At 30.6% G+C, this 72089-nt stretch overlaps 2 protein-coding genes across 3 annotated transcripts; one reads left to right on the top strand and one right to left on the bottom strand.

Moving 5' to 3' along the window:
- Positions 1-42126: 42126 nt before the first annotated feature.
- On the bottom strand, positions 42127-43386 carry Pu (GTP cyclohydrolase punch). 2 transcript variants are annotated; one of them, XM_040725065.2, is made up of 2 exons: positions 43007-43386; positions 42127-42912 (listed from the first exon to the last, which is right to left on the bottom strand). In XM_040725065.2, the coding sequence occupies exon 2, from the start codon at positions 42896-42898 to the stop codon at positions 42245-42247; it is 654 nt and encodes a 217-aa protein (XP_040580999.1). In that variant the 5' UTR covers positions 42899-42912; positions 43007-43386; the 3' UTR covers positions 42127-42244. The 2 variants fall into 2 exon arrangements, with proteins under 2 accessions (XP_040580999.1, XP_040581000.1); XM_040725066.2 differs by having other exon boundaries at positions 43096-43367.
- A 14110-nt stretch (positions 43387-57496) lies between these two features.
- On the top strand, positions 57497-61041 carry LOC139907272 (uncharacterized). Its single transcript, XM_071893554.1, has 2 exons — positions 57497-59792; positions 59851-61041. The coding sequence occupies exon 2, from the start codon at positions 60238-60240 to the stop codon at positions 60817-60819; it is 582 nt and encodes a 193-aa protein (XP_071749655.1). The 5' UTR covers positions 57497-59792; positions 59851-60237; the 3' UTR covers positions 60820-61041.
- Positions 61042-72089: the final 11048 nt, after the last annotated feature.

Below are 72089 nucleotides of genomic sequence, written 5' to 3'. Positions count from 1 at the left end.
AACCGGTTCTTTGTCCCAAACAGAATGACAGAGACTTGCTGCGATTTGGGATATTTTTCCTTCTATATTGTCAAGTCCAGAAGCTTTGTCATCTCGGTGAACATGATTTATACATACAGTCCAATATTATTGTATGTAAAGATAGAACAAGACGCCAATTTTGGTCTAGGAAATCTGCTCCTAGAGCATCTCAATATACCCTGATATGTATGCTGGAACACACACAAAAAAAAAGATTTCGGATTTGTACTAACTTGATTATTTAGAATATTTTTTTCAATTCTTTGAGCAGAAATTCTTGTTTTGACATTTTTTTCACAATTTAATTTGTGAAATTTTGTATTTGGTTCTATTTTTGTATACGTATACGTCAAGATAACAATAGCTTGGGAGAATACCTAAAAAGGCAGGGAAAATATTGGAAAAATGATAAAAAACAAGCATTTTATAATATCTGGGGCACAATTGAAATGGAAACAAATAAAGGGCTAATAACATATTTATACAAATTAAAGCCCTGGTTATTGGCTTTGATTTGATCATACAAATATTTGTGCTATACGATAAGCAGTTGCGAAGCTATATTCAAAAGAATACAAATAATCCTGTTTTTAGCCTTTTTTCAAAGGTACCAACAATAAATTTTCAAGGTCCATGAAGCAGGGATCCAACACGTCTAAAAATAGCTATCATTCAGAAGTAGAATCAGATGAAATCTGTCAATCTGTAATAGAAAATTACAATAATATATCCTACCATATTTAATTTGAGTAATTGACAATCGTAGCCATATTGATAGTGGAAGCTCAATATTCTAAAAATTTAAAATGTCACAAAAATTAAGACGATATCGATGCTGAAGACTAAAAATAAATTTTATAACTTATGCAAGCAATCATCAAATTTTTTATGCAAATCTAAATCTAAGTCAATAGGCAACAATATATTCAATAGATAAGTTATATATTTTGAGTATGACTAGTATATTTAGTTTCTATTTACCTTGGAGAAGTGGAAAAAGTTAAATATTAAAAAGAAAAATTAATATTTGAATTTTATTTTTCGAAAAACTTAATTTAGAAATTTTTTGTGAATAATAATGGAATTTTTTTCAAAAAAAATTAAAATTTTTGCATTAAAAAACACAGCAATCCAAGTACATAATCACCGCATAAAAGAGGAAAGACCTAAGAAAACCAATAGCCAACAACAAAATAAAGTGCAAATTTTTATACTAACGTAAAGTTAAAAGCTCGGCTCAAATAGACACAACACTAATTTTGCATGATTATCTAGAACATCCATCTGCATTGTTCTGTTGTTCAATTAGTCATTGATCTTCAATCATTTCAATTATTGACTTTTGACGTAAAAGTTTTAAATGTACATCTTACAAGTATTTTATATTTAGAGCTGTGGAAAATATCCCCTAAACACGTGCTATTATAATTTAGTTGGCATTCCTAACAATGTTATAAATTTTCCAAATCTGTTATCTTGGGGACGCGAAAATTGGTCCAATTTTGTCTATCTTATGTATTTAGCTATTGATGAGGAATCACCAAAGAATAAAGACAGTATGCTCATGATTGACAATGAGTAACACTGATGATTTGTTGGAGAGTTATACCAGTTAATTCATTAAAATCTGAACATTTACTAATTGAAAGTTGAGGAATTGAAATTAATGCATATTTCTACATATTAAAGAGTAAGAAAATTAGTAACAAAACAAAACAAACCTGATATCTCTAGCTTACGTAAAAGTCAAGAAAATGACACTTGAACTTGATTGACAAATTTCCATTCACGCGCTCCAAGCTGCCGGGCATCTCCAGGGTAACCGTCTATGTTGTTAGCAAGTCTGAAACGTTGGGTAGGAAGAAAGACTCTGTCCAAAAGGCCTAACTGGACCCGGACGGGTGAAAGAAAACATCCCAGGTCGATCCCCTAAAGTTCACGTGGGGCCATGCAAGAGATCTCGGGGTTTCACACCAAACTGTCCAGAGAGCTATAAAAAAAGTGTGTAAAAAGAGCTTTGTGAGGGTGAAGAGACCACTTTTGACACCAGTTATGAAAAAAAAAACTCATTTTTCCAGTTGCAAGTCTCTTTAAAATAAGTATTTTGAAATATTTATTTAACTTTTGCCCCCCCCTTAGACTGCATATTTTGGATGCATGTCGAAGGGAAGGCCTGGAGTGTCTGTGATTCAGTTCCGAGGCTATCAAAGTAATTGTTAGCAAGCACTTGGCGCCATGACAGACGACTACATCCGGAGTGGGTGCTAGGACTATCACCACTAGCTGGAAACCATCGTCATCATTGCTGCTAAGGGAAGCTACATTAACGATTAAGAGAGCTCAGTCACACATCTATTTATAGTTCTAATTTTGTAGAAATTCTATTGTTAATTAATTAATTAGAACTTGTTGAATTTTAAAATTCAAAGTGTTCACATTTTAATAGAAAGAGAGAAAATGGAGGCGGTAGAAATTAAATGGTGTGAAATGAAATCCCTCTTAAGAGTGGGATCCCGAATTCGGGATCGGCGTTCATCAATGGAGAAGAGTTCATATGTGGGAGGAAAACTCTGGCAACGATGTCTCCACTGAACTGCCCCTGGTTACTAGGATTTGATTTTGTCAGGATTTGCTTCGATGACTCCCTTGAATGTCGGTCTTTTGGAATCCCTCACTCACTTGTGTTCTGGAAGGAGTCATTTTGTGTCCATGGAGCTTGAAATAAGCATGCAGTAGACTATAACTACTGAATTTTAGAGTCAATGTTAAATATAAATCTATTTTCTGAGTTGAATCTTGTATCAGTGATGATGAATGGAGGTGTGCTGCAGAACAGAAATTGTAGCTAACTGTTATTCACTTGATCCTTTTGGATGGATCTAAGGAGCAAGGGAGAAGAAACCCTTGATACATGAAAACAAAATTTCCAGATTACGACTCGTACTTACAAAGATTAGAAAATATGAAGATCCAATTCGAATATAAACTTCTATTGAGCCTTTTGACTGACGTCATATATTGACTTATAATTGAAAGAGACGTCATTTTAGTGGCTCAAAGTTGATATTTTTACTACATAAAAGGGACAAATTTCCACTAAACATTGATTAAACTCCATCAATTAGCTATATAAATGAGGAAAAAAACTTGTTACATGAATTGAATATTATTGATGCCAACAATATACACTGATATTAAATTATAATCAAAATAATATGTACTGAAAATCCCTATGAAAAGTCTAAATATGTGCAATTGTTATTCTTTTTTGAGCGATTTGGGATTACATAAGTCGGATATTAAATAAAAATATATTACTCCTTCTATTGTAATAGTTAATCTTTATCTTCAACACAGAAATACGAATGTAAAATAATATAGTGGCATATATTTAATAAATTTTATAATATGTGTATATATAAAATATAGTTTGTATGTGTATGTCTGTGTCCTTTATGGGTGCCTACAATGTTGAACTTAGGAAGCTAAAAATTTTGATGGTACCTCTGTTAAACCTGATCAAGATATGACAGTGTGCCAATTTAAGGGGTCATATAAGAGGGCTTATTGAATACACAAAACACGAAAAAAAGAAATTGAGCTCCAGGAGACTATATAATGGGTTAAGTTATAAATAAAAAAGTTACTTGCGACTCAAAAAATATCTGAAAGAATAAAAAAAAATTCTAAATTTATTCAAAATCCAAAAAGTTATGGGCAAAAAAAGAAAAGTGTAAAAATTGCATTTTTGTTTCTTTCAGGAAAAAAAAACAGATTTCCAATGAAATTTGGGATTCGTAGAATAAAAGAGAGTTTGTAGAAATTTATCAGGAAATTCGTTTGCATATAAGTTTGACTCATAAAGTTGGATGTTTAACGAAAATATTGGTCGTTTTCTGAATAATTTTTTAATTTTTTGTCATTTTTCCTACCGCTTTTTTTTTTTTTTTGCCGCGGTTTTTTCTCCTGTTTTCCTAAAAAGTCAACTTTCAATTATTAAAAAGAAAAGACAATAAGTGATACATTTCAGATATTATAATTTAGAGTCAAATTGTACAACAAAATATTTTCAACTTTCGGAACATTTTATGACATAATTTCTGCAATATTTGCAAAAATGCACTAATTATTGAGGGTTACTTTTTCGACGACATTATTATCCATAACTTTCTTTTTGCAAGTACGAAAAAAATATTTGTAGGCTTGTGTTCTGTTATACTATTTTGTTTTTTACAAAATTAACAAAAAACTTTTGTGCAATTGTCTTTGCAAATTTCGATTAGATCGTTTTTTGACAAAAATAAAAGATGGAATTTTCATTTAAACAATTTTTTTCATAAATATGTGTTATTTAAAGTTTATAGTACAACTTTTTTTTTAAATTCATAATAATATATATATTTTAATGATTGCCCGCACTGAAGGTGTCAAAACTTTAAAAAGAAATAATATTGGCAATATGATTTCTCACTCGCTCTATCACCCAAGATTATCTCTGGTCATACTAATTAGCTTCAATTTAATATAATGTAAACTTGACGTTCGAATATTTTTACATTTTATAACTCAATAAATAATTTGCTCGTGACGTCTGAGTTGTTTTTTTAAAGTTCGAATTCAGACTGGTTGAGAGAATCCTCATTTTCTGACCTAAGTGCTCATGAGTAAAATTGTTACTATATTTATTTTTTACCACATTCATCACAGAGAAACCTTATTAGGAAAACTATGTTTATATGAACAAACATTTAAATTCAATTGCTTATAATGATGGACAAAATTCATAGAGTCCACTAGGTTCACAATGTTGATTAAATTAATTAAAAAATATAATAAAACAAACTAGTTTTATAGTCAAACTATATTAAATTGGAATTTTTAATTTTTACGAAAAAAAATTTAAAAAAGATATTTCAAACATTAAATATTTCCAAACAAATTTCAAAAATCCATCATTTCTTCCTCAATCTATTCTGTTATTACTGAACTGTTTAATTAGAGTCTACAGCATTAATTTCTTATTTATTAAAAGAAACCCCGTAATAAGTGTCCCTTCTTTCTTCATGTCTTAGTCAGATTCTGGAGACATCAAGAAAAGCCAGTCCCTCTCCCTGATTGTTACTCAGTAGCTTTCATTAATCCTTTTCTCGAATATTCCTTGTAGCTTTGATGACTTCCGGCAACCCACAATGAGGTGAGAGGACGGATACAATTTATTTTTGCAGAAGCTACATTTTCTTTCTTTTACCGGGAGTGTTTGGCATTCATAAAGTCAGAAACCGTCGCAAATCGGTATCGAAACACTAATTCAAGTATGTGAAGGGGTTATTTAAAATACGTTTTGCATTATTAAGAATGGACTCTGTTTTTTTCCACATATATATGGGCTTATTATGCCTTAAACTCCTTGCTATTACCATTTTAAGCAATCTGATGGGGCCTATACAAAGGCCAAGAGACAAGGAATGTGGGGGTTTATAACAGCTTTGGTTATCTTTGTGAGATATGTCAAAGCTTCCAGACGTGATCTCTTGTGGATATGTGGAGTCGTTCTTTTACATGGTAGACCCAATGCTCGTAGTAATATATTTTAATTCTAAGTGCCCAGAAGTCATCACGAAGAATTAGCCTCTTAACCCAAGAGAGATTCAATGGTTTTCAGCTTGCTTCAGGATTTAGGTAACCTAGTCCCCAGTCTCTTATGGGAACCTCTAACCGGCATTGTGATATATCCGGTCTCTTTTTGGTTCGATAAGAAATCCTCTCGAATCTTGTTCATTTTTTTTTTTTTTTTTTTTGGAAATATCCCCTTTCAAAAGAGTGTACTTATTAAGATGAATTACTTTTGGGGATAATTATGGAGTGTCATATCTTAATTTTATGTAAAAGATTCAGGAGAAGTGATTAATATTAGTTATATATGTTTTCTAGTTTTAACAAAATTAATCACTCATTTTTTTTTATAGCTCCCTTAGGTTGGAATGTTTCAATGTTGACACTTAAGAGATAAATAACACTTTGGACGTGAGGATCACTCTTTTTTCGAGATTAACCTTGAGTCCCGAGACCTATTAAAACTTTCCGGTGTGATAAATACTTCTATGATCGAGCTTGTTAAGATCTTTGCAGAGACCTCCATGACGGTTGTGAGGTCATCTGCATATCAGAGTGATTTATAAGCTTTATGATCATATTGAAATCCCTTAATTTTTCTATTTTTTATTTTTCTTGTCGTCGACATCTAACAGTAATGAGAAATAGAGATGGGGATAAACTATTCCCAATTTTAAAAATTAATTTTATCGGATTTTTTTTTTTTTTTTTTTTTGATTTAAAATTTAATTTTTTGAAAAAAAATTTCAAAGAATTGAATTTTAAGGAAAAAAATTTCAAAATCCACACCTTTTTACAAAAGCTAAAATTTTGGAAAAAAATCCAATATTCAAAATTTCAAAAAAACACAGATCTATATACAAAATATTAAATTATTTGGAAAAAAAAATTCAAAAATCCATTGTTATTCACAGGAAATTAAATTTAAAAAAAAATTAAAATATAGAATTTTTTGAAAAAAAAAATCAAATGTTAAATATTTTAGTCATAGTCAACAATTCCTTAATAGGGAACTGGAGGGGCTACACCCCCTCCAGTCCCCCCTACGGATAATTTTGTAGTTGTTAAGGAGCACAACCATTGTTTAGGGTATGACGCTATAGTTCCAACACTGGGGGTGGATCTTATTTTATACAAGTTAAGTTATTTGAAAAAGGTAAAAAGGTATTCCTTTTACTTTTCATAATCTTTTTTGCTAAGTTTCTTTAAAAAAAACAAGCTTAGATCATCTGAGGCAAGAGTAACGAAACTACGTTCTGCCACGTCAGTTCCTCCGGTCCGCCGACAGTATTTGAATTTGCTCAATAAAACGTGTGGAACAGAAAACTTTGTGACAAAGTTTTAATTTGAGCATTATGAATAGAAGACTAAAAGATTTTGATTGCTCTGTTCTTAAATTTAGTATTTTTGTAGTGTATTCTATGCGTATTATCTTTTAAATATTTATTGAGTATTTTTGTCCTACATGTATTTCGAGAAATATACATTCATAGTAAAATCCGAATAAAGGAAACTTCTACTTTGTAAATGAAAAGTTGACTTTATCTAGATTTTCTTATATACGAAGTATTTAAAAAAACTACAATTTTGGAAGTTTACCTAGTGGCCTTTAAAATCTGAACCTTTTGAGTTTTAAACTTCAAAAAGGTATAATTTATAAATAAATAATAGAAAAAAAAGTACTATAAAAAGATGTCTCTTAATCATTAATATACATACCCTAAGCAACAATGATGACTTTCAGGCGGTGGCAGAAGGCCTCGCACTCACTGTGGATGATGTCGTCCTCTGTGATGGTGTCCTAGTATTGGCTGACAGTTGATTTCAGGGATTTGGTATTTGAATGAAGGACACTGCATGCTTTTCCCTTCGATATGCAGCCAAAAGATGTAGCAGAGGGGGTTAGCATCAGGGAAGTAGGGGTGGCAAAAGGGTCAAAAAAGAGTTCAAAAGAACTCAAAATACTCATTCAAAAGAACTTTACAACGGAGAAGATGTGTTTCTTTCTTTGCTGTTGTCAAAAGTGGCCTCTTCACCCTCACAGGGCTCTTTCCACCCAATTTTGGTATAGTTTTCTGGACAGTCTGATGTGAAAACCTGGGATCTCTTGCATGGAGCTTCATGAACTTGAGGGGATTAACCTGGACTGTTTTCTTTCACTCCTAGGGTCCATTTTGGGCTTTTTGAGAGAGCTATTATTCCTGTCCAACGTTTCGAACTTGTTATCGGCGTAGAGGGTAGTAGTCCTGAAGACTTGTAACTGCTTGGAGTGCGCAAATGGAAAAACATCCATCACATTCAAGTATCATTTTCTAAACTTGTACATTAGCAAGAGAGCTCAGGTTTTTTTTGGTTTTTTTTTGTAACTAACTGTTTATGCATTAATTATTGAATTAGTATGTGTTCAGATTTTCCAGTAGGTTCCAGGCTTTCCACTGCCGCCTGGAAGCCATGATGGCCGCTAAGGGTGGCTACATTAATGATTAAGAAAGTTCATACAAACATATCTGCATACTATTATGTTTGTTGAAATTCTATCGTTCATTAATACATTATATCTTATTGAAGTTTAAAATATAAAGAGTTTAATAGATGTATGGATAGAGTAAACTGTACGAAAATTTAAAGGATTTTTACTCAAAAGCAAGACGTTTATCCTTCTTTCCTTTCCTTTAGAATAATTTAATAATGAAGTGATTTCTATAAACGTAGTTGTATTTATATGTCTCTATATTTGGGTGATGCAGTTACTCCCGAAATAAAAAACCCTTGTCAGAATCCTTGGAATCTAATTTTGGTACTGCACCTAGATAAGTACAACACAAATAAAATTTTTTTGCAAATATGCCATTTTTAAACACGTATGAATCAAAAAAATAATTTGTTAAACATGTTTTACAATAAAATATTTCTATGAACAAAATACTATTGTTATGTTTTATAATTTATTTTTTTACTCTAATTTTTTTGATTGTAGTGAGCAATAGGGCCTAGATCGTTTATTAAATGTAATAGACATTGTTATACTTTAGTACATAAAATAAAAAAAACTTTCTTCCTTTTCATTTTCCACTAAGATTTTTATTAGGAGGGATTGTAAAGAACCTGTAATTCTCTACATAACTGAGAGAAAGGAGAAAGGTTTCTTCTGTTCATCTGACCTGGTGCCATACACAAAGCAAGGTGGATGTCTAAGCTTCTTTATGCTATAAATATCGATCTGCTTAGCAAAAACATAGTTTAAGAATTACCTAAGGGAAATGTATTTGTGACTGTTAAGAAGCAAAATATAAATGGCTTTGTACGGTTTTTTATTTTTGATTATTTGCCTTGGTGGTTTACAGCTCCACTTCCTTCAGCAGCACCTTTGAATGATCTCATACGAGTCAATAACTTGATCGGTTCTATAATGATCTATAAAACTTGTGTAGATGCAGCAATCAAGGTATTTTCGGCACATTTGTGTTACCTAACTGAATAACTCGAACAATTAGCATTACGTTTTGATCAAGTTATAAATGGCATCCAAACTTACATGCTATCGAAATTACTGACTCTAAGAGAGAGACTCTGCAGTAAGAAGCATGGCTCAAGAGATTTCCCTTCCAAATCAAAGAAACATAAATTTAAAAAAGTAGTTTCGTATTTCAAAATTGACGAATGATTTGTAAAGTATTTATTTAATGAATTATAATTATGTATATTTATATAGTTATATAAAGATAATAATTAGTAAAAAAAGAAAAAAACTAAAAAGAAAAAACTATTATTATTTTTTTTCTTCTTTTCTCAACTGAAGAATTAATAATGTATTTTTTATTTAATAAACAGTTTAAGCACGATCACTATTTGCTTGATACAATCAAGAAAAGTGAAGTTACAAAAAAATTATAAGACAAGATAATTTTTTTTATCAAAAAAATATGTTAATTTCTAATATGATTTTTATCAAATCTATATTTAAAAAGTTTCGCTTCATACACGTTTAGAAATTGCAATTGTACTAAAGGTAAAACGTTAACCCAATTTGCTAAAATTTTGTATTTGTGTTCTACTTACCTAGACACAGTACCAAAGTTAAGTTCTGCTGATTCTGATAATGTTGGGGCTACAGCATCACTCTAATATATATATATCAAACTACATAATTTAATTTGTCGAGAAGTTTTGATAAGTAAATGATTAATATCGTATTTTGAGAATAATTTTGAAGAGTCATTATTCATTTCTGTTTATTGGATATGATGGCGTGCATTGTCTACTTATTCTTATTAGATAATCTTTTTTTTTTATTCATTATAATATCTAGGTACATATCTAAAATATATTAACGTTTCATTAAGGTTTTACTTATCCGAGTAATTAGACCTTCAAATTGGTGGTATTCATCAATAATTAATTAACCATGAGTATATTTTGAATAAATTATAAGGATCTACATATGTATAAAGCCCGTCAACACAAAAAACAAGTTAAATTCTAAAAATAAAGGCCTAATACATTTGTTATATCTTGGGCTATAATTGAATTTGCTCATTTTTATAGTGCGTGGTAAAAACGTCGACAGACAAAACGTCAAATGGACTGAACGTCTAATACACAAAACGTCGCCCAGACAAAACATCGACTGACAGAAGGTCGACCGTAGAAATAAAAAATGAAAGGCTTTTTTAAATGGTGTTGCGATATATCCCATTCAAACATTTCCTACCTGAAACATTACCCAGCAGCACCATTCCCATATAAACTACCAGTATGGGCCCCTCCCAATCCCTGTTATACACGTTGGGCTGTTTTCTGTCACCGCCGTGTCCCAAAATGGGATGAAACCCACCGCCACTATTCAAGCAACCACTAAGACCTAACAAACCATATGTACCCGCAAATGTTTGATCCGTTTTTGGGTACGGTCTGGCCCCAAAATGGGATGAAACCCAACGAGACCATTGAAATTTACTCCACCTCCATTTATACCCCGAAGAAGACATCTGAATTGGAGACTGTTTCGTGTTTCATCTTGTTTTGGGAACCTGGGGTACCCAAAAGTTGCCCAAACTTCTTAGATTTAAATTGAAGTGTTGGAAGTGGCCCTTGAAGTTAACTAATCTGACAGTATTGGTTTAATCCCTTTTTGGTACCCAGGGATACATGAAAACATCCCAACTTTTGGAATATAAATGGGGGTTTGGGGTTGAGGGGCCATTACTGTTGCTTATGTAGGGGGGGGGATGCCTCGGGTGGCAAATGTCTACAAGTAAATATTGTCGCCATCCATTCTTTGGCCCTTCTAACATCCCAATATTTACCTCAGAATACGGGTTTTGTGCAATATCAACCTCTCTATATGGATTAAAAACCACAGCTGCAACCTCAAAAAGTGTAAAACTAAACTAACCTTGGGCCTACATGTAGTTTTGAAATACAGTTGTGTAACCAGAAAAAATTATAAAAACTTTAATTAAAAACACCGTCAAAAAGAGTAAGGGACTACTCCAAATACATCAAAACGAGCCCCTGCTACGCATTGTCCAGATAAACGGTAAAGCTTTTTTGTTTCTTTGTGAGCTGTGTACTTATTTTTATGTTCAATTTACTTAGTGACATTTTTTCTTTGTTTCACTATTAACGCATTTATTTTCCCCATATTTAAGCAGTTTATATTTCTCTATGCATTCTTTGATGCACCTAAAACAAAGGTGACCACTTGTACACTGCTTTACAATTTCGATTGTTTGGTAATTTACACTTCTATTTATTCAAATGATTTAAAAAAAAACGCCTAAAAATTGGTTGGAATTTTGAGACAAGAACTATTTGACTGTTGAATTTTGAAGTACGATTATCTGATTTCTAAGTGAAAATATTTTAGAGAATAATGGAAATTATCAAAACTCAAAAAGGTGCCAAAAAAACTTCAACACGAGGGATATTCATATGAAAGAAGATTACAATAAGATCTCCCGGGGTGAGGATTTTTTTTTCGTGAGAATACAAAAATTTATTCAACCGAGAGCAACATAGAAATTTTGAACTCCTATAAGAGGTGGTTTAACCATCGGATTTTTGATCAAGCAGAAAATGGATATCAGCTGTACATAATTCACGCTCTTATTGGACGTAACAAAAATCTTCCCTTAATATAATGTCTAACTAAGAATAGAATGGAAGAAACTTACTCCATCATATTGAATCTTTTTTTTAAATAAACACCTTAATCCACTTTTTGTCGATATTAAAAGAGCTGTGATTAACAAAATTAAAAGAGCTTTCTCTGAAACTAAAATTTTCGGGTGTGTTTTCCATTTTGGTCAATGTTTGTGGGTATTCCACGTCAAGTGTACACACCCTCACGCCATGACCATCACCGATTTTGATGATTTTTGGTGAGCTGGCTTTCCTATATGAAATAAGAGTGTGTGAAATATTAGGGTTCTGTGACTCACCTGGGCCATTGTAGGCCCGCTCAAAGTTGGACCGGATGTGTTGGACCTGTGTTGTTTAGAAGGCAATAATTCCGCTCATAGTGGCTCGATTAACAAAAATTACGTCACAAGATGCACAAGAACACAAACTTTACCTTATTTTCAATCATAATCTTATTTTAATCAAAAATAAAAGTTTTATTCTCTGGTGCGGCTTTCAAAATGACGCCCTTCCAAGGAGTAAACCCGATTTTGTTTTAATTTTCGTAGAACATGTATCAATATATGTTTTCAAACATATCTAAAATTCAGAGTGGAATCTTAATGGGATCACTTCCAACAAGAGCATAATTTAGAGTATACAGAGCCGCTTTTATAGCATATTGGTATGATTGTTCTATATTTAAACTCGTATTATATGTAAAATAACACTATGATATTGATAAAGTCAATAAGTTCATAACAAATAAATTACGTATTCAAAGTACTTTAAATCCCCACATAGTTTTATAGCCCATTAAATAATTGAAACATCGAAATGCATTATTGTACATTAATTGATGCGTGCATTTGGAAGAAAACTATTAATTCAGACATACTAAAACTGACATAACCAGCTGATAAAATGACATCTGTAAATAAAGATAATTTCCGTAAGTATTGTGCAAATCTTATAGAAGCACACAAAAAGAAATATCACAGAACAGATCTTCGGGATGTTTTAACCCCCTTTTAGTGCAGTTTTCTTCTTTATTAAAGCCATGTGATTGACTTTTCTCCAATAGCAACAGATATTGATAACATATTTACTGAGGATGAAATTTTGGAGAAAAATATTGAAATGGATACTTTCAATTAGTCACTGACTCTTTTAGGGGAAAGTCCATTTGACCAACGAAAAGCTGATAAATCAAAAACCTATTATGTATTATCAAAGCGAATAAAAGTACAAGAATCCCTAAAAAGAAAACTGGACTTAGTCATTGATTCATGTAGAGTCTTACCTGATAAAAAAGATTATGTTGTAATACGAGAGCCTACTGGCAAGAAATACATACAAAAGTGATTAATTCTGAACAATTTAAAGAACTTTATTAGAGATTTAAAGATACAACCCCAAATTTGAGCATTGGATTTTCAAAATTCGCTTCCCTTCGACCAACGGAATATGTTCTTGACGGTACTAGTGATACACACTCAAATTTCAATGGACCAATAAGTATTTCACACTCATTCTACTCAGGAATTTTTAAAAACATTTTAGAATGAATAATTTGTTGACTAAATTAACATCAATAGTTTCAAGGGAACTAAATAAACCTGATCTTAATTTCATAGAATAAAGCACACCAAATGAATATTTACTTATTGTAACTACCAAAAATATCATTTATACTTTGATATTTGTCAATGAAACCCTTTTTGACTTGTGTCAAATCAATTTAATCAACTGAGTCTTTGTGAATATGTAGAACCACCAAGTTGTTTAAACGGGAATCTGGAGTGGTTGACCATAGATAATTTTTTACTCGTTTCAAGGCAGCTTCAATCTTCCACTTATTGTATTTGTAGCAAGATCAATTTTGCAATTTCAACAACTTATGTAAGAAAAATCCAATCTCCTAAAAAATGAGATTAAATTGTTTAAAATTAACTGTTTTCTGCCACATCCAAGTTTTAATGATATGTAAATAAATAAGATTATTTTTATTTTAGTCAGATGTCGTTTTGGTAAAGTTCCTAAGCTGACTGTCAATATTGTTTCAACTTTCTTTTTTGATCGATTCTCTGTTAAATAAAATTGTCCACAAGATCTGAAGTTTCGTAATATTTTTTTTATTATAATTTTTATATCAATAAGTATATATGTATTCTATTTTTGCTTATACATATGTCAAGATAGCAATAACTTATTTTCTATAATAACTGTAAAAACAAATTAAAATTTGTTCACAAATTTTTTTTAAATAAAAGAAGTCATAAAGAAATGTAATGAGGGGAGACAAAACACAATATGTTTGACAGTAATGTGTTGTGTGTTAATTATGAAAATGTAAAATATATTTTCTAAATTTTTAATATGATATGAATAATATTTCTTTGTCTGAAGTTGAAGATCAGAAATACCAAGCTCTGATTGTCATTTAAGAACGCGATCCCGAAGGAGTTCATACATTTTATTACTTTGTAATTGTGATAGGAAAGCAACAAAGGGTTTGCTAATTCTAACCCTTCCGCAGCAGAAATATCATGACGTTGGATAGTCCAGCTCAAATTGTCCGTTTACTTTAAAATACTTTTGCCAAGGCAATAGCAAAATAAAAACTCAAATATTGACATTACGAGCATCACTCCCGTAATTATAGCTTTCATTTCATTATCTATTACATTATATATACACAATTTCCAAAGATCCATCAATTGATAATAGTTTTCTGAAAATGGTTTTAAAATATCATCTTGTACTTCCCGCTTTGTAGGACAAAATTGAATACCTCTCCTTGAGTTGCTTAACATAGATTTCTTGGTAGGGGCTAACTAACGTTTCTTTTCGGTTATTTTTTAACATTTTTGCATATATCAAAAGCTATAACAAAAGTTTCAGAGAGATTGCGAATATTTTTTTACCACCAAATTACCAAAAGTTTAGTTGAGAGAATGTCCATAACAGTGTGTATACAAACACCCGCTATTTAATTACTTGACTTTATTACCATATCCAGAGTTATGACTGGACATAAATGCTAGTTAAGATAGAGATCTTAACATTGGCTACAATTATTTACTAAACTTCATGTATTGGAGAATTTATTTGATAAAAAACACAATTTGTTCGGAAGGTGTATAAGGTAACGGGGGTCACCCAATGAATTCTGCAAGTACATGCAAGGTATAATCAACCCATCCAATGTAAACGGCCAGTTGTTTAGTTTTGCCAACATTACTTGTTTCATCTGCAAGGATGGTGAACAAATTTCCAATTGTATATTTTTAATAATATCACATACAACTTCGAGTACCGTGATTTCAAGAATTCCATTTTGTTTTGCTGATAAATCCAATCAATTTGTTTTGTTTTCCATCCACGACAATAATGTTTGTCATTTTTACTTCAGAGTAAAAGTAACTCGTGAAAAGTAATACTTTAATTCGTTATTTTCTTCTTCACTCTAGTTTCTTCAGAATGGCAAAGATACATTCCACATTCCCCTATTTTTGGAAGTATCATTAGATTGGTTTCCTTCATGGTGGTAAAAACTTCGTCAAAAATGTATACAATGTCCTTTGATGTTAGAGATATACTTATCAAACGTTCACTGGCTTCCTTGTAAGAGTAATTGATTTCATGTTTTGAGAATCCTTTTGGAGATTCGAAAGCCCTTGTCCAGTTTCTGTAAACGTCTTTGGTGAATACTTTCTCTGCTTTTCTTATAAATATCATATTTTTTCTTAGGATAAATTTTTAAATAACTTTTTTAACAAGATCTTTATTAAGGATCCTTGCAGAATGAGTTTATTGGAAAAATACAGTTTTGGGGCTGATTAGACTGTTCAATAACTGTATTACATACATTTATATCGCATTTATTAAGAACATCATTCTGTTTATTATCAGATTCCGAAAGTTTAAAACTTTTTGGTTGTTCCTGTTCATTAGGCCTGAATAAAAGAGTGAGAATCAATTCAAGTTTTTATTGAAATTTAATAGAGGCTTGCCGTTGATTTTTTAAGACCAATTTTGATTTATACTTCACATATTTTTTTCTCATTTTAAAAATATGATTCAAATTCATATTTTCATAAATAAACTGTATCTAAAACTTACAATTCTTTCATTTCTCCAAATGTAGACATACATTAGAATTATGTTTTTATATTTATATATTTTCATTTTAAAAATAAAATATTATGTTAGTAAATACTTTAGATCTGGATTTTAATATGTTTAATTCCATGGAGGGAATTATTTTTTGAGGGATGACAAGAAATAAAAGTTATTATATAATGATATTTCACTGAGGATATATTCATATAGTATTTAGCTTTCCTCTCTGAACATACTATTACTGGAAAGATTATTATTGGGGGAGCCTCTACCCCACTAACCCCCCTTGGGATTAAGGCACTGTAATATATTGGTACCAGGACGATTGGACATTTAAAAAGGTAATATGCTTAATTGATATTAGAACTGGTACTTGATTGTTCCTCCCCATCATATACAAAATTTGCTCGCAGATGACATAGCCCCTCAAATTTTTTACTCTCTGCTATCGTGATAAAGTTCAGCTCAAATTAAATTAAAAGTTTTGCACAAATGTGGCCCGTCAACACAAAAGTAAGTTTGAATGATGATTATGAAAATCCGTATTCTCCGACGAATTATTGTCAATTTCTAATTTCTTATTAACTCCTTGAAGGTGCTGCAAATTGGACTTGGAGTAACTAAAAATTGACTATCTGTATACATATATGAAATTGAGTCACTGAGTGCGCCACATATAGTGCTCCATTTTGTATATCATAAACATATTTTGATATAAGAAATAGTGATATGGTGGCATTAATGAATTATTGTAGGCATGTGCATCTAGCCTCGAACATGCATACAGGGGGCACTGTATATAGCGCTCCTTGATATAAAATATTGAAGGCGTGTGAACCCATAATGGGATCACTGTTTCAGTTTTTTTATTGGTCTCTAAAAGACCAATCATAAGTGAGTAATGTGTATTTTAAGTTTATGATCAGATGTGTATATAATATAAACGATGCATGTTGAAATGAATTTTGTGTGTTTTGTTAGTGAGAGCTCTAGAGACGGAAGTACATATCAGCTTTTTCGCTCAACCTCTTATTATTAGACTTTAATTCTTTATAAAAGAACCCGTTATATGAATTCATAAAAATATTAAGTAGTTTCGTGTGCTCATGAAAAATGGAGGGAGGGTAACAAGCAATGATCTATATTATTAATGCAAAATTTGTCTTTTAGCCACAGTCTAATTACACGAGGGAATGCCAGATACAACCATTATATGAAATAAAATTAGAAAGAAATTTAGTTTTTCTTTTCTTGATGTTTGTTTTGTTTGTATATAAACACGTTCGAGCATCCTTTTCTGAGCAGCTTAGTTCCTAAAACCCATTCAAAAGCTTGAAATATATGCATCTTTGTGCACTAATAATTTTACAATATACATAATGATTTATTGATTAGATAGGAAGGTTTTAATATATACATTCATGATGTAATTACTTCAATATATTATGTACGTTTGGAATTGAAACCCTTTTGAATTGGACAAATTCAATAAGTGAATATTGAAAATTTGTATGACGATACTGTGTGGTCCATTGAAATCTGAAGACTTAATAATTAAATACTTAATGGAGGTTGAGGGATTTAAATTAATTCATACTTCGATATAGTAACGCATAAACAATTAGATAAAAAAAACTGTAGCTCTCCAGATTACGTACAAGTTGAGAAAAGGATACTTGTACATAATTAACAAATATCCATGTGTGCACTCCAAGCAGTTGGGCGTCTCCGAGACCACCGTCTACGGCGTCAACAAGTCCAAAACGTTGGAAGATGAAGGGCTCTATCAAAAAGGCGAAACTGGACACGGAAAGTTAAAAAGGCAGCCCAAGCAAATTATTTCAAGTCCATGAGGCCTTATGCAAGAGATTATAAAAAGTGGGGGGAAAGAACCTTGTGAGGGTGTTGAGGCCACTTATGACACCAGCAATGAAAGAAAATCTATCTCCACCGTTGCAAGACTCTTTTGAACTCTTTTTTGTCATTTTTCCATCCCTCCCCCTACAACCTTGATGCCAACCCCTCTCGACTACACCTTTTGATTGCATGTAGAGGAGAAGTCTAGTAGGTCCGTCATTCAAGCACTAAGGCCCTGAAAGCCACGGTAACCCATCACTGGGATGCCATAATAGAATCTGAAGCGGGTGCCAGGCCTTCCACCACCTCCTAGAAGCCATAATTGTCGCTAAGGGCGGCTTCAATAATGTTTAAGAGAGCTCAGACACACATTTATTTATAGCATTTATTTTGTTGAAATTCTATTTTTAATTAATACGTCATATCTTGTTAAAGTTTGAAATTCTATTGTTAATTAATACAGTATTTCTTGTTGAAGTTTAAAATTCAAAGTGTTCAGATTTTAATGGACCACTCAGTATATCTACGAATAAATATGAAATAAAGAGCAAAGTAATACATAAGTATCGACTCCCTTTGAAAGTTTTTGGGGAGAGTAGATAATTGCTTTTGGAATACCTACATAATATGAGTCCAAATACCATCTAAATGAGAAAAAAATTATAGCATGGAATGCAATTAAGAAATAAATGATCGATTTGACGATATTATTGTACAACCATTGATCAATTAGGCCTCTGATAAAACCAATTTTGGAGTAAGATTACAAGGTCGAGGATAATTGCTCCAACAACTTGCGGAAGGCACTGAATCTGTCCTCGTTAAAACGACATAAATGTTTTGGAGATTTTGAGGCCAATTCAAATCAAACAAAAGAAAAATCTTACAATGGACTGGTTGTGAACTTGCTGAACAGATCTGTAGGGGTCATTCTGAAATATTTTAGTTGTGAAAAGATCAGGTAATGGTTGGAGGAAGATTTACACATAATGAAGCTCTACCCATGAGAATGTTCTCCCTGTACAAGGTTAAAACGAACCACTGAATTATAATCCTCGACTAAACAGTAGAAGTGAGTTACTAAAAATTGTAGGAATTATTTCTGCAGGTCAATATGTATCAGACTTAAGGCCAGTACTGAATTAACTTATTTTTATCACATAGAACATGGTAGATGTTTTCAGGATGAAATTACGAAAACTAAATATTTCGTCCTCCAATACCGTTTTTTTTATTTTTGGGGGATATAATTCCATCTAAAGAAAATGATAAAGGATGCTTCCAGTATAATTGTTGGTGGTGAAGAGGAGGACCTATCATCTATCACAAAGAGAAAGTTGGACATACTTGGTCCTAGAGATTGTTTGGAACATGCTGATCCAAACATCATTTTGAAGAATCCATTCAATGATACACGTCAAAAATGGTTAAGCTATGGACCAGGAGCATCCTGTATATTTAAAAACCATTTCTGGATAGATTCTAAAGAGATAAATTGATATTTTTGTCATACAGAATTAGAAATCTTGTTTATTCTATCAAAAATTACCCCGCTCCTTAAGATGGTGGATGAAGAAATCTTTATAGACATTAATGTAAGACTGAGTACCTTGGATTGGCTTATCGTAACGTCTTCGTGGTATAAAGACCGCTGGAAGATTGGGTTTCTTATCTCCAAAGTACAATGCATAATATACACAGTGACTCACAGGAACAAAGAAATCCCTTTGTGGATCCATGATTACGTCTCTCTTGCAATTATAATCCTCAACTCCCTCAAGATCGATGAAAAATACAAATAAGTAATACACAATATAGTATTGTTTACCAACGATTATTTGTGAGAACTGGCTAGAAACCCTCTCTTCTTGATCTGATTTACTTAACAAATCTCTGGATATACCTTTTTTTCTTATTCGATTTCCTCCTTGTATTGTTAACCTTATTTTAATTAAACATTTAAGTGTCTTTTCGTTTTTTATACCCAAAGCAAGATAATAATTGTATATAGTTAAGTTGTTGATTTAAAAAATGTATTTATATACGTAGAAGACCGATTTGTCGATAATATTGTTCAACCATTGATCAATAAGGCCTCTAATAAAACCCATTTCTGGCTAACAATTGTTGATAAAAACCTTGTGCCCTATTACAAACATGCTTTAGGATATGTTTCTATAAACTAAACTTTTGGTAACAGGACTACTACATCCGGTAGATCGGCTATATGCATTTTTGTGTAGGGCTGGGTTTACTTTTTGACATTTTTTAATCTATAAAAGATAATTTGAATTTATTTTACCGCGAACATTTTTGCCTTGGTAATTTCGACTCATTGATAAGTTGCAACATGAACTTATCCTTTAGTATTTACCATTAAAAGATTCCTTTTCTTTTTAAGGGATGGAGTTTCTTATAATTTTTCAAGCCTCCGCTATGGTACATTAAAGTATAACTTGTAAATAAGTCCTTTTGAAATAGACTCATGATCCCAGATCGGTGACTTCTTACTTTGTCCTAATAAACTCCATTCTTTCTTTATTTTTTCACTATTTACCTATTTTCTTCTTCTTCTGAGCTGAAATAAGTGTATTAATAGTAAAGACTAAAAGGAATCAAGGGAAAGAGCGGACAGACAAAAGCTATTGACCGATGGATTTATAAATGTTGTTCTCTCATAAGATAGTTGTTAATATTTTGTTTCATTATCTTTATTAAAGAGTTTACTTAAAAAATATAATTTTTTTAAATAAATATAAATTTCCCAAGACAACTTTTTAAATATTAACGACTCAAGGGAACTTTTACACTAGAAACTTAAATGATATTATGAGGAAATATGTGTTGGACTATTTGATACATGCTTTTCATATTTAATTGAATGAACATTGTTCATCATTCTTTCACTCTCTGTTCGTCTCTTACACGAACTCGGCAATATTTTTGAATAATTTTTGTCTTAATATTATGTAAATTGGGTAGGAATATATTTCATGTTTCTGTTTCAATTAGATCTTGGAGGATGTTTGTTATAATTTTATAAATAATTCAGGAGTATGATATATAAGAACAAATGGTTGTGTATGACATAACAAATAAGACAATTAGGACTGTCATTATGGACCATTTTTCTCAGCAACTTCCGATTAAACGTTTATACTTTGTATATGTGGAAAAAAAGTTTAACAAAGCCCATATTTATTTTATAAATAATTATTTTTGGATAATACGGAACTATAATCAAAGAAACCAATTTATTTTGTTGTTGGATATGAAATATAATATCTTTATTATACATGTATACATTCGAAGCCATATAATTAATTGTACTAATTGATAAATATCCAATATTAAACTTTTAAAAGCAAATTGTGTTCTTCTGTTCCTCTCATACAAAAACGTGACTAATACAAAAAGTTCCCATCCCAGGTTCTACTTCATTAGGAGTATTGTAATAGGTTGTTTGTAATATGTTCAGATTAAATTAAAAATTGAAATAATTTTTCTTTTATTTTTTAGATTGAGTTTTGAAACAATGTATTCATAAGTTCCGAGTGGTTTATATGACAACAAAACAAATAAATAAAAAAACACAAATGTGGCTCTCATACATCAATATTCCCTCCTAATAATATTGACCAAAAAAGTGTATATAATTACCTTAACTACGAATAACGTTCAGAGTAAAAATAGATAGTAACTAGTGTTGAAACTAAAGCTGGATTTGGTATGATCCAAGTCTGAAATTCCAATGTCCGAACCTCCTTTTGCCAAGACTTCTTGAAAAATTCTCACTCTGGAAAGAAATAATAATGAGACAAACGAGAAAAAACAACTCTTTAAGGATTTCGTTTCTAAAAATGAAGATCATTCGATATAACTACGCAGTTGAGAAAATATTTTTAATTTTTTCGAAACATTCAGAAAAAAAATCTCGCGGACGCACCTGAACAGGGTTACCAGATTAGCTTTTTTCATGAAATTTATTTTCATAGGTTCTGTGGCCCATTAAAAATTTCGAGTGATAATGCGACCCATTATATTAAAAAGTTGGGCATCCCTTGTATAAATTATCATATTTTGGACAGACAGTTGGCTCGAAATGGGGCAGCTCCTAGTCCAACTTAGCCCAAAACACTTTATTTTCTAACCTGATCTACTTCTAGTTGAGAAACGGTCCAAAACTGATTTTTTTCCTTTTCGGTCTTAATTGATTTTATTATAGCTTTAGACCCAAGTTGGGTCAAAAATAACAATTTTTTCTTCTTTTTTCTAAAAACTGTCCTTTTTTTAGACAGAATTTTACAACGAGGTCGGTCCATACTAGTTTAGTTTGGTGGGACACTGGCACATTTGAAACTGTACAACACTAAACTGATATTAGAATGACGTAGTCGCTCAAATTTTTTAAAACCCAGCTAAAGTTGTAAAAGTCAAACTAAAATATAATTAAAACTAAAGTACCAATGTTGCCCGTCCACCCAAAAATAATAGAAAGTTTATAATCAAAATGGAGTACTTGTATACTTAGGTTTTGTACCAGCAGTTCACCTGCATGCCCCGTGGGCTGAGATGTATTATAGAATTTTAGAAGGGGTCATGAAGGCTGAATTCTGAAAATACAGAAAATTAAAAAAATATTGCTCAACGACTTATTGTCAATTTCTATGAACAAAATATTCTTATTAACCCTTGGAGGCTTCGCAATTTGCACTTGAATTAACCGAAATTGATCATTACAGTCAAAGAAGTAGAAATTTAAAAAATTTATTTAAAAGGTCATAATAGGGGCAATTTAAGTAAGTCCCTTAAATCAAATTAAGGTAATTAACTATAATTAAAATAATTGGGTATAATAATTCGTCCTCCTACAAATTTGAATACAATGCCTATAGCTGACTCATATGTGTCCATCCTATACTTGGGTTGAATGTAGTATACCATGAAGTAAAAAAAATCATTTCCTGATCAGCTCATTTCTATAAACTCATTTCAAAGCTTTAAATGTATCCATCTTTATTAATTAATTATTTTTCAATATATTCATATATTTGTTACACTATCACAGATGGGAAGCCTTTATTATGAGTTTAGCCTAACAACCATCATTTGACAATAACCACTGCGTGCCTTGTATTTAAATAATATATATGTTTATACATTATTTATATTGATGTAATGTAATAGTGACGTCATGAAATGTAGAACGTGTGAGGATTAATAAGGAATAACTTTGTGTTCATACATGGCGCAGTTAATTGAGGACCTAAATGAAAAGAGAAAAAAAAGATGGCGAGCAAGATGAGTTAATGGACCAATTCAGAGTCTCCAGGAGAAGCAAGATGCACTGGAGAGGAAAGTAGAAAATAGGAATGAGACGATCCAAGCTCTTAGGGTACATGCTCCCAATGGGATTTTAACTACAGGGAATACGGTGGAGAAGACAAGAATGACCGGTCTGAGGGATCACAATTTTCAAGCGAGGTAACTCTAGCTAGAGCATTTGGAGCCTTGGTTCATATATTGAAATATGTTCAACCTATCAGGTATCAGGGGAGCACGCAGAATTATATTTAAGGTGGGGGCTTGATTTTTGTATTTTTATGGAAAAAATTCGAAAAAGTAAAATTTTTGTTAAAAAATTACAAAAGTTAAATTTCAAAGATCTTTAAATATTCACAGAAAATTAATTTTTTAGAAAAAAATTAGAAAAATAAAATTGTCGGATAAAAATAGAAAAATAAAATCTTCAGATATTCATTTTTTTTTAAAAAGATTAATAAAATAAAATTTTCCAAAAGAAATAGAAAAATTAAATCTTCAGATATTATTTTTTTTGAAAAAAAAACAAATATTAAAATCATATTAAAATGTAAAAATTTCTTAAACTGGGGTATATAACCTCCCCAGACCACCTTTTGTGAACGCCTTCTGGGAATGTAAATTCAGAGACAGTCTTTTTCTTCTTTTTAAAAAAACTATATTTGAAGATGCAATTGTTGGGTATTGGGAGGTGTAATGTTGTTAGGTTTAGAGAGCCACATTTTGTGTAAATGTTAGCCTTTGATGGTTATATTTTTTTGAATTATTCAATTGTACTAATAAAAAATTTATATAAAAATATATTTCGTTTGTTTGTAATGCAAAATAATGAAAACATGAATATTTTTTGCAAGAAATACCTAATGCTTTTGTAATCGGCACCATTGGTATTTTAGGAAAAAATCCTAAGACTAATAAGAGACCATGACTGGACTAAACTGAATAAATAACTCGGAGCTATAGTTTTATAATATTTAAGTAAAAATAGTGAAGTTTTTAAGTCATTTATACGATTAAAGATCAACTTTTTCCATTTTTTTATCTTACATTGTGTGTCCCATTTTTAGGGTAATCTGATAATAATTGTTAGTTTATTTTATATAGACTCTACTTGAAAAGTGTCATTCTTAAATCTGGCAATATATACCTATGTATATATATATATTTCCTTAATTTATTCCCGTAAAATACACATTACAAAAACAATACTTAAACTATTACTAAACGTACTAAAATGTTGATAGGATCACTATAATGAAATAAATAAATAAAATATTTAATACTCAAACTTTAATACTCCATCAATTACACTGAACAAGTATCTCATTTTCATCAAAACTGTCCATCTTGAGGTATGAGTCTTTACTACTTACGTGATTGACTGTAATTTTGCAATCAAGGCTTCTATTTTGAATTTTTCTGGTTTACTTGACGCAGCTAATTAACCTTTGTGATTCTACAGGGTTTTTTTTTCCAACATTCTTTATTTGATTTATATATTATATAGGACATATATATATAAATAAACCGGAGCAATTGCGTAAAGAGTATATAAATAAATATTATAGTGTATACTTAATATTCCAATGTAGAATTTCAACTAATATTCTAAAAATCAATATTTAAAAAAAAAACGGCAAACATGCCAATTAACAATTATGATAAATATTTGTTAAATCTTCCTGACACCCTTTTTAAAATACTTCGATGATGCCGTGAAAGTGATGGAAAGTACCGAATTTCTTCCCCTGCAAAATTCCATGGCTCACATCTTGATTTAGGAATTTTCTTTGAAAGAGAGACATAGCAGGCGGTAGCTGCCAAGATGATACCTCTCAACTCATCCTCCCGAATAGGCTGATAGTTAGTTAGTCAGCTGACGATAAGGGCTTTACAATTAAAAATTGCAAATTCCAGAGCCCTTGTTACTTCTGAAGTTCCACGTTTCTTCTTTGAAATTCCAAAAGGAAGAAGACTTTTAACATATTTTTCTACCCCATTTGTATGCCCTTTTAGATTTATACTCTAGTGTTTCCTCTACTCTGTTGATTAATTGCCGGATGGACATAAATAGCAAGAAGAGGTGAGCTGAGTCTTCAATTGCCAAAGAACAGAAAATGCGTTATTTATTCCCCTCTGCTGATCACTGGTAATCTGTTGATTTGATATTCTGCTCTGTATTGATTAAAAAGGTTTTTTGAATTGTTCGAGTCTTCAAAAAACCCGTTCTTGTTACCTTTATAGCCATTTAAAAATGAAAGAGGTTTCAAATAAAATTGGAGAAGAAAAACAAACTAGATCCCAACAAACTGCTTTGGAAATTCGAATGTTAAGAATACTGCAATTACCTCTTAATTGAATCAAATAAGTATTAGCGCTCCTTTCAAAATTGTATTGCAAGTAACTGAAGTGATATAAATTTATTAATATGGAGTTCCAAAAACAAATGTACAAATAGTTCGACACCCGATCCTTAGCAAAACTGTTTAGGACAAAAAGGAAAGAAATCCAAAATATATTTTATTGAAAAATGATTCAATATTCCTAAAGGGAAAAAAACTTAGTAATGCCTATTTTCTGATTGATGTAGCTCTCTGGTAATAAGAAAAACAAAGCCCAACTTCAAGAGCTAATAAATAGACAAGGTATCAACTCTCTTAGCGACATTTGGTGTTCTCGAGTTATTTAAATTTACATTGCGTATCATCTGATTATGAAAAATTAAAATCCTTGTTTTTTCATTCAAAACTGTAGGACAACTATTCTGTTATTTGTTTGGAAAAAATGTATACCTCCATAATTACTTCGGTCATAATTGTTAATTGTGCATCTAATTATTCTTTCCAAAGCTTATTAAAATAATAAATATTATCGTTAAAAAATTTCAAAAAACTTAATCATCATAATTTAAAAAAATTGTTTTTTATTTATTTATTTTTTTAATGCGAAAAATTATTTTTATTTTAATTTCAAATATCGACAATTATTCAGATAATATTTAATTTTTTGGAAAGAAATATTAAATTTTTTGAAGAAAAAACTCAAAAATCATAAACATTCAAAGAAAATTAAGAAACAATTTGAAAATTTATTATTTTATTTTTTTTTGGAAAAAAATTTCAATAATCCTTAGCCATTCTCAAAAAATATAATTTTTATGGAAAAAAAAATCCAAAATTCACAACTATTTACACAAAATTATTTAAAAAAAAAAAAAATTAAAAAAATAAATTTCAAATATTAAATTTTTTAGAGAAAAGTTTCATAGACTTATCGATATTCATAGAAATCTAAATTTGTAGGGAAAAAATTAGAAAAATTAAATTTAATTTAATTTTTGGAAGAAAAAAGTCAAAAAATTTTATTTCAACGCAAATAATTTTTTTTAATTTGGAGCTTATTTTTTTTTTTATCCTACAGAGGACAAAAAACCAATTATCTTCTTGATCAACAAATAGAAAATTGATTGTAATAATAAACAAATAATTGTTAACATTTGGAAAAAAATAAACCTAACATTCAATGTAAAAAAAAGTGCGTTTTTCGTGAATCTAGAATTCTAGAGCATTAACAAATATAATTAAGCAAAATAAGCATGGTTTTTTTTTTTTAAATTCCCGTGATGATTAACATGTCTTTCTTTAGACCTTTTAAACTAGAAAAATTATTTGTATAATTATATTAACTATCTTCTTCAATCTTGAATTGTAACTACAAATATTATTATTTCAAGTAGCTCAAAATCAAAGGAAATATTTGCTAATAAGATGTAGTTTGTCAGAAATGATCATAGCATCTAGGGAGCAGCTTTTGATATATGTATATGTAGGTAGGTAAGTTCCAGTTTTCTTTATAGGATCTGATAGATATTAGGACTGGGATAGTTTGCGTTGTACAGCAGTTCAGTACGGTGCGTTCCTACCATTGCATCGGTACTTTATATACCAGGTTGTACATGGAAATCTGACCCCTTACTTATACGCTAATTAATTAAGGTTGAGCGATTGAAATTAATTTCTTACTCCCATATATTAAAGTATAAACAATTAGTTAACAAAGACAAGAAATTTGACATCTCTAGCTTACGTACAAGTCAAGAAAAATACACTTGAACATGATTGACAAATTTCCTTTTGCGCACTACTTAACGGCGGGGCGTCTTCAAGACGAACGTTTATGGTGTCAACAAGTCTGAAACGTTGTAGAGGAAGAAGGGATCTGTCGAAGAGGCCAAACTGGACTCAGAGGAGTGAAGGAAAGCAGCAACAGATAATCCCCATAAGTCTATGATGGCCTTGTAAGAGATATCGGAGTTTCACACAAGACTGTCTAGAGAGCTATCAAAAAAGTGGGCAAAAAAAGGCTTGTGAATGTGGAGAAGCCACTTTTGACGCCAATAATGAAAGAACCCCATCTCCTCCGTTGTAAAACTCTTTTCTATAAGTCTTTTAAGTTGTTTTTTGACACTTTTGACCCCCTACACCTCTGCTAATATCTAAATAATATTTCCATAGTTGGCTACAAGGAAATAGGGAAGGCTAGCCAATATAAGTCTTTTTTCCCCGTTCTCTTTTGTCAGTCGAGGTTGCAAGTGAATAAAAAAGCTTTTACGTGTATGTATCCTGAAATTACTCTGATGTTGATATTGAATTCTACTCTTAGTACAAAAAGGGGTTACACTTATAAATCCTCAGTGTTTATATCCGTCCTTTTTTGAGCATTTGCAAAAGTTGTCAATTTAAATATGTTATCTCCACAAGAATTAAAAGATAATGGGGACATTCTTAAATTTATTATTCACTATTTATCTTAATCCAATCTTGAATATTATTAGTATTTATAGTTTAGCTAATTCTATGTATTTACTTGCTTGGCAAATTTTAATTGTGAAGACAGTTAAGTTGCTTTCCTCCAAATCATTTATCGAATTGTCAGGGTTACCATGTCAATTTTTGGTTCTCTTTTTGATTATTATATATTACTTAAACTCATTTGATTTAATTCTTATGGTTCCAACAATGTGTTAGACTACAAATTTTCATCTGACCTAATAGGATAAGTTAATTCATTATTTTTAAGAGTTGTTTTGCTCCTTTGCGAGAAGGCTGTATCATTAAATTGCTCCAGGATGTAAAACAAGTCATCCCTATATTAAAAAACAGAGAATATATTTTGACCACATAAGTTTCCATCGAACTCAAGGAGACAGAAATAGATAAAGACCATTAAAAAGTTAGGGCCAATTAAACATTTACTTCAACTACCAAAAAACCTATAATGGTCAATTTCTTAAAATAGACTATCTCCATAATCAGAATTGTTATATAGGTATAGCAGTTTTATTTGGAAAGACAATATTTTCCGAATATTAACTATAAATTTAGAAAGAAATCACTCTTGATTTGCTGCGGCCACTACTCAGCTAATGGAGGTAGAAGGCATTATAAATATAATATCAAAGGTAAAATGAAATTACGTCATAGAACCCATATTTATAAGTGTTATCAGAGTCGTAGTAGACGAAAATGACCCATGAAATATTCAATCATGTATGGCCTTTCAAGCCTTTTTTTTAAGAATCACGTTTTTAGGTTTAATTTCGATTCAAAATCATATTTTAAAATGAAAAAACTACGTCGATGAAAATTGAATATAATAACAATTAATAAAAAACATTCTACTATTCGAGAAAAAAAAATTATTTATTAAGTGAGTTTGAATAAAGTTCCTACAAAATTCGTAATCCTACAAAAGTCCAGTAAAATGAAAGATCATATATGAAAGCTTATATTTTTTTCATTTTTTTTTTTTTTCAATTTCTTTTTATTATAAATAAGACGAAGGAAGAAACATTTTTGTACGACTTCAAAAGATTTCCAGTCAAACAAAAAATGATATTGATTGATTTTCTCAGTTTAACTTCTAATTTTCATATAGAATATTTAATAAATAAGCACTTTAAGGTTGTATGAAGATGTTTCGAAATAAAATATAGTTAAGTTGATGTGTTTTTTTTTGGGGCCAGTTGGTGCTACTTTATTTACAACAAATATAAATATCGAAATAACTCAAAGCAAAAAACAAAGCAAACTAAAAAACTAACAAAAAAAAAAGGTCATCTAAAAATAAAACTTTTTAGATTAACGGCAATGGTACTAATAAGAAAAATCAAATTTAAAAAAAATCAAAGAACAATTGAAAATAAAATAACGTCAGTAGCAAAATAGTATTTCTTTAACTTTAATTAATTGCTTAAATAATTTTCTTGTATAAGTTACTAATATGATTATGTCTGTAAGGTACAAGTCTTTCTTAGTCCCGTTTGCATATATTATTTGTTAACTTTTGTTAATAATGGTATTAACCTTGTCTTCACCCTTTCCACCAATAGTGTTCAACAACTCATTTCTATCAGTTGTTCCCCACAAATTCTGGCAAAATGCTGATGTAGAATGTAATAAATTCATAAAACATTATAATCTAACTTTTTCTAAATATGCTTCCTATAAGTCAATGGTCCTTGTCAAATCCGAACACTTTGAATTTTAAACTTCGACAGGATATTATTAATTAACGATAGAATGTCAATAAAATTAACATTATAAATACATGGGTCTCTGAGCTCTTTTAATAATTAATGTAGCCACCTTCAGTGGCCAGGATGGCTTCCATGACGCAGAAGAAGGCCTGATACCTGCTGTGATGTGCTGGTTAAAAGTGGCTTGAGGGACTCGGTCTTTTGATGACGGACACTGTCAACCTTCCCACGATATGCAAACAAAAGGTGTAGTCCTGGGATTGGTATGGGACTGTAGATGAGCCAAAATTTCACAAAAAAATCCAAAAGACTCTTGCAACAGAGGAGATGAGCGTCTTTAATTGCTGGTGTCAAAATTGGCCTATCCACACTCGCAAGGTTTTTTCTACTCACTTCAGCTATGGTGTATGGTATGAAATCCCGAGATCTCTTGCAGTGGCCCTCATGGACATGAGGAGATTGACCAGGAATGGATTCTTTAACTCCTCTTGCTCCAGTTTGGCCTTTATGACAGAGCTTTTATTCCTTTCCAACGTTTGGACTTGCTGACTGCGTAGACGGTGGTCATGGAGACGGCAAACTGCTTGGAGAGCGGAATTGGAAATTCGTAAATCATGTTCAATTGTCATTTGTCATTTTCTCAACTTGAACGTCAGCGAAATAATAGATTTTTTTTTTGTAACTAATTGTTTATGCTTTAATATATGAAAATATAAATAAATTTCAATAACAAAAAACTTCATTAATTATTGAAGGTTCTACTGGGGAGGGGGACAAGAATGAATACTCCCTTAAGGGTTTAATAGTTAAAGCAGGACTATTCCTCATATAGATGTTAGTTCAAAGTTATATTATCAGATTATTAAGATCCTTATACGCTTTTGAGACTTACGCTAATTGAGTAGTTTAACAATAATCAATATGAAGGAAGTGAGCAAATGAAATATCCTTGATACAATTATTACAATTCATGTTTGGTATTTTCTATTTTAAAATATGTAAAAATTGAATTTAATGTGCTCATTTTACACTAATGAATACGAAAATGTTTTACAAATGACTTCAAGTGGGGGAGACTCATTTTAAACCTTAAATTATAGGTAGAAGATAAATTTATGCTGCAATAATTGTATGAGGGTGAAAATTCCGCAGGGCAGAACTTCCCAGGGATAAACGGCCTGGGCCGTAACATCCTATAACCATTATTGAATGAGTAAGTGTTCAGATTTCAATGGACCACCCTGTAGCATGAAAGCAATAATTATCTCTAATTACATGGTCGTTTATATTCATGATAGTAATTACATATTTTGTTCCAGTGAGGAACCATATAATGAATCATATGTTGTAGATTACTCATAGAAAACAATTACTTAATGTTTTTATTACATCTTCAAAAAGTATCATGATCATCAAAGTAGTTAAAAACTGACATTCACAAACAAGTAAGTTGTCAAATTGTCAACAGCTTTACATTGTAAAAATATGCCTAATAAACTTTATACTTATTAATCATGAAATATGTTTTATGTTCATGAAAGGTTGATTAATGTAAGTAATAACTTAAAAGTATTCTTTAAATTTGAAAAAATACGTCCTATTACACAAAACCCAAATAGAAGATATAATGACTCTCCCCAAATAGAGTTTAATTGACATATTTTGTATTCTTCTTCAAATTATTCTCCGTTCCTATGGACAAATTGTCTTGATGAATCTTTTGGAGATTCTTCGAACCGAACTTGAAATTCATCGTCATAATAAATTAATTATAAATTTGATTCAAAAAATAACTAACAGAGGAGCAAGATGTTTGCTTTTTTAGGAAATATAATTGGAATATGATGGGTACATTGCAATAAAGATTTTCTTAATTGAGCAGAAAATGATCACTATTTATGTTTATTGTTCATTTTTAGGCGGCTAAACAGAGCAAATTTGAATGATAAACAGATTTTTTTTATACCCCTAATTTCTTTGCTTCTTTTTTAATGTTCATAAAACACAGTTTTCACTTATGGATATGTTCAGTCGCTGAGTTGTAAGGCTTTTGCAAAAAGTTTAACAAATTAGCTGAAAAGTCCAGGGCTTCACAAAAAAATTGAGCTATTTTTTTAATTCACCTCATTTTCAGTTAGTAGCACCCTTCAAAAGACAGCTGTCAAAATTTATATAATAATCCGTACATTAGTTTGTGAGTTATTGTGTTAAGTGGGACTTACTTATTTTATTTTATATGATTTGGCCATTTTTTATTAACAAAAAAAGCAAAAAATTATACCTCCATAAATAGACCCATTCTTACGTTCTTTTTTGTTATGTCTCAATTTCAGAAATTATATAACAGTATGAAATCCTACATAGTATTTAAATGATGTATGTGTATGTCTGATGTTCGTCCAGCATAGAAAAACATTGATAAAAACGTTCTTATTTTTAAAATAGAGACAGATACAGGCATTAAACATAAATAGAAGTTGATCATCATTCTAAGTTACGTACTATGTCAGAGGTAAAGTCACACAACTTTTGATAAACTCCCAGTATTTTGATACTAAATGCATCTATTATCCCTTGAATCTATCAAAATGGTTCTAAAGTTTATTAGTCTGATCGGCTCCCCAAAACAGAATTTTTTGACTATAAATCCCTTGGAATTTAAAAGTTTAAAGTAAATTGGCTTTGTTTTTGGAGGCTAATTCTTCTCACAGGTATTCCAGAATAAATAATGGCCGATAGGTAAATTTACTTTGTATTTATAATAGCTTTCACATTTAGAGGTACAAATAGTCTACGTATTTCCAAGCAGGGGCCACTGAGATAATGTGTGAATGATTGAATTATACATCTTCCCAAAGTCTTTCCACGGTTCATAAAAGGAAATGCATCCCACTAAAATCTGTAACTAAGCCCTAAATTGACAATCATCCAAGATTCCACATATGGATCTTAGTATTCGTTTGATCCAGATTTTCAGAAGTTTGAGTACTCTTATATATCCTTTGGCCGCGTTAATTGGTTCGTCTAATAAAGTTTCTCCATATTTTAATTTCACTGGCACGGTCCAGGTGCTTGGTACCGCTTGGCGCTTCGTATTAACGGATATAGTAACTTCTCCTTTGTGAAACTATTGTCCAACAAAGCCTTATGTATAGATATAATATTTTTCTCCACTGCTTCCCACTTCAAAACTGCTGGATCTTCCAGTTTCTTCAAGAAGTGCTTCTTTTTATGATTTCCATAGTGAAACTCGAATCATACACTGGATAACATCTCCATTAAATTATCTTCGCTATAGGCAATGATTCTGGTGCACCATTAGTATGATTGTTGGATAAAGTTCTACCAAAAAAAGTATAGTTAAGGCCTGTTTTGAAGATATATATTTTTTCGAATCAGTATCTTGACCACCTCCTAAGTACTAATTAGGTCATTTGAGAGCACGGATATATATTTACAGTGGAATTTGAACCCAATAAACGTAACATTAGTTTTTTTTTTTTCATTGTTCCTTATTTAATAAGTTGTGGGTTGTTAAAATCTCCATATCCATCATGTTTAGAGTCAAGTGATGATTGATATCAGATAATTAAGTGATAAGTCTTTCGAATTGTTGTGTTTGATTATTTTTCATATATCTTATATTTTTTATTAATTAAAATACCTATTTTGTCTCTTATTCGAACTAATTAGGCATTGCAAAAGTGAGATTATTATTTACATTACATAAAGGCAGAAAATTATTCTTCCGGTGAGCTTTACCCTAGGAAAATCTTCCAAAAGCTAACTTTCCTGAAATCATTAATATCTATATTTGTGATTTAAGAAAAGGTTCCGTAAATTATTGTAATACTAATGTTTCGTTGATTGGGTTTAAATTGACAAAGTGTTGAAATTTATCTATTATTATTTTTTTTTAAATTCCATTATAACTTTTTAAATACATTCCATTCTACACAGGATTTTCTTCACTGCTGATTAGAAACAAGTAATAGAGTACTTTTAAATTCATAAAAAAAAGTATAGGGTGAAAAAACTGTGATAAGATATGTTTGTCTTCTGAAAGCAATAGTGAGCGTCTTTCAACAATTAATAGACACATTGTTAGATCATGTATGTATGTTAAGAAAAAAAAACATTATTTTGTATTTTTATACAATGAATATTATTTAATTTTAGCTCAAAAACGCAATGATGCCAAAATTACATTGTCATAGTTGGATATCGATTGCAATTATTCTTGGCAAAGAATTAAAACTTTTCATCACCCGTAATCATTCTCACTTTTCATTAATATTTGTTTGCTTATTCTATTTGAACACTAGAGGGCATATCGAATTTGAAAACATCGGCATAACAAACATAACAAAGCATACTTATTAATACTAAATAATTTATCTTACACTTGCAATTATGACTATAGGCATTCATTATAGCACAATAAAATTTAGCCACTTAATAGATAAAATACTATAGTTGATCTCGAATGTATTCAAATATTCCTCAAATTAACAAAAGAGACTCGGAAGTCGAAAAATTTAAAACATATTGGGGACAAGAATTTGAAAACAGAATAATAATGTATTATAACTCGCGAGGCTTATTAATTTGCAGGGCAGTAAATCCAGCAAATCTTTCAAAATACGTTCAATAAATTATGTTTTTTTCTCTAAATCTATCCAAACTTTATGAAAATGGTATAAACTAATACTGATAGTATTCAAATCAATCATAAGCATTGTGTTAAATAATATAAAAATGGCTAAATAGCTATTTTGAAAATGAGTCATATGGTAGAACTGTTTAATCTGATTGTGAATCTTTTTGTAATCGGCCCCTCTACGTTTTTAACATACATAAATAATGAGGGCAACATGGAATCGCCATAGCTTATGGACAGCAGCACGTTCAGGAGTTATTCTCTTGAACTTGATGTGTGTACGTTCGCACCCCAGGGAATTCCTAGAGAAAGAAGTATCCTTTATGTATATGGATTTAATCAAGAAGATTCCTCGGTTAGATGGATTAATCGTAATCCTATCATTTTTACTTATACTTAATCAATGCAACTCCATCTAACCAATTAAAGGAACATAAAAAAAAAATTTATTATAATAATGAGGGCAACAAACAATTGATAAAAAGTTTAATTACCTATACTTGCTTCATTCTAATGTATATATGATTATTTGACGAGTTAATATATAAAATATCAGAGTTAAATTAGTTGAAAAATCATTTGTAACCCCTATATTTAATTAAATATTACGTAAATTTTACATAATTTAGACGATAACAATGTATTTTGTGCCTTACTGCCTTAGACTTATTTCCCTATGGAATAAATACGTAATATGAAATAAAATTTCCTTTGTTTGATAATAACTAGTACACTATTTGACAATAATGATAATTGAAGAAAATAAAACGAAAAAATACATAATTTGATGTGGAAACTCTATTTTTAAAAATGCATTAGTCATACTTGAAATATGATTTTATTTTCAAACTTTTCATATAGCCAGGGTATTTACTCAATCAACACTAGTTATCATAAGAGTGCCAACTAAAAATATGATCTCATAGCATTAGAGTACCAACAAGAAATAGAAAATCAAAATTTACAAATCAAGGCTGTAATTCCTAACTGAGTTTTTATATGCTTGTCGTAGGAATTGAATCATCTATAAACCAGTGCTCGAGTCCGGACTGGTGTCTTTTTTAATGGACCCAGAACGGATACAAATGACTCGAACTAGATTCGGAGATTATGTTCTCGACTTAAGTTTTGTTATAAACAATATTATTCTACAACCATGGAAAAAAAGAAATATTGAGACAAAAAGTTAGTTCATAGTTTATTGGGCATTAAAAATGTGGTTATTTCTAAATTGTTACTTTCATGTAAATTTTCTGCACAGACCTGCAAATTTGTATAATTTCTCCATATTTTTTCCACACGTCTTTTTTTCTTTTTAATTTTTCAGAACGAGGTCGTCTAATCTTGCTATTTTATTTATTTGCAACCATAGTTTTGTCTACAAAAATGAGCTCAAATAAGTCATATTAACCATAAAAATAATTATACATATTTATAGTGGAATAGGCATTTTGAACCGATTTTGATACTTCAAAAGGGCGATCTTTGCTAATTCCAATGCATCGGTACATCTTACATATGCAAAAATAATCTTTTGAATCTTACTCCTCTCCCGCCTGCTGCTGTGCAGTTTTTTTTGTTTTTTTTTTCAGGTAGTAACTTTTTTGTACGACACTCAACGAATAAAAGTTTAAAGTAATTCATTTGTAGGTAAAGTAATTTTATTTTGTGGAGACAAATACTTCCACTTGTAGAAACACGCACAAGAGAAGATTTAGTTGGTACATGTATTAAGTGATCGTCACTTTGGTCTAAATTTGTTACAAGGCAAGTTATGAGTAGATTAGTTTAGTGATATTGGATTGAATAGTGTTTAATTTACGTAACATTTGTCAACAAATGTTATTATAATATATTGTAAGAAATAAACTTTTTAATTGTAATTTAAAAAAAGACACATCAATAAAAAAATGTTGATATTGCTTGTATGACGAGTAAATTATCAAGTTCAATAATTTTAGAGCTCTGGGAATATAATTTGAATTGATATTAATGGAGATTTATTCATTCATTAAAAAAATCAGATTTAAATTGGATTTAGTACTCGATATTTTCAATATTAATAGCGCTAATACTCTCGACTCAACTCTGACATATATATAAATTGATTTGAGACTCTACTCGATAATTTATTTGAAGACTAAGACTTGACATGGACTCAACCTTTACAACTTGATACTTGAATCGATCCCATGAACATCTTTGATTAATATTGGAAACATGAAAAAAAAAACCTGTGATGTTCACTATTTTGATATCCATCTTCTTTGATTAATGAATTGCATTAACCTTTAAAACATAATGATTTATTGGAAGTAATACCAATTATTTACTAGAGATTAAATACAATTTTATAAGCAATAAATTATTAGCTTTATCAATTTGTTATTTTTTTGTTTGTATGGAACTATTTTTTTAACGGTTTCACCGAGTTCATTAAGATATTGTACACGAATAAATAATTTTATTTATTAATATTCTTCATTATCGTTGAAATGACACATCCTATCGAAAATATTATAAAAAATATTTTCCAATCCACGCAATCTTAATATCTATGGATATCACTAAACCTATGTATACTTAACTATATTTTTTAAGGGTGGTGGGTTGACTTAAAGTGCTTACACACACGATTGGTACGCATATCTTCCTCCATTATTACACTGATGTAGTAACATAATAAAATTATGAATCAAAGTGCAATAATAATTATAAAAAGGGAGAAATTATGCTTGTGCAAGCAATTCAGTGACAGATTTTTATAGTTCTTCACTGTTTTACCTGTTTGATGGTAGTAATTTAGGATTTGGCCATAAAGAAAAAAATATTTCTTTTTATCTATGGATCTGACCTATAAAAGTAGATCTTTTTAAATGTTCCTTTAATTGGTCAGAAGGAGTTGCATTGATTCAGTATAAGTAAGCATTATAGTATTACATTAATTACTCAGACTTGTGAACAGACCACAAAATTGAACAGCGTTCCATGGAAAGTGAGTTCAATGAACGGAAAGACATTTTTTTAACTTTAAAGGCTAGAAATGATAATTTAGTGTTTCGTTCAAATAGTACTTACAAAAAAAATCAATAAATCAAAGTTTATGTATATTTTTTTTACTTTTTTAAATATGATTTAAAGGCCTTATATAGCAAAGACGAATGCTTCGGAGACCTACTTTGTGATAGTGGCACAGGGGGTGAGGGGGCACTTTTTTAACGCTCTTAACGAACATGAATATTTTTAGTTGTCTACCTTAACTGGAACATATGAACTTGACCAGTTCAATAATTCTGAATCCTGGACTAAGGATTATCATTTAGCTATGAATGTAAGGAAATATGCCATTGCAAATCCCCTCCAGTCTACCTTGCGGACGCCCTGTGACAGCATTGAAAAGGATAAAACACTGTTCAGATTACCAGCTACAAAAATTTTAAAGCATAGCAAACGCTTACTATTTATAACTCTATATTTACTTGTGTTCACTGTTTTTTTAGTTTTTTTTTGTTTTTTTTGTAGAGGAAAGATGCAATGAAAATTTATTTTAGCTTTTTAATTTTGCACAGGTAAAGGAATTATTTCCGAGCTCTTTTTATCGAAAAACAATACTTTAATTATGTTAAACAACAATATTTAATCATTGATTTTAATTTAAACCCGTATATAAGCCAAAAAGGAAATGAAAGTTTTAATTTAATTAAGAAGGAGAATAATTGATTTATTTTAATAAAAAAAGTTCTGATGAAATATGAAAATAATTAAAATTTGTATTAGTTTTCTATTATAATAAAGTGATTTTGTTGAACTTTAATCCGGTGAAAAAAATGTTATTAACACTGTTAGTATTTATTTTTTAAACATAGGTCATTTAGTGAGTTTATTGAAAGAAATTGAACTCTGAAATAGTAATGAGTGAGCGTTCCAGTGATTTTGAAAGACGTCATATCTACTGCTGATACAATTAATCATAGCACTAATATCTTACAGATTATCAAGAATTATTCTTTTTTTTTTTAAGTTTGCGCTCGCCGGGATTTTACCTTATTCACATCAGAGGACATCTTTTACTAGAGGACTAGAATGTTTTTGCGTGTAATTTAAAATTATTATTTCTTCTCTGAAGATTCACGTTTGTTCGTTGATATTCTGATCGATTCTTGTAGATTATCGCCATTTGCAATTATGGATATATTATTATCCATGTTATTTCCTCATTGTTCTATCACTGATATATCCATAATTTGAGTGAATTGTGGCATGGTCATCTCTTTGTATCTCAGTGGTGGATGATGCATTCGTCTAATAGAAATAATCACTTCTTTAAAGAATGTGTGACTATTAAGTTATTCGGTGCTCAGAGAATTATGAATTAAGATCGTCTTGGATTTGGATGATTAGGAGTCTCTTAGGACACATTGCTGCTACACTCTTAAGTGTTGGAGAGGACTTGGTCTTAGTTTTGTTAATCTTAAATTAGTCTAAGATGAAAGTTATAGAGATTTTGGATATTGAAGGCACTAATCCCTAATTAATTTCATTGCAGCTTAACCTATAATATTCTCCTATTTGCTCTCAAAACTTGCTTTGCACTCACATCTTCAATGAAGACATTTAACATTTTTTTACGCTTTCTACGATGTGTTGGCGGCCAATCAATTGAAACTCCTTCTATCCTATTCATCTATTCTTATTTTACATCGATCTCTATTACTCAATTTATCTGGAATTAAATTTACAATCCATTGAACTTGGGAACTGGGTTTACAATTATATTATTAATTTCCGTAAATTGTACGCCAAATAAGATATAATATTACACAATAATTGATTTTCGCGAAATTAATAATTTTGTTGGCTTCAAGAAGGGCTGGAATTTCAGTTGATTTATATATTATTCAATAATATAGGTAAATAAAGTATTTATATTTTTATCAAATTATAAAAATGGCACAAAATGATAAATCTATAAATATTTTTTTACATTTGAACAGACGATAACTTATTAATTTTTTTTGCAAATGGGCAATTTTTGGAGTTTGGAGAATGTTTTCGTTTTTTATTCATATTTATACAATCATTATGAAAAGAAATAAAATTATTTATCATTACATTTAAAAACGTCTTATCAAAAAGAAGAAAACGAATACCCATTCTCACAAGTAACTTCTAGTAAGAAACTGAAATCAGGCTCTTCTTGAATTTGTATCATGAATAGACTTGAAAAAAGTTCATTTGATTGATTAAAAGAAAAAAACAGAGACTGTGTTTCTTCGTCATTCATAATTTCCATGTACAATTATACACAAAATAGACAGAAAGATAAACTATGTCTGATGGTGTCACTAATTCCCCTCTATTCACAATATTCATTAACTCTTCTTTTAAATCATTAAGTCCTTTCATTTGGCTTTCATCAGATGAAAGGTCAAAAACTGGAGATACATCGGTGACTTTAAAAAGATTAAGACATTACATTTATTCAGCTCGATAATGGATTTTGCCAGATATGTATAAACAACTCCTTAAAGACCATTTACTTCTGTACTTAGCTTTAGAATGGATATAGCTTTATCGACTATTTGTGGAAATGGATCTAAGTCATCTGGCTTAATTGAAGAATTGATCAACTTTAATTGTTTAGTAGTCATTTTTGAATCAGAGAATAGACTTAAAAGTCTAATTTTTTTCACGGCTTCCAGAAGTTGTTTAATGGAGATGTAGTAAATAGATCCTCGAAATTGACGATATTTTGAAGAAACCAGCTTCGATAGAATCAGAATTAATTTTCTGTAATAGAACACAATCCAGTCCTTTAACTTCTAATAAATAAATAGAGAGTTCATTTATACTCCTAATTAAAAGCCTCATTGTAAAAAATATCTCCTTGCTCAAGCCACACTTTCCAGAGTTCTCTCAATCGTAAATCCATTGATAAAATTATTCTAAGAAAAGTAAAGTGCCACATTCTTCAGAGATTACTGCAGTCTTTCGGTGATCCCTTAGGCGGTCAGCTTCAAATACATTTTTAAATTTATTCTACACCAGAATTATTTCACTAAGGATAAAAATTTCGAAGTTACTTCACACATTGGGATAGTCCCTGCAAATGTTCTTAGTCCAGATTTTGTTGACTGATGGAAACAACTATAAGCTAGTTTAACACGAGTTTGCTCAATAGTCCTCAGATGAATGCCCTTATCCGTTATCTTTTTGTCACCTTCCTCGTTACATTTTTTAAAAGTAACTTGGATCTGGAAATTGTGAAAGTACGGCATCCCTATTCAATAGTCGACGGTCTAACAGCTGGCCACAAGTTAACCCTGTCTTACAAAAATGATTCTCCGTGAAGTGAAGGGAGCATACGACCCCATTCTTAATATTTATAGATTATCCAATTGGTTTGTTTTTTTGCATGATAAAGTATAAATTTATTTGGTTTAAACATATTCAATTGTGTTGAAATCAATATATAAGGATTAAAAGACATACTCGGTGCCTAATCTCATCTCTGGATATTGCTTTCTTTCATTTAACAAAAAAAAGTTCCTCATCTTTTGGAAAACCATCTAAAGATGACTTCGAGGTTCTGACACTATCATTTGATGATCTTGTACCCCGTTTTGCAAAGTGCAACTCTGCATTTTGAATTTTTTCCCGTGTTACTAGTCTAATAATACAAATATGATAACTTGCTTAAGCTCATCCATAGTTAATATTATGTAGAAATAACTATTTCAATAAACTCATTCATAGAAAAATAATTTTGAACGTCTTTTTTTTATCGCGCACACGCAGAAGCATTCTAGTCCTCTAGTAAAAGATGTCCTTGATTCACATCTCTAGATATTAGTAGGATTCCGAGTAGTGTTGAATTATTGCAGGATTTGAGAAGAAAAAAACTTTCACCCCTTACAAGGGTTAGGATTTTCGTAGAGAAAAAACACAGTTTAGAAATTAGAATAAGAAAAACGACCGTTCGTGTGCTTTTTTATCTATTTTCGCACATTCTTAAATATATGTTGTTGTGGTTTAATCTCTATCGATGAAGGAATAATTCCCACTTCTCTTGATGTATTTATTTGAAAATGCATATGTATATATATATATATATTACGTCGTTTTTTTTAATGTATTACACAACCTTTCCTCCAAAAAAAGAAACCGAAAAAAGTCCCTAACTCATCTGATAGCTAACTAAATAATTCAATAACAGCAACTATTATTTATCTTTCAAGTATTCCAAACCATCACCGTCCTATGATTTCTTCACCATTTTTAAAAATGAATTACATAAATATGCTTCGTAATATTAAAATCTACATAGTATTTTATTTGACACTGTATTATAACATTGCTAAATAATATTTTATTTGAAGCGCAGTTATACACTTTTATTTGTATATGAAAACTTCTTCTTAGAAATAAAAAAGTGGTGAATATATAAAACGAGAAATTGTATTCCTGTCCTTTTGGAAATGGAGCAAAAGTGTATAATAAGTTCGTTTATTCATCAAAAGGGATAAATAATGAAATAGCCATGACGTATCAAGTGAGACAGGACAAAAGGTTTTTTTTGTGTTAGCGAGATAACGCTGTGATATATGTCTAAATATAACTATATTTATATATATTTTTTTTTTTGCAGTAATGTTAATTAAATGTAGAAGTGTCTCTTCTGTGTAACAGTAATTCATTTTCCCCTCCTAAAAACATATCAAAGGCAGTTGATGATAACAAGATTCTTAATTAAGTAATACCAGAGGGTTGCCTCCGCTTTCTCCTCATCCTCTCCCAAATCCTATTCCTAATTATTCCTACAATGCTGCACCATGCTTCCAAATAAATAAAATAAATTAAAAATAGGTTTAGCTAATCAATTCGCGTCTCTTTATTTTAAATAATGTCAAAATATAAATATTATAATATAAATTTGAAAACCAAATCTCATCTCGTAATGTATTGACAAAGATGTATAATGTAACTTAAATCCTAATCAAGTCCAAAAACTCATTCCTAGTTTTCGGATCGTCCCGGAAGACACCAAGCATGCAACTTGTCACAGTTTTGCTATTCACTTTTTGAACACCCCGCATGACCATACAGAGATGACAGGCCTCCACCACAACAGCTACACCCGCAGGATTAACGGATTCATAAATGGCGTTTGCAATTTCTTTAGTTAATCGTTCTTGTAATTGGAGTCGCCTTGAGTATAGCTCCACAATACGAGCCAGTTTACTCAGGCCCAATACTTTTCCCAACGGAAGATACCCAATGCTTACTTTACCCATAAAGGGCACAAGATGATGCTCACATAGAGAAAACATTTCAATGTCCTTAACAACGACCATTTCATCATGATTCTCCTCGAAAACTCCGGATTTCACAGCATTCTCAATGGAGTCATCATATCCCTTTGTAAAGAACATCATTGATTTAGCTGCTCTGAGTGGAGTGTCTTTGAGGCCAGATCTCTCAGGATCCTCTCCTAATGACTTAATTATTTCTTTGTAGTTTTCAGCAATCTTATTGATGTTTTCATCATGTTGATCCCTGTAGAAGCGGGAGTCCATGCGATTTAAAGTGGGCTTCTTATCGGATGAGCAGTTTTGGCAGTTATCTCCGTTTCTGCTCATGTTGAGGATTCAATCTGAAAGAACAATGGGAAATTATTGATTCTTAGATATATATATAACTATAAGTATGTAAGGCACACAATAAAAGAAGGGGCAATAGAGACTCACTCAAGAAATAAAAGTTCTTTGCACAGAGAGCCTTTTGTAGCAACTACTTGTTGCTTTCTAGTTTACTTTCATCATAACTTTTTCCTCACCCTTCTTATTTTCACATATATGTATATTATATGCCTCTCTTTTGATTTCTCACAAGTGAATCAAATATGTTGAACCAATTCCACTAATGTACTCTCATTCTTTAAAAAAAAATCCACTTATAAATATATTGTTGAAATAAGCAACTCCCTTAGAAAAATGAATCTAAAAATTTCCCCTATTCATTCACGTTCTACTTATATCTCTAATCTTTAAACACACATGTTATTTTTATTCGTAAAGAAGTGTACAATTCAACTGGATGAACAACTCCAAGTATCATACAAATAAGTGAGTAGGAGCAAGTATTGGACTTTAGCATTCAGTCCTTGTGCGTGACTTCAAAACTGGGAAAATTTAAGTCTTGTTTTGTAATAAGAATCAGCTTTTTTTTTTTTTTTTTTTGATTTCCTCCTTAAATACCTTTGTACATAAAAGCAGAGAGTAAAAATATTGAAACTAAACATTTATTTTTATATAGAGAGAAGGACAGTTCAATAAATATATTCTCAAATTATTCTTCAATATTATCTATTGTATGTTTTGCAATGAGTGATGGTAAAAAATACGGGCCAGCTCGATTAATCCAGACTTAAATTGAACTAGTGTTGTCATTTAACCTCTATAAAAGATGTTGGAGTTTTATTCCGAAGTCAGAATAGAGTGCGTCAATTATCACAAGATACAAAAAGAAAGCCAGATTTTTTTACACGTGATCTTGCATTTTATAGTAACAGGTTCAAAAAACACTTTAAGCAACCAGCATCGATTCCGCTCAATCTAGTTCAAATGAACCAACTGATGGATGAATCACCAAGGTACCAGATTATTGGACTTTTACATTACAGGATAATTAATGCTTATATTATAAATACAACATAAACAGTCTGAAGAAGCTGCTGGGGATCGCTTCTGCACATTGTGGAGCCCTTCATAAATGAAATGACTTCGGATAGGTAATTAGTGACTGTTTTAAGGGAATATTAGAGGGGACTTGCATCAAGCCCATCAAGCTAATCAGAAATAGGGGGTTTGTGCCTTTGAAATGAGAATGTTATTTTTTCAAAAATACTCAAGAAAGGAGTTTATTTTTGCTCTAGGCCCCACTCATGGTAAAACCTTTCTGCAGCTAACCATGTCGAATCTGAACCTGACTACAGTCAAAATAATTAGTCTGTGCGTGAAACTTAAAGAAATAAATAGCTAGTATAGATAGATCCATCTCAGTCCGTGTCAATTTCAGTTTAACCTATATGCTAAAAAAGAGCGCTCATTAATTGAGTGATTTTATAGAGAGTGAAATGATTTTATAATTGCTATTTGTTATGAAAGAAAATACTTTATGTCTTATTCCATCATTTTTTTTTATCTATAGTCAATAAATATAGGGACAGGCCCACATAAAAAACAAGTTTAGCAAGAAAAATAAATAAAAGAGTTACTCCAATTATGTTCTAATACAAAACTTCAAAGATGTGCATTTATGTATCACTTTTTAGGTCAATCTTACGTCACTTTGTTCGTAACATGTTGGACACACTATGTATACTAAAAGTAATGATGGATCTAATCGCATATAAAGAAAACAAAAACTCGGTTCGGATTTTATGTACGAGTATATAATTAAGAATAACCATAAAAGACCAAAACCACGATTTTGACCTAAAATACGGAATTTATTGGTACCAAAACCCCCAAAATGAGAAGAACCTTATTTTAATAAACCAAATATCGAGTCTTGAGTTATAAAAAAATCCTCAGTCCATTTAAAAAAGTATACCTAGGGATTGAACCCAAAAATAATAATAAAAGTATTATTTTCATGGCTCTAGTACCGGAAATCAACTGAATTAATTAAATAAAAGAATAAAACCTCCCGGATCTAAAATTAGGACTATTAATCCATTAATATAAAAAATCAATTTCAAATACATAGTTAAAAAAATTATAAATGTGATATATTTAAACTATGTAAGTTCTACAAACATGGATTTTAGCTTTTTGGTTGTGTTTTTATAGATAGTTGGGAATGCGTAGTTTAAGACTCAAATTTAGGACTGGTAAAGGAGGGGGAAATTTAAATGCCGACTTCTAAAAGAGAAAATGATGTTTCTTATTTGTATCTGAGATGACCTTTTGAAAAAGTAAAACTGCCTCCTTAGAAATTACCAAAAAATGTATTTAAGAAAGGTCTTTAATTAAAATTAAATATGATATTTTCACAAAAAAAGTTATTTCATATTAAAGTAGGTAAAAATGAGATATCAGTCGAAGGATTTGTAAGAAAAAAAAACAATCAACATTTGGCCAAAAAATAATTATGTTCATATATTTTCAACTTTATTGGTAAAATTTGGACTTTTCAACATTTTTTTTTTTTGTGAGAATTTTTTTTACGACAAATCCTTGAATGACGTACAAAATATTTTGTAGATATTTGAAGGGTCAAAAATCGAAAAAAACATATATAATTAATATTTATTTTATTGTGGTGTGGTAACAACCAACGGTTCTTTAGTTCGTAGATTTAATATATTTATTAATTTATTACCTAACTATATGAGGGAAAATAGTTTTTCTAATAAATTTGACAATGATTCTATATGTAATGAGTTAATACAAAAACAGTCATTAATAAAAAGCATGTGATGGAAAATTATCCAATATTTGTATTCAAATATCCGGGATGAGTTGAGGCTTACCCCAGATTTTTAAATATAGATTATAGCCTTCATTTGAGATTTGAGACATAATTTGGGCTCTATGTGGCAACTCTCAAATGAAATCAATTGCTAATCCTTTTATTTTGACGATTTTTTTCCCCAACTTTAAGGACAATATTTGGTATCTCCATAGAATTAATATAAGACTAATTAGTTGGTAGAAATTGACAGACATTATTCGGGGCAGAGTACAATAGTAATCCATGAGTTACTTTTACAAAATTGAATAATATTATATAGGAAATATAAATAAATTAATAATTTTTATTAAATTTTGTAAGCAAAAATTTATAAATATATAAACATGTTCTGTTAGATTGTGACAAAAATCTCGTTACAGGATTGTAAACTAAAATTGGCCCAACACGACCATTATCCCACATTGGCTTAAAAAAATTCCTTGAATATTACTTAAATATATGTATATATAAACTTCCAATAATTACTACCAAAAGGAGTCAACATTACAATTTTTGTAGTGGATTTGCAAACGCAAATAATGTAAGCCTCAAGTAAGTAGCCTTAAAATTACATTGGGATACAATTTGAATAAATAAAAAATTATATTTTTGTTTGACTTATATTAAAGTTGAATGGACTAAAATATCTTCAAAAAAATTGTCATTTTGTTTTTAATATTAACAACGTAGCTTCGAAGTAAAAGTCTTATAGTTCTTGTATAACATGAAACTTATATAAGTAATTCATATTAGATGTATACATAACCGGAAGTCGATGAAATACAAATAAGTAAAATTAATATAAGCTAAATGTGTATTTTTGAAACAATGAAACTCTTAAAAACATATGTGTAAATGTAAGACGATATTTGAGGAGTTCATTTCCAAAGCTATTTATTTCCATATTTTCAATTTTATTACTTTAATATAGCAGTTTAATGCTATAAGTACATATGAAATCTGTAATATATATATTTATACAATATGCAATGTAAATTCCTAATTAATTGGTCAACACCAGTTATTCCCGTTAAATAGCAATATTTGAGATAAAAGGCATTTTTTAGTTGATAACTTAACATGATTACTAATATATTAGTATAATAATATGATATAGCAAGCAAATGTTGAGTACCTTTAAGTTTAGCTATATTTTTTTTAAATATGTAATAGATGATAAAATATTCTTGATTTTCTCAAAATAAGAAAAAGTGGATATAAATGGTTTTATAAATGAACTCATCATTTTATCGAAAAAATAAAGTTGTTCTATTCAAATTGTACCCAAAAGTAAATTGACGAGATTTTCAAGTTTTAGCTTCAGGTTACGCGCTAGCAGTTGTCAGGATTTTGTCAGACAGTAGCTTGAAAAAGATAATTTCTGACAAAATGAACACAGGTTAATGTAGGGATCTGCACACATCACACAATATTTAATTATTTAACTTATTTTGGCTTGCTATAAAAATCAAAATTATCCCGTAGGACATTTCAACAGTTGGCAACCTATTTAAACTCATAAACTATTCATAAAATATCAAATGAGTTGCTTTGAACTTTAATTCTCCCGGATTATAGAGTGTAGAAAAATCATTTAAGATGACCACAGAGTCTCTTAAGGGACCAATATAACTTATCAATGACATACATTGGTACATCATAGTACAATAAACCAAATTCTATTTTATCAAATATATTTATAGAGATTCAATGGAGATGCAGAATAAGTCTCCATCAAAAAATAATGCATTGCATTGGAGTATGTATTCATACTTTTCTACAGGCTCAATAATGTTCTGAATTGAGCAATACCGGGCCAACCGTTATTATTTACCCATTTTAGCTCACAAAGTATTGAAGTCCATGGCCGAATCCTGGGGCAATTAGGAAACAAGTTATACACAATTAAGTATTAATTGAAACCCAAAGATAATTTATCCGCCCTCAGAATTGAGGGTGAGCTTCAGGCAGTAGCAAAAGCTGCTTCATAATCTTTGGATCTACTCGTTGCTCATAGAGCTCCATGCCTTGTTTTTGGAGCTCCTCAGGGCGTGGGTGATGTTCCAGAGTCTCCTGCAAGGCTTGGACTCCACGTTTGCCTAGATGCTATAGTCTAGGGGTCGGAGATCTTGGGTCTGCAACAGCCACAAATCCTTTGGCCAGAAGTGTATACCCCCAGGATCCACTCTTGAGTTTTCCTTGCCATGTAAGCAGGTCCTACATTCTGTTAGAATACCAAGGGAAAATTGCCAACGATGGATTTGATCCATGGGAGAACTTTGGTATCCCGGATTTTGACGTAAACATCAGCATCTAGCATGTAGCTTCAAGGGAGCCATATGGGATTCATAGCTTTTCCATTTAGATGCAACCAGGCCTAACATTACCAATGATGGAGTGTGTTGAGTAATAAAGATATAAAGGCACATCTCTGCTACATCTCAAAATGTCACAACTCGATCATTCTGCCAGTTGAAGACAGGGTCAACAGTAAAGGTACTCCCATCAGCAATTGAGGAATTTGGGTTTTTCTTGAAGGGCAACTTCAGGCAGTTGGCGGACACGGAAGGTTTTTTGCCTGCTCTTGGAGAGGATCTGATGCCCTTCCCGACCTTTTTCTGTATGAAGACGTTGTAAATTATCTTCTTTGAGGCCCCTGTCTCCCCTCAGATAGTGTTCAGGAACAAACCTGCGTTAGGGAGCGCTGCGATCTCAATCCTCTTCTCGTATTGTGCGCTCATGGTGGCGACTAGGACAATGTTTTTTTCCAGCAATCGACAGATAATTATGTGTTCTACAACATTTTTTATAGGATCATTGTAAAAAAAATGACCTTAACCTCTCAAAATTTGCATAATAGAGATGTGATCATTGTGATTGCCCTTGTTTGGAATAAAAAGGCAGAGACGCATATTTACGGAATAGCAGCTTGTATGAGAAATGTATAAGCTTACAATTGAATGCCAAACAGTTATAAAAATAATACAAGAAATGACTCAACTCATAGATAATAACGCTGACATAGAACTATAGAACGCTTTGTAAACATCGTAGCTCAAAGTCGACATTGCACGGCTCTTTTTTTTATTATTATAGCTAGGAATGGGCATTTCTGTGAGCACGAGGAGAAGGAGGAAGTGAAACTGTTAAAACTAGCGACCTGTTATATGGTTTTGAAGTGGGAAAATGAATTGCTGCTACATAGTGGAGAACCTTTAATGTTTAATATATTATTTATGCTGGGAAATTATTGTAAATCTATATATAGAGATATATATTAATACTATATATATGCATATCTAAAAATTACTCGAAAAGTATGAGAGAATTCGTTATTGAAGACCGATGTTAAACCACCGATGATATATTAAAAAAGAAGAATACCAACTATTTTTCCCCTTCTAATCATTTAACTGCTTCCCTACAAAAATCTCCTGTCTAATTATTGGAGTCTATATTTACTTGGATATTTGTCTAATTTCAAAAAGTATAGAAGATCATAATTCTTAATGTAAGTATAAATCATATTTTTAAATAAAAATTGGGGAAAGAAAATCAAATAAACTTTATTTACGGCAAGTTTATCAGAATTCGTTGTTGTTATTATTTTTTTTCGTTGTTCTTAGCTCAATGATTCCGATCAACTTATACATAATATCTGATGTATATCTAATTGCATTTTCAAAGGTGTGTTATTTATTCAATCGAGTGTAGAAAAAAATAACGTTGTTTTTTGGAGAGACCAAGACAAATATTTTTCAAAAAAAAGCGTATACATGAGTATATGTAGAGGGTGTACTCGTAGTAGTGATGATATGTCATAAGACAACCACTTGAACTTAACTCATCCATGTCAAGTGCTTCATTTAGTAAATCCAAAAACCATCATTTATGTACTTTTCTCACACCAACCAACCAACCCATCAACAAACTTCTCAATTGATGATTAGAGTCGCACAAAAAAAAAATCATCCTTAAAATAACAAATAACTCATTTTTGCATACACAAATATTTACATACATTTTTGAATAACTCAGAGAGAGAAAATCCCCTCAACAAAATTGAGTACATATATATATTTATTTTTGGACCCGATAACATCAACTTGTTCCTTTCCATCTTTACCAAAACAACAATCCAAAAAGAAGACAAAAATATGTGTACATATAATTTTTATTCTTTTATTGAGTCAAAATATTCATCAATTGAAAGACAGAAAGACCAGGTAAGGAGGGGTTAACAGAGTAGAAAGATAGAAATCTATAAAGTATTCGAACAAATATTGACAATAAACTTTACATATAAGATGTATAAAGTAAATTTGTCCACAGGGGGCATCATCAATAATAATAATTATAAACACAATGAATTCACAACGCTATTTCCTAAAAAATACAGACTCAAAAAAGATAAAATATGTAGAGGGCAAATGCAAAATGGTGGCTTGAAAAAAGGAACATAAATAGAGCGATGATATATTTTTGTCTAGCCTGGGACATATAACACGGCGTTACCTCGCTTACAAAAAAATACCCAGAGGCGTCCACAGGATTATATATAAATATCCCAAAAAATTCAAAAATTAAATTTTTTCACAAAACAATCAGAAATAAAATTTTTAATATTAAATTATCAGAAAAAAAAATTTTAATATTAATTTTCTTGACAAAAAACTGTGGAATTAAATCTAACAAGAAATCGTGTTATTCGTCTCTCCTGTCATTAAAGAATAAGTCATTATGATAAAGTGGAACGTAATTACAAGACTTCAAATTCATAAGCGATCGCTCAATCCCTCAAGCAAATTGCTTATTTTGACCTTTTTGGCTCTGTTTTGTGTAAAAAAATTGCAAATTTGTCTAGTTTGGTATTAAATAAATATTTTTTTATTCTAGCTAGATTATATGACAGCTTTGATCATATTTTGGAGGAAAAATCCTCTTGCAAAAGCCCTCCTTTATTAGGATGGAAAATAACAAAAAAAAGAAAAACCTCTCTTTATGTATATGATGTAATCAGGTGCAAAATTACTGTTGAATAATCCCCTTTGAATCTTGTAATTAGGGTGAAATACTTTTGCGCAAAATATTTCCTAACTATGAGTGGTTGATTTTAATATAACTTGAATATGTTAGGGGTATTGGGGCAAGGTTGTCACAACCTATTCTGAAGATTGAAAGAAAATTATATGTGAATTGAATCAAAAAGATGCTTTGTTCATGTTTTGAACTACCAATACTGATAGAATGCAAAAAGGAATGAAAGAAATCTTAAAAAATTCTTGATTTTCCGTTGTAATAAAGAAATATTCATCAATAAATTGTTGTAATTAAAAAACAACAGTAATTACTTTAAATTATTCCTCTAAAACTGTATTTTCTTTAAATACAAATTGCTCAATTTTGATATTTTCGGTGTTAATTTTCAAATTTAAGCGCTCTTTTTTGTTCATTTTGTCCAAAAAAAATGCTCAAAAATCCTAAGTAAATTAATTACATTAAGTGTTAATGAATAATTAAGTGTAAACATTCCTTCAGTTTCATTCCACTCTTAATATATAAGTAGCATTTTATATGATAAGGAGACATTCTCAAATTCAAATACCGACCATGTAAAAGGATTGATCGAAGAAAAAACTTTAGAATTATGTATAGTTATATATATATATATATATATTCATATGTTCTGTGCAAGTTGCGATTTTGTACGAGTTGTAACTTCAATATGCAATCTGTACAATTTGCAACTCAAGAATGAGGAGAATAATTTTGCGTACTTGGGATGAGGATGATGCAATAATGAAATATTTTGAAAGGATCAATATAGAAATAATTTAATTTTTGACTCGTTAAATAGAAAATACTAATTGTACTCTTTGGCTTACTACCAAGTTCAATGGTCAACAGTCAAATTACTCGTATATACATAATAAATGCGTGATTTTAATATGTCAAAATGGAATTATGGCATGAATTAAATGCTAATAATTAAATTGACTGCGAAATGTATGTTAATAAGTAAGGTATTTTAAGGATTGCAACTGTACTATGGGGTTTTACAAATTACACTTTCTACGCCACTTATATATTATAATATTTGGTTGTAGAGTGTCCCAGGATGGCTCACATCAACAGTGTGGACGTCAAATGAAATTGTTATATTGTAGATATATGATTTGCAAGATTTAATTCGATTTCAACAAATAATCGTCCAGGATACAAATTATGGACATGATCTAAGAGTAGGCCAAATTGGCAGCTCAGAAAAACCTACAACCTACATATATCACACCGTTACCTCACAAACACAAATATTTACATGTGTTTGGTTAACAGTAATACATTATTTATCAAAAAAAAGTGGTATAGTAATGGTTAATATTGTGTGGATTTGATTTGTTAGGCTCCAAAGATGGCCTACATCAATGCTGACGTCATATGAAACCCTCTGTTGTTCCTCGCATTGCAAAATTTAATTCGATATCAATAAATCAACGATCAGCACATCGTTGTATCACGCAATCTTTATTACGAAAGTAAACTGTCCCAAAAATCCGTAAGTAGTAAGCTAATTGATGCCAACTATTGAATTATTTTGAAAACAGTTTCCAATAATAAGTATTATAACTCTAGGAAACGTCGTTTTAAAATAGTTTCCTTGGATTAGCATATTCTAAGTTAATTATGAACTCGTCAATCCCACATGTTGTACGAGTTTTATGTACACCATTTTTCGAGTATTTTCATACCTATTTCTTTGAATGTTATTTTGTCAAAGATCATTTGGATTATAGTTATATCTTGTGTATGATTTAATCCTCTTTACTACACTTTTCTATCTTATTTCAAATAATCATATTAACAAAAACAATTATTGTATGTATTTATAAATATGTACAAACGCTGTTGAAACAGAGAGACGTAAATATGTATAAATAATAATGAGGAGTAGCCCTACCACAGTGTGATGGATATTTTTTAAAAAGGATTAAGAAGGGTATGCAATTCTAATAGTTTGTAGAAACAATACAACGACAACAACAAAAAATCAATGTTAAAACGTCAATATGGTTAGAAATGTTGAATATATAAATAAGTAATTAATTACTCAAAGTAATCCCCTCTTTTTTAATCGACGAAATCATTCATAAAAATGATTAGTGAAATAAATATATGACGAGTCTTTTCATGTGACGTAAACATTGTTGATGTGGGTAATTTTTGTGACTAAACAATCAAGTTTTATATCAATAAAACATTTATTTAAAGAAAATAGCGAGCCATTGAATGTCAAAAGTGGGACCAGCAAATAAAAGAACTTCCATCGTTACTATCTTATATCAAAAATATATCTCTATGATTATTTATTACACATACAAATATCAGACCCTTATATATATTAGCGATATCTTATTACATCGTTATACAATCTTATTTACATATTGTAGATAATAAATAAACTATTACTATGGAAAGAATAAGATATTTTTTTTCTAATTATCGTCTTCCTATCGTTCCTAATCGATCCAATAAAGATTCTTTGTATAAATCTAGGGATTTTTTAACCCATTACTTTAATTTAATTATAATATAAATATTTATGATTGGCATCAAGTAGTATTCAATGCAGCTGTTAATTTTTTTAATATTTTTAAAACTATTTGATGAAGTTACCTCGATCAAGATTATTAAAAATTTGTTCATTTTCTGAAGTAAAAATATTAACAATTCCACATCAATTATAATGCAGTTGATAAGGTACAAAAAAACACTATATACTAGTGCAAGAGTTACCTTTGGAAATCCTAGACAGCTCTGAGACAGATAAATTTTAACTAATTCATCAAAATATTTTAAGTTGCATATAAGAATATGGTTATAAATGTGGAAGTACATTTTGAAAGATTGCTTTAAATGTAAGAAGATTGCAGAATCAAACCATTTGGTGGAGCGGATTGTTTTCACATACATACTTCATTTTTATTGTACCTCGCAATCTTTTGTCCAAAAAAAACAACAGAAAAAGGCTCAAAATCAAATGTAGAAGTATGGAACTTCTTCCCAACTATTAATTATTCGATCATTGTTGGGAATTTGTACAGAGTTCTTTCTTAATAAGAACTAATTCTAACTCAACCAATGAAAATTGATAAGGCAAAAAGAAGCAGACTCATTGGAAGATTATAGCAAAATAAAATGTATTTTTTGGCTAGTGAAGTAAAAGGATTTTGTAAAAAGAAGCAGAACCAGGATTTGAAAGTGCAATTGGAATAAGAAGGTATTAATTTGCCTCATATTGGAAGACAAATTTATCCAATTGAAATCCCTTGACTGTTACTATTTAATCAGTGTGCATTTGTAGACAAAGGTGAATAATAAAGGAGTCAAGTTAAGAAGGATTTGTGATTAAAAGGGATTTAGATAAACTTTTTTAGAGTCGTCAAATTTCAATTTTTTCCCCTTTTTAAGCTGAGTACGAATATTTACTCGTATATATCTATAACAAAAATCGAGATAGCACAAAAACAGTGTGAAATTTGATGGATTATATCCACACAGAGCCATTCCGAGTTTAAACCTATAAATTAGCGGATTCAAATTATCTCCAGAGCAATTTTCTTAAATATGTACTTTAATAAAAGAATTTAATTAACTTTGTTTTGTGTGGTCATAAGGTACTCGGGACCCAGGCACATGGGTTTTCTTTGAGCTAACCTAAAATTATAGCCCAATTTGAAGATGAAGAAACTTAATTGATCCACCACTTTTGAGGTTGTTTTAGTAGTGGTTTACAATGCAATTTTGATTAAGAAAATTCCATGTTATACGCCCCCTTTCCCTCCCCCAAATGATTCAATAAAGCTCTTACCTATGTTGTTGACTCGCTCGCTCACTCACTTGTTGGACAATTATGATCATCATCCTTAAATATAGGTTACAACTTCAAAGAGGGAATTACCAAAATATTTATAAACCAATAAATAAATAATCAAATCCAAACTTGTTATTGTAAAGAGAGAAAAAAATGAAGATGGATTCTGTTATTTTTTATAATGATTGTTTTTTTGAGAAAAGTGGTGAAATAGGTAATGTGTCCACTACAAAAAAAAAGTGGTGAAATTATAATATTAAATTCTCTCCATACATAGAAAGGGTCTTATATCATAAAAATAACCTCAATTCATGAAAGATTATACCATGAGGTCGCTCGTATGTACAGGGTGTGGATTTTAAATCCGGAGAATTGAAGGATAATGTATACCGTGGGGGAGGGGGGTCCATTGAAATCTGAACCCCTTACTAATTCAATAATTAATGAAGATTGAGTTATTGAAATTAATTCATATTAAATATATAAATTTTCGAGGGGAAGTCCTGCGGTGTATGTCATTCAAACCCCGAGGCCCTTAAAGCCACTTTTAGCCAACACTATTTCGTCATCACAGAGGACTACATTCATAGCAGGTGGAAGGCCTTCCCCCACCTCCTGGATGCCATTATTACCGCTAAGGATGGCTACATAAATGATTAAGAGAGCTCAAACACATCTCTATGTATAGTATTAATTTTGTTGAAATTCTAGCGTAAAATAATAAATTATGTCTTGTTGAATTTTAAAACTTAAAGTATTTATGTTTTAATGGGCACCTCGGTATTACAACTGATTTCCCCAAAATTAATTCAGAAATTCACAAATATTCCTATTTTACATGACAGGCTTCATAGTTAACTCAATCACTCAAACTGACACCCTCCAGCTCTAATCACATTCTCCGGCCTGACCCTGAATCTGGCACCGACCTTGATGAGGTACTTCTTGTATAGGTGACCATTACCTATGGAATGGAAAGGCACAAAGAGTCCAGATTTTTATTTGAGCGTTTATTGGACTCTCTCTTTAAGATACCCCACCCATAGTTGTCCAAGGGGTTCAGATCCAGTGAGCAAGGAGACTACATATCTATTCATTTTAATCATGTATTCCATTAATTTATCATAAGTTATTTCTAAAAATGATCCTAAGTATTTTTGCAGGTATTCTCAACCCATTAGCCTCCTTGAAAGCCTTGAAAAACATCATAAACAGTTAATTTTGGCAGCTTTGTAAACTCAATCATCTGCTTGGGGGGTGCCCCTGGCACAAAGGAAGACAATAATGGCAGAATAAACTTTCATATTTGGAGGACCTTCTCAAGGATTTTGCAATATTTGTTGTACAGTATCGTCAGATAAATCTAATGAGGGCACTCACATAAACTTAGATTTCAAGATGTCTAGATATTGTGGTCTAAATTTTTTCCAGATTTAAAATACTGTATAAAACCCTGTATACTGTATATATAATACTGGATAATTAATTGCATATGTGCATATTATTTGAATTGTTTTTTAGAATAGAGTAATTTTGAAGAAAAAAATGACAACAATGATTATTATTAATATCTTAATACTTTTGTAAAAAAGAGGGCTGTCTTTTCCACATATTTACAATAAGATTTTAGCACGCTGAGTGTAACACCCTATCGTAGTCAAGGGCCTGATGTTTTTTTTTGTCTCTTATTTCTGTGAAGTATGTTTAATTAGTCATTATTATCACAATGAATATAAAACTATGGAATTTCGATTTATAACTAAGGCAACGCCATAAGGAAAAAACTGTAACTAATTGTTCGTCATCAATCCATCGGTGGTGGACTTTGACACTTATTAGTAGTCAAAAGGATGTAAGTATTGAGTTAGAGGCCTCTTTTGTTGCATTATTATAGTGTATATAGATAAGATATGTTATGGAAGATAATTTGCCATTGTGTGAATCTATTTTAATCATATATATACATTGATAAGTTATTACTAAGGAAGAAAGGAAATGTGAAAATTAAAAAAGTTTATAATAAAAGTGTATTTTATACAAAAAGTTTAATAATTTTTAGAATGTATTATTATTAAAATTGTCTTAAAAAAATATTTTTAAAAACAATAATCCAAATATGAAAATAATATTTAAGCTAAATTGAAGCTGCAGGGAAGAGGGAAAACACTTTCTAAAATTTTTATGTCGAGCTGAATTTTAAGAAACTAACTTATTTTAGAAACAAAGACATTGAAAAGAAATTATTTGACCTATTTTCCAGTTTAAATTTTTGAATTTTTAAAATCAAGGGAGTCTTCAGGGTGTGGGCTGAAGGGCCTGTTGCCCCCTCCAAATATTCATATTAAAAAAGAATTAATTCTTCAAATTTATTTTTCCAAAAAATTCAAATTTTCTGTGAATAGATGTAAATTTTTGGTTTTTTTTCCAAAAAATTCTAATTTTTATGTGAATAGATGTAACTTTTTGGGGGTTTCCCCCAAAAATTAGATATTTATAATTTAGTATATATTTTTTTATTTTTTATTTTTTTTTGGAAAAAATAACATTTTGTAAAGAGCAGTGAATTTTTGTATATTCCTGAAAATAGGGATCAATAATTGTTAAAAGCATCTCTTGTAGCTTGTCAAGATATTATTTTTCATAAAAAAATAATTCATATTTTTTTTTTTTTTAAAAAATCCTTGTGCCAGGCTTGTATTACATTAGCTATTAATATTCCAGCAATCGAATTTTCCATTCTAAAAAAATTCTGATCCCTAAAAATCTCTCTAAAAATTACACTCACATCTACCAAAAGAAATAAAATGTCATGTGTGCACTGGCTAGTCGTTGGTATTGTTTATTGTAGCTAATAAGCAGGAGCTATTCATGGCGATAAACGTGTTTATACATGAATATTTGGTAAAAATAACTTATAAATAAGTTGTAGAAAACGAAAGAAGTTAAGAAGAAGAGAGAGGGGCCGGGCCGTCTTTCTGGCCATGCGATACATTAATAGGATTAATCAGCATGACGAAATCAGATTTGAAAATCATGTATTTATTCTAAAGGGACGAAAAAAGCATGTGTGTGTGAATTGAGTCATTACCGTTTTTTTCTATCTCCACATGTCCTCTATCTACATCTTGTCTTGAGACTTTTTCATAAATTATCCAGTTCTTTAGTTGGTGAAGGGGATTTTTATTCGACTTAAAAGAAAAGCCAAATTAAAAATATGTAAAACACCAAATCTTTATTTTTTTTAAATTTGATAAAAATAACCAAATTAATTAATATCTAAGGTATTTTTAAATTCTATTAATGTCAAAATATTAACACCCCACTCCCTCTGGTGAAAATCGTTACAAATCTTATGTTTTTTTTTTGTTTTTTTTAAATTAAATATTATTGTCAAACCTTCTGTTAAACTTAATAATACTACTGAAAAAGCACTTTTAACTCGGAGTCATTGCAAGAAATAACTAAATTAGTCAAAAAGATTGACAATAGACTAGTGTTAGTGCTGGTTCGTAACAAGGTTGTAACGCAGTTCGGTACGACCCTGACGGTCCGGTCCGGTACGTATAAATTTTATATAAAAACATTTTAAATATTTTGATTTATTAAAGTAATGGATATTATAATCTTTTTTAATCAATGGATTTAGATAGTGAAGTAAGATTTTAATCAATTATCATCCTTTTATATAAGAAATAATTCATGTACTTTTGAATATAAACAAGAGGTACTGACTTAGAAAATGGTAATATGAAGTAAGGTTTAATATACATAAATTTTGCAATGTTTTTAAGTTAGCTTCAAGATACCTCGCAAACCTCACAACTACAGGTGCATCAGTATCAGGCAAAATATTTTTTTCTACAGCAGGTGATATTGTCACGGCAAATCCAGGGCTGTCCGCTCGGGAGGGTTTAAACTCCCCCTCCCCTCCAACAAATTAAAGGATTTTTTGCTTTACATCTTTAAGAAAATCAAAAAGTTTTATAATAAAAATTTAATTTTTGAATTTTTTTCCCAAAAAAATTAATTTTCTTTAAAGAACAATCGATTTTTGAAATATTTTTTCCAAAAATATATATTTCTAATCTTCTTTCCAAAAAATTGAATTATATGAATAGATGTGGATTTCGAAATTTTTGTGAATAGCTAAGAAATTTTTGAATTTTTTTCAAAAAAGATCAAATTTTTATGTGTATAGCTATGGATTTTGGGATATTTTTTTTATCATTCCAAAAACCAAGCCCCCCTCTCCCCCACCCCCAAAAAAATAAATATATATATATATCCATCTAATCCTGCGGACAACCTTGTAAACGGTCTTGTTTATTACCGGATAATGTAGACAAACTCATTTTTTTACAAATTAAATGATAAGTTCATATTTAATAGAATTATAAAAACCCGTTTATATTTTAAAGAGAAATTAAATATGTTAGTAATAATTTATTTGTTACAGAAAATAAAATATTAAACTATAAAATATTGAAAAAACTTGAAAAACAATCCAAATTATATTATAAAAAAACTTTTTACTCTTATACCGTACCGAACCGGGGGTTCAGCGTACTGTCCCAGCCCTAGTAGCTATTCAGTATCACTGTATGCATACATATGTACAAATACATCAAAGTATTTATAATATGCATATCTATGTCAAGACCCCTTGCATCGTCTTGAACTTAAGGAGTATACCTATAACAGTCTACTATACATAATTTACTCTCTCGATTGCTTTACTTTAAGTGAATCTCTTTGTTATTAGCTATATTCACTCTAAAAGCCAAATAAAAATATATAAAAAAGACTTGTTTTATGCTTCAAGACATGGGGTATTGATCCACTTTGGTGTGTTAATGTGTACGCAAAAAGAGGCAGTGTGTGTGAATATGAATTTACACCATTTAAATGTATGATACATTTTACATTTCTTATAGAAAACAAAAAAATATTTGATGTTGCTATGTACCAATGTTAATTTTTGTCAGTTTTTTTTAAATTGTCTCGTCATGTTTAGTCTTGTGTTTGTCTCATCATGCAATAAAAATTCTAGCTGACGAAATGAACACTTTGTAAAAAGTTAGAGATTGTCTATCAAAACTATGGTTATGCTGATGGCCGTTCAAAAATATGGGTTATCTTTATAGGTAAATAAGTAATTGTCTACCTAATTGAATGATCTAAAAGGTTGTCATGTGTCAACAGGTAAAGAAAAAAACGCTGATAAAAGCTTGGACGACATATTTTTATCTATATGTTTTTATGCAAAACGATTAATAGTTGACGGGGCAAAGAATTATTATCTTATAAAAAATCAATATTTTCCTGCGTGGTTGGTTGCAGTACGCATGCTAATAGGTAATTGCTACCTAGGGTGAGTTTGTATATCTTTTTTGTATTTTTTCCTACCACCCTCACCACCTCATCACTTTGGGTTAATCATCTTTTTGAGGGATCGCAGTATTTACGGTATATTTCATATCTACCCAAAAAATGTCCTCGGACCATCGCGCTCTTTTTCTTTTTGTTATGATGTCTATTTCACATATTTAACAACTCATTATATTTTAGTTAAACCAGAACCACAGAGATATGAGTATGAGCTCACCACAAGACCAAGTCGATGCTAATATCAATTCACAAAGATTGAATTCAGTTCATGATAACAACCATGAGGTAGAAAGCCCCGAGTTCACAGAATTCGGAATCAAAATAAGCAAACTCCGCCTCACATTCAAATTGAGACGTCGGCGACGACGAAGTGGAAATCTCCAGACTCCTCAAGAACCAATTCAACAACATCAAGAAGAGGATAACCTCCTCATCAATGATCTCTCAGACACTGTTCTCCGAACACTTGATCTCGACTCCTCACCCCGCTCACGCATCCCAATCAACTCTACTACAACCAATGCAAATATGGAATTTACAGGATTTTATACTGCTCCTCCAAGTGTGTACACCTCATCTTCAAGTAGTAGTTCTTCAGGTTATGGCAGCTCCATTTCTACAAACTCAGATCTATACTCTGAGGTCTACTCCGAGTCACTCCGAGCCCGTCTGCCTCCCCCATTACCTCCACGACAGAGATCAGGACGAGCACCTGCACGACCTCCATATCCATCATCTATTGTTCGAGTTGTTCACGAGATTACAGAGCCGATTAGTCGATGATGAGTGTTTGTGCGGCAAAATCGAATATCGCTTACTAGTCCTATCCGTGCAAATTTTGTAGATACTAATTTTATTGTAATTTATATCGTCAGTTGTAACTTCTATTCCCTCAGAAGTTCTGTATTTATACATTTACTTAATTTCAAAGAAAATTAATACATAATTACTCAAAATCTTATTATTATGATTATGAAATAAAGATTATATTGCTCTAAGTACAAACATATTAAGGTAATTTGAAGTTCTATAAACTGTTTATTCCATCACCTCAAGACGAACGATAACAACATTTAAGAATACGAATCAAAACAAAAACAAGGGCGATAAAGCAAGTAAACAAGTGTCTAATGTAGGTTCATCAGATACCTGCCGGCACCGCCCAAAGTGATGTTCTCCCCCGTCTTAATGGAGTTGGAAAGAAGACAAATTCTTATTATCAAAATACATTATCATGTTAGACACCATTGATGTGGCGATTCAACATTCATTAATTTATTAAAGTTTGTAAAGATAGAAAGATTAATGTTGAAAAATCGGCAGCACTTCTTAAAAATCCCTCAAGATAGGCATTTGATTAGTAGACTGGGGTGTGATCGCCAAAAGGGGCAGTATCCTATGGGGTACAATGCTATCGGACGTCGAATATCCAAAATTATATAATTAATTGGGCATTTAAATGGGCATATGTTGCCAAATTTTTAGCTGTTCTGTAAAATACACCAAGGCAGGTATTTGATGAGTAGATTGGGCGTAGCCTTCTAGGGCGATAGTTGTGTCAAAAAGCAACAGTAAAGAGGTGCAATGGTATTAGGCCTCAAAGGATCAAAAACTACAACAATTAAATTTGGATTTTAATTTACCTATTGTCATATACATACACACGGCCGTAATCACTGGGGGCCGTGCGCCCCATAATTTTATTCAATCGTAATATTTATCAGCCTATTAATGGCGAGTCTTTCATATTCACTACAGTCAGCCCCTGCCAGTATAATAACTTTGATTATAGTAGTAGTAATAATATTAAGGGGTTTCAAATGGAAATTCAGAGGGGTTCAGGAGGAGGGCCAGAGTGTCTAAATCTCCCAAAAAAAAAAAAAAAAAAATTGGAAATTTTAGAGCTTAATAAAAAAAATTAATTCATTGGGAAACAAAAATTATAATTTTTGAAATTGAAACCTGGGAAGATTTATTTCTAAAAAAAAGAGGGCAAAACCAAAAATATAAATTTATGAAATGGAAAATAGAATTTATATTCTAAAAACATCTATTTTGATGCAATATTTGGTCAGACGCAAAATTGAAAAAATACATATATTTTCGGTGGACGCCCTAAAAACATAACATTCATTAATAATTTGTAATTAAAATGACTAATGATGATCTTAAATAACGCATTTTGATCCGAAAAAAAATGGAGTTTGGACCAATCTGCTTATAGAAGATACAGCCTCTCTAGATTTGCGACTTGTTTTTTGACAAATTTCAAACCACATTTTGATTGTTATTGTTACAGTCAACTCTCTTAGTAACACTCTATTATTATTTATCAAGTGATATACTTCTTGTGGCTTGAAGAGGCCCTCTCTTCTATTTATCTATGTTGTGTTCTAATTGCCAAAAATAGAATCCGTTCGACTGAGAACAGACAAGGAGGCGCCTTCGTCTTCTTTATATCTCATAATATTTAGATAAGAGACAATGCAAGCCTTTTTAGGCGTGCAAGGACACCATTCTACAAGTTACATCTCGGATATATTCTCTTGTAGAAATTGCATTCTCGCACGCTTAAAAATGCGTGCATTTTCCAATAATATTTACGTATCACGCCGTTAAAAAAAACGTGTGTGTACTTATGTGTGAAGTTAGATTACTTTTCAAACATAAAAAAACAAGTTATTAATCAACAAATTATAAAGGGATTTTCTTTAAAAGAGATGAGAGAGAGGCCTTCCCTCTAGCCAAGGGGATAACGGAAAATCTTGGGCTCGCACAGAAGGTTAACCAGGGGTCCCCGCCCCCCACCAAAAACCCAGTCATAAAATATTTTTTTATAATGATCGAGGCCAATTGGTTTCTTACTGAAACTTCTTTACCCCTCAATTCACTATTCTAGTCCACTGATCGAAAGCCTATGACAAAAACTGAGTGAGTGTGCTCTTAAAAACCGTAGGGTAACACCAAAAATTTGTTTATGTGTTATCTCATATATCTTGTTAAAGAAAAATTTGTATGGTCGGAAATGCATAATAGGTAACTCCGGGCAAATACCGGGTACTACTGTCTAGTATACCAGGCATACCGTTATTATTTACTTGCCTCAATTATGCAAATTTTGAGAGGTTAAGAGTCATTTTTTATAATTGTCCTATTATCAATGATGTAGAACACATCATTTAGTTGTGGATTGTAAAGAAAAACATTGTCTTAGTCGCCACCATGAGCACACAGTATGGGAGGAGGATTGACGTAGTAGCAATTCTCCGCACGGGATTGTTCTAGAAGGCTATAGGAGAGCAGGCTTGGTCCTGGAAAAATACGATTTAGAATATCTTCCATGTATTGTTTTGTGTGCTCATGATGGCGAAGAGGGAAATGCTTTTCTTAGCATTCTACAACTAATTATGTGTTCTATAGTATTGCTTATAGGAAAGGTAAAAAATGTATTTTATCCTTGCAAAATTTACATTGTATGGATGAGTAAATACTATTAATGGTTGGCCGGGAACGTACATACATATACAGTCAAAAAATATATACGGGATTTCTCCTTTTCATAATGTATGTTCCAGATTAATTTTGTATTGACGCACAACATGCATAAACCAATCCATGGAAATTATCCTAATTCACTTCCTACGTTATTTATTTCTTATCTACTTTTTCATATATATATATATTATATGTAATCATCAACAGAAAATAAAACGAATTTACTTTAAAGACAAACAATCATCAAACACTTGTTGATACCTTGTCTGTTTGCCTACATATGTACATAGGTAGGTTAACCTTGACAAGGTCAGCAATTATAGTATTATTATTATTGGTTTATGATTATGATCAATTCTAACCGTTTTCCCCCCTCCCTCCTCTTTTTTTTTTCCTTTCTCTATCTCCCCATGATAAGAAAGAAACAAAGTCTTTCACGAATTCTCCACAGGTGTGTGTTTTAAGAACTTTTCTTTTTGGGAACCTTTTCCCTTTTTTGAATACAACATTGCTATAACATATTCTTAATAATAATGGAAAAAATCATTATATTTTTTTGTCAAAAGGGATAAACAACAATAAATAACATGGCGAAGTTGTATTCATAACAAGAAAGGAAAAAATTGATTTTTTTGGCGTTTTTGAAATAATAATAATGATAAAATTAATAACATGTAAGTAAAATAATATAAAGCCAACTACGTCAAGTAATTCCAATGACGTCAAACATGAAAATAATAATTAATAAGGATCGTATTTGGTCTTTAATATGGTACTCCTTGTTATCAGTCCTTCAAGTACATCCCAATTTTTAGTCCCCTAGGTATATATTTGGAACCCCCTCACCAAAAATACAATCCTCTTTGACGCCCCTCATGACGCTATCAGTATATAATTTGAATTACGTCATAATGCCAATGTAATTAGTTTGGTTAAACGTATAAGTATCGTTCATGTACGAAAATAATCCGTCATTTTTTTAAATTTAAGTATAATCATATCAATATTGTATTTTGATGGTAAAGATTGATTGATGATGACATCACTGTCTGATATCTAAGATGACGTCATTAGCAAAATAAATGATATATCTTTTACGTACATTTATGGACGCGTCCCTAAATTTTGGGACTTGACCGAACGGAGCGTCAAATTTTGAAAGGGATACATCCCTATAAATAATGGAGTGATACAAATCCATTCTTCAAATTAGATAAATAAGAAGTGCAACGTAAGACCGTGTATTTTTTTCCTGATTATGCAGTTGGGACAGTGGCGTAAGAGTTTGTAAGAAAATGATTCAATATTATAGGGTTCTTAAGCTTAGTGGTCCCGAGGGATAACGCCTTGTTTACCTTGCGCATGCCCAATGTATTTTCAATTATGTCACTGAGCATGTCTGCTCATTTCAAATTTGCACTGAGACCTGGGGCTCTGGACTGTCGTCAGTATTATGTGAGGTTTTCTATATGTCAATCTTGAATGAAATTATATTTACTTATTAAGTATGGAATCTTATACAAACTGCAAACTTCTTTTTCAATGAATCAATTAAATAACTATGTATTTTGAATTTGGATAAATTAATATATACATGCTCTGGATCTATTTTAAAACAAACACATAACAAATTAGGTTTTGAAGCAGAGCCGATTTTATGTGGAATGGTCATTTGTCCTGACCCTGCGTTTGATTATAAGCAATATGGGTTCCTCACAATTATTATTAAAGGCATTGCAGATTTATTTAGAAGCTTAAAAATTCGGAATAACTTTCATGACAAAAAAAATAAAATATATCCGATTAAAACAAAAAATGAGAGAAAAGGACTTGGCACAATGTTTTTTTCCCTAAACCACAACCAAGGTAAAAAAGGAGGCCCTGTTTTGGGGTCTAAGGTTTTCATTCAATGCCATAAAAATTAAAAATCATCAAGAACATAGAATAATTTCACTGCCCAAAGACAAGAAAATATCGTCGTTAAAATTTCGTTTTTATATCTAAAAACGAAGTCATTATTGAGATCTTCAGTTACAATCCTTATTATACAAATATAAAAAAGAGATTTACTCAAAAAAAAAAGACATAGAGCTAGCAAAATTAGTTTGTATAAGTAATACAATTAAAAAAATTGACTTTCCAACATTTTTGATCATTAAACAAATTTTTATTTTGTATTTTTTAAGCATTTCTAACGTTTTTGGAAATAAATTTGAAAAATTACATTTGTTAGGAAAAAAAATCATAGATAGTTATTCTCAAAAAATTAAGTTATTAAGAAAACATTTTGAAAGATCAATAGTTTTTTCTCAACAAATGAAAAATTATTTCAAAAATAAAATTCTATATAAAAAAATCAAATATTTAATTTTTTGGAGAAATTTTTTATAAATTCATAGCTATTTACAGAAATTGAACAATTTAATTAAGTTTCAAATATAAAATTTTTTGAAATAAAAAGTCAAATAATACATTTCCTAGTCAAAAGCAAAAATCCTTAATTGGGGGATTCAGCCTCTCCAGCCCCCCTTGCAGACGCAAACATGAGTCATATTTCCCCGTAAAAGAAATTGATACATTATTTCAAAACCAAGTCAATTCAACGCATTAGTAAAAAAAGGTTAACCATTTTCGACTCTCTTCATCCCTTTAATTTCAGTCAAAAGTTATTTTTAGACGTCTATTTTTTGGAAAAAGGATTTAGGATTATCACATTCAATTCCTTCACCACAAGAACTAATAAGTGAGGAGCCAACTCTAAATAAATATGTTAATCTTATAAACGAAATTATAATTTATAATAGTACATTAAACAAATATTTTAATCAAATATACAGAAATACGCCATTTGATGATTTATATATAGGGATAAAAAAACTTACCTTGGACGTAGAAAGTGAAGTAGGAGTCTAACACTTCAAAGAGTTAAATTCAAACTAAAGTGTATTAAATATACACAATTGAATGATAAAATCCCAGGGGCAACAAAAAAGGGTTGTCTAATAAAAGTAGCCCTTTTCTCTATTGTCTCTTTTTTGGTTTTTGAAATGAACTACAAAAGATGATTCCATTGTTTTTTTAGCAACAAAAGTATTGAAAGTTGATTGTTGAAAAAGAATTGATATATGTTTTGAAATAAATAATTGGAAATGGGTTTGGTTATTTTTTTTTTTTTTTTTTCGAACCCTAGTAAAATAGGGGAATTAAAGTTATGACTCGTATAGAAACGGGTATTTTAGTATCCACTAGTATTTTGTAGATAAAACAAAATTAATTATGTTATTTAAACCTTCAAAAGTACAAAATAATACACTCACACAACTAAGTAATGTACTTAAATAACTTATTAGCAGAAATGTACTAGAAAGCGATAAGTTTACAAATTTAATCAATGGAAAAAACTTCTTTTTCATATTCATTAGTAAAAGTACAACATTTTTTTAAATATTTCATAAAATATCATTTTGTAATATTAAATTTTTGCTAAAAATGACTTTTGAATAAAGATTATCTTACTAATCGTTTTGAACCATTTATTATCATTAATATTTTATGCAATAAAAATTCAAGAAAAACATTTAAACCCAATGGAACATATTGAGTATATCAAATATTACCTTTGTGAAAAATGACTTCCAAAGTAACTTGCTTAAATAATCCAGATAAGGAACAATTAAAGATCAAAAATTTGTGGAAGAAGAAAATTATGTCGAAGAATATAGACCAGACCTGTATTCAGCTTCATACGAAAAATATGTTAATAGAGGTTTGGATTCAGATATATTGAACCCCATTGAATTGATAAGGTGTGAGAAAGGCAATGTGTGGCGTGAGATTCATAGGAAATGAGTTAGTCTCACACCAACTGCATCAGATTTGAGAGCCCTGTAATAAATTGACCAACACCCACAACAACTGATGTACATATCAACTCATACTTATAAATATAGTACACAGATACATTCATGGATACAACGTAATTTCTTGACCCCACTTGCAAATAACAATTAGAAGCATACCTACCTAATCACTATGTGTATAAACAAAGGAACTCATCGGACGATGATGTGTGTATCCATAAAGAATTGCAAAACAATGTTCTATGTATGGAATATGAACATTGTACTTAGTGGTACATTAAAATCTGAACATTTTGAATTTTAAAATTCAACAGGATATAATTTATTTGTTCGTTCTTTTCCCCTAATTTTATTGACTTCATGCTTAATATATTGCAATGAAATTGAACAGATGTGGTCTTTAAAACCATATAACAATTGAAGCTTGTTTAGACAAAGTTGGAAGTGTCAAATTCACCCTAATGTATAGGTATAATAACGTTAATATATTATTTGTGCGAAAGATAAATCAATCCAAACTACTACTAACTAATGAAGACATAAATATTTTGTCGATAAATATAACAACATCATATTTAGAACTAAAATATGTCAATATGAATAGTAGTTTACAATATATTTTGTGATATTTGTCATGTAAAACCCTATTATCAGCTAATTAGGTATTTACGAATTGAGATTTTCATCGACAATAACATATACAGAAAACATGAGTCGTAATTTATTAGAACTGTTTCAGATCATCTAAAAATATGTATTTTTGAAAATCATATTTACGTTCATTTTGTTACATCACACAAAGGGCTCTTCCAAGAGAAAATAAGGGATGAAAGTCAACAACTCCGTTGTATTTTCACGGCATGACAACTTCCTACATACTTCGTAGATCTTTATCAGCTGTCAATTGTGGTGGATACCTCTCATGAGTGTCCGGAACGTTGATTGGAAGAACTCGAATCTTGCAATGCAGTGAACAGTTACAGAGTGGTCCAAAAACATCTGAAAACTGAATTTTAAACTTCAACAAGATATAATTTATTAATTAACAAAATATAGTTTCAACAATATTAATGCTATAATTAGATTTGCGTCTTAGCTCTGTTAATCATTATTGTAGGCACCCTTAGTGTCAATGATGGCTTCCAGGCTGTAGCGGAAAGACCTTCACCCGCTATAGATGTAGCCCTTTGTCATGGTGTACCATTACTGGCTAACAGTTTCTTTGAGGACCTTCGTGTTTGGATTAAGGAGACATCCCCTTGACAAAGCACTTCAAAGGTGTAGTAGAGGAGGTTGGCATCAAGGCAGTAGCGGGGCCAAAAGGGTCAAAATAGAGTTCAAAGAGCTCAAAAGACTAATTCAAAAGAGTTTTGCAAGGGGAAGATGGGTTTTTTTTTTTTTCATTGCTCATGTCAAAAGTGGCCACTCTAGTCTCACAAGGCTAATTTGTACAAACTTTTTAAAGCTTTCGGGACAGTTTGGTTTCAAATCCCAAGATCTTTTGCATGGGCCCTCAAGGACTTGAAGAGATTGGTCCTAGAGACGCTTAACTGCTTTGAGTGCAAGAATGGAAATTCGTCGATCACGTTCTAGTGTAATTTTTTCTACTTGTACGTAAGCTAAAGATCTCTGGTTTGTTGTGTTCTTTTACTAATTTGTTATGATTTAATATTTCGATATAAAAATTAATTTCAATCACTGAACCTAGATTAATTATTGAATTAGTAAGTCTTCAGATTTCAGACGGTACTATTGAGTGTTTTGATGTGACGTCTGCATTGTTAATGTAGTCCATCAAAGCAGCCTTAACAATCAAATATTATTAGAATAAAATAATTTTTTTATAAAGAGAATAGAAAATGGATGTAAAAATTCTAACGTCTAGTTATATTATATACAATTATGAAAATCCAGTTTAGAATGGGAATGTTGAATAAAAAGAAACCGACCATCAACATGGTAACCCTGACAATTTGAAGAATGTTTTGAAGGAGAGAAAGGATAATGTGAATGACGTTTCATTATTCATAATAAATATAAAGAAGGACATTTTCCTAGAATTACTCCAATGACGATCCCAATTCCACTCTGAGTCCAACAAGAACTTACAATTATACCTCATCAACAGATCCTCAGGGTTACGATCCGTCTTTTATGAGGACACTCGAACGTTCAACTAGGTTTAGAATATAATTGAATCTATTTAGGAAAGGATGTTCACTACTACTCAGGAATTAAGTAATAATGACAACTGCTAAGGAAATGAAAATTCCTTCCTTAAGCTACCAATTACAAATTAACGGGCAAGCTAAAATATCATTGATTATAGGCCGACCAAAATTGCCCAGTATTGAGTGGAGTAATTATGTGTCGTCGAAAAGACAACTTTTTGTTTAATAATATAGGATATACCACCCCCAGAAGTACTTTTTAGTCTAACACTCCATCTTTCATTAGCAAATTCACACGTAACCAATCAATACAATAACGCTTATTCAAATTCATATGACGTGTTTTCTCCTCAAAATGAAGGAATAAGAGTTTCACAAACAAAATAAAAATATGTTGTAATAAGTTATGTGTACTAATGCAAATCTACAGAAAATCCCCACAATTATGATCAAAGAAGGGAGCCTTATAAAGAAAAACTAAGTATAGGAATTAGAAAAGGAAAAACGTTTTATGCGGGTGCTCTTTCTTCTTTTTTTGTTCACTATTTAATAAGTAGTGGTGTGTTATCATTTCCTCTAAAAAAAGAAGAATTCTCGCCTATCTTTGGGGTAAATTTATCTAAAAATGCACTAATATATATAAATGCATTTAAATATAATTATAATATTCTCACTGTACTAATGCTATTTTAAACGTAGAAGGTTAAGAATATATGCACAATAGCCTTAATTCAGTAATCCCATATGTCTTGCTCCCGCCTTTATCTCAAGCTCGTACACAAATCCCATATCTACTAAAGATACATATTAGAGACCAAACATGAACAGAAACAGTGATCTTGTTATATACAAACGCTTGCAATATTTCATTAATACGACTACATACGTTGCTGTTATTTCTTAGATAAAAATATCTTTATTTTTTGAAACCATGGAGCATTATTTACAGTGCACCCAGTGACTTTCTGTCATGTATATAGACATTCAAATACACAAATAGAGAAACTTTGCTTTATGAATATAGATTATAGAATCTAGTAATATGTTAGGAAATAGTTATATGTACAATCATATTTCTATACCTTAGATAATAAATTATCAAAGCATTAGTAAGCTCAAGAAATCTCTAGCGCACACCGCTCAGTTACTTATTTTGTGAGAGCCCTCCCGCTCGTTTTTTAAAGCATTGAGTACGCTCCTGCTCATTTTGAAATGAACGGCACTCATTTTTTTGTTTGTATAGGTGTATTTGAATTTGACATCTCTTTATGATTGCAATTAAATTTTTATATGTATTTATTATTTATTTCCAAAACGAAGTTAAATAAGGTACAAGAACAAATTAATCTTAAACATTTAAAATTATTGTTAAAATCAAAAAGATCCATAAAATGGTTAATCTAATGTTTTAACTATTAAATATTTGATCCATCGACAAAGGTATTTTTTTCCTCTTTTAAACTCTGACATCTAGCCTTGAATAATTGGCCACTTTAGAAAATACTCTCTTGACGGTAGCTGAGGACAGTAGTGCATGAGTTAGAAGATCACATTTTTTCTTGATTAGATCTAACGGCAATTCTCCCAAATATTCAATTACAATTAATAACAATTATTAGATTGATATAATTCACATTAACATATGCAAATCAGATAATATTAAGTACTAATAGGTAGGGGTTCCCAAACAATGTGTCGTGAGGTATGTTCATGTGTGACGTACGATTTAGGACAAGCATATATTATTTGCAATAACTTATAATAATCTTTTCATTCAAATAGGTGAGTCAATAAGTTTTTATTTGTCTTTTGGTGTGCCTTAGGCACAAAAAGTTTGGGAACCATTGTCTTAGGGGACATGTCATTACGAGGTTCCGTGTACTATTATACAGTTAAGCCTAATAATGAGTTTGAGATTGAACAAAAGGTTCCCAAATTTTTGAACTTATACTTGTGTGAGAATTTTGAGATCTTCTGTCAATTCAATAAATGAAAATTTAATAAAATCTCCACACATGAAGGAGATAGCGTGTCTTTGAGGGAACTGATGGCTGAGCCAGCTATTTGAAAGGCAAACTATTCAACCGAAAATAGCTGAGTGCCACAGATACAGTATATAAAAAAAAGCTTATCTGGAGGCATAACTTCAACTTTCTGTTCTTGCATTCTTTAAAATTATTAGTTAACTCTCAAATTATTTGATGTTATCTCATAAGAGGTAAAAACGGAACAAATAAATGCAAATTTATATAAATGGTCGAAAATTCGAGCGATTTTATCGATCTACTAAAAGAGCGAGCGTGTTTTCACCCGGTATTCAAAACAATGGGCTCCCTCCCGCTCTCACTAAAGTTTTTTAAATTGTAAATTATCTATTAATTAGGATCTAAATTTGCCTCAATTATCCTAGTTTTATCATCCCTAATCCATCCGGAACAATAATAATTGTAAGAATATGATCCAAGGGATTTTCCTGAGTTATTTATTTGATTATTTTTAAATATCACTGACTTTCTTTCACGTCAAG

This window comes from Lepeophtheirus salmonis, chromosome 14, assembly GCF_016086655.4.
Source record: "Lepeophtheirus salmonis chromosome 14, UVic_Lsal_1.4, whole genome shotgun sequence".
Classification (NCBI taxonomy): domain Eukaryota; kingdom Metazoa; phylum Arthropoda; class Copepoda; order Siphonostomatoida; family Caligidae; genus Lepeophtheirus; species Lepeophtheirus salmonis.
The sequence above is the reverse complement of the archived record's forward strand: the minus strand, read 5'-3'. Positions and strand labels throughout refer to the sequence as shown.

Excerpts from the sequence above, each read along its gene's own strand:
- Pu (XM_040725065.2), bottom strand. The coding sequence starts at position 42,898 with ATGAGCAGAAACGGAGATAACTGCCAAAACTGCTCATCCGATAAGAAG.
- LOC139907272 (XM_071893554.1), top strand. The coding sequence starts at position 60,238 with ATGAGTATGAGCTCACCACAAGACCAAGTCGATGCTAATATCAATTCA.